At 37.6% G+C, this 70,597-nt stretch overlaps 5 protein-coding genes and 3 long non-coding RNA genes across 11 annotated transcripts in view; 4 read left to right on the top strand and 4 right to left on the bottom strand.

The window, feature by feature from the left end:
- LOC146461399 (uncharacterized) overlaps window positions 1–1,236 on the top strand; it is a 21,197-nt gene extending 19,961 nt beyond the window's left edge. Inside the window, exon 23 of one of the 2 annotated variants that reach the window (XM_085086802.1) lies at window positions 889–1,236. In XM_085086802.1, coding sequence (XP_084942928.1) covers window positions 889–1,054 — 166 coding nt within the window. In that variant the 3' untranslated portion in view covers window positions 1,055–1,236. The remainder of the gene's footprint in view (window positions 1–888) is intronic. The other variant, XM_085086801.1, reaches the window with a different exon arrangement.
- A 3,717-nt stretch (window positions 1,237–4,953) lies between these two features.
- LOC146461398 (uncharacterized) lies at window positions 4,954–11,372 on the bottom strand. 2 transcript variants are annotated; one of them, XM_085086885.1, is made up of 6 exons: window positions 11,155–11,372; window positions 8,855–8,917; window positions 8,179–8,220; window positions 6,719–6,784; window positions 6,335–6,478; window positions 4,954–5,200 (listed from the first exon to the last, which is right to left on the bottom strand). In XM_085086885.1, exons 1-5 carry the CDS (start codon window positions 11,264–11,266, stop codon window positions 6,342–6,344), a joined length of 420 nt encoding a protein of 139 aa, XP_084943011.1. In that variant the 5' UTR covers window positions 11,267–11,372; the 3' UTR covers window positions 4,954–5,200; window positions 6,335–6,341. The 2 variants fall into 2 exon arrangements, with proteins under 2 accessions (XP_084943011.1, XP_084943012.1); XM_085086886.1 differs by having other exon boundaries at window positions 5,062–5,200; window positions 6,327–6,478; window positions 11,155–11,366.
- Window positions 11,373–19,537: 8,165 nt separating this feature from the next.
- On the top strand, window positions 19,538–21,040 carry LOC146461397 (uncharacterized). Its single transcript, XR_014857410.1, has 2 exons — window positions 19,538–19,836; window positions 20,847–21,040. It is a non-coding gene; the product is annotated as an uncharacterized LOC146461397 (long non-coding RNA).
- A 5,170-nt stretch (window positions 21,041–26,210) lies between these two features.
- On the top strand, window positions 26,211–36,978 carry LOC146461395 (acid-sensing ion channel 3-like). 2 transcript variants are annotated; one of them, XM_085086810.1, is made up of 9 exons: window positions 26,211–26,501; window positions 27,036–27,105; window positions 29,045–29,685; window positions 30,411–30,662; window positions 32,079–32,232; window positions 33,234–33,299; window positions 34,986–35,166; window positions 35,505–35,596; window positions 36,328–36,978. In XM_085086810.1, the coding sequence occupies exons 3-9, from the start codon at window positions 29,107–29,109 to the stop codon at window positions 36,489–36,491; spliced, it is 1,488 nt and encodes a 495-aa protein (XP_084942936.1). In that variant the 5' UTR covers window positions 26,211–26,501; window positions 27,036–27,105; window positions 29,045–29,106; the 3' UTR covers window positions 36,492–36,978. The 2 variants fall into 2 exon arrangements, with proteins under 2 accessions (XP_084942936.1, XP_084942937.1); XM_085086811.1 differs by lacking the exons at window positions 26,211–26,501; window positions 27,036–27,105 and adding an exon at window positions 28,407–28,559.
- LOC146461396 (uncharacterized) lies at window positions 33,574–34,991 on the bottom strand. Its single transcript, XR_014857383.1, has 2 exons — window positions 34,578–34,991; window positions 33,574–34,542 (listed from the first exon to the last, which is right to left on the bottom strand). It is a non-coding gene; the product is annotated as an uncharacterized LOC146461396 (long non-coding RNA).
- Window positions 36,979–42,718: 5,740 nt separating the features above from the next.
- On the bottom strand, window positions 42,719–44,260 carry LOC146461394 (uncharacterized). The gene is made up of 2 exons (XR_014857406.1): window positions 43,912–44,260; window positions 42,719–43,006 (listed from the first exon to the last, which is right to left on the bottom strand). It is a non-coding gene; the product is annotated as an uncharacterized LOC146461394 (long non-coding RNA).
- Window positions 44,261–44,539: 279 nt separating this feature from the next.
- On the top strand, window positions 44,540–53,020 carry LOC146461393 (eukaryotic translation initiation factor 3 subunit I-like). Its single transcript, XM_085086868.1, has 8 exons — window positions 44,540–44,646; window positions 45,775–45,955; window positions 46,408–46,611; window positions 47,696–47,823; window positions 48,829–48,939; window positions 50,037–50,126; window positions 51,652–51,818; window positions 52,912–53,020. Exons 1-8 carry the CDS (start codon window positions 44,644–44,646, stop codon window positions 52,991–52,993), a joined length of 966 nt encoding a protein of 321 aa, XP_084942994.1. The 5' UTR covers window positions 44,540–44,643; the 3' UTR covers window positions 52,994–53,020.
- Window positions 53,021–54,982: 1,962 nt separating this feature from the next.
- On the bottom strand, window positions 54,983–64,444 carry LOC146461392 (opsin-3-like). Its single transcript, XM_085086889.1, has 3 exons — window positions 64,383–64,444; window positions 56,739–57,382; window positions 54,983–55,884 (listed from the first exon to the last, which is right to left on the bottom strand). Exons 2-3 carry the CDS (start codon window positions 57,368–57,370, stop codon window positions 55,203–55,205), a joined length of 1,314 nt encoding a protein of 437 aa, XP_084943015.1. The 5' UTR covers window positions 57,371–57,382; window positions 64,383–64,444; the 3' UTR covers window positions 54,983–55,202.
- Between the last annotated feature and the right edge of the window lie 6,153 nt (window positions 64,445–70,597).

The raw sequence follows: 70,597 nt of genomic DNA, 5'->3' as shown, positions 1-70,597 counted from the left end.
TTCATTCATGTTTCAAAGATGTGGAGGTGTAGTCGTCTACTTATTAGGAAACACGGCCATCAAACTTGACACATGTAGCTTATTGAACTCGTTACTCCTGTGACAATTTACTTCACTGTACCTCCCTTGTACTCTGACGCACTACACCCCCCCCCCCCCTCCCTCCATTCAGACAGAGCGGGTGTGGGGACGGAAGGTGGGGTAACAATGCTCGAAGGTACCTGTGCTACGGAAGTTGAAGGTGGGAGGTGGGTCCTTGTTATGTTCGTCAATTTTCATCCGAAATAGGGTTTCCCCTCAAACTTGAAGGCAAAAAACTTGTTTCGGCCTGTGAAAAATGAAGGACAGTCGACTCCCGATAACTCGAACCTTCAAGGAAAATTGGGTTCGAGTGAACGGGAGTCGACTGTACCTTCAATGGCCGTTTTTATACTAGAGGACGCATTATCCGTCTGGACGAACTTGGGCAAACATTTGTTGTTCGTCTGGTTATTCGTCTCTAGTATAAAGACGGGCAAAGGACGCATTATCCGTCTGGACAAACCATTTTCCGTTCTGCGTCGTTCAAGACGAGTAATGGAAGATAATTCGTCCAGACGGATAATGCGTCTTGTGCCCGTCTTTATACTAGAGACGAATAACCAGACGAACAACAAATGTTTGCCCAAGTTCGTCCAGACGGATAATGCGTCCTCTAGTATAAAAACGGCCAATCTCTCAGTACGTAATACACCCCCACCCCCACCCAAATTCTTCCCTTCCCCTCTTCTTCCTCCCTCCCCCCCCCCCCCCCCCTCCCGCGCCGGGTAATATGTTGCACAAAGCTCGTGATTCTTTGCCATCCTGTTCGATTCAGTTATAATAATTTCATGTGCTTTTTTGTTTCAGAATCCGCCATTTTCCCATCGAGTTGACACCCAGTGGTCGGTACGTGATTGGCAAACACGCGTTTGACGGTCTGACGGAAATCGTAACGTTTTACAAACAGCACGCGTTATTTTACACCCAAAACAAGGAGCCAGTGAGCTTGGGAGATTCATTCCGGGGAATGTAGGCCCGCGTCAGCCTTCACACAAATATCGTTTTTTGCGTGACAAAGACATAGAGACAAACGAAACTTTCTAATGTAAAAGAAAGGATTTCGTCGATGATGGTGTACCTCGTTGCACAATTTTGGCATCTCTTCACTATCAATAGTTGCTGTTGGCCACGGTAAAATGGAATCTATTTATTGTTAAAAAAAAAATTAAAACTGCTTAAATACATTATCTATCAATAAAGAAAATATTGCACAACAGAAATAAACTCTGAACCAGGCGGCGGGAAAAAATGCCAGAACCAGTTGACTGTGAACTTCAAAACAGGCGAGCGTTTGACGAAGACAATTTTCTGAAAAAAAAATTGTTTTAACATTTAAAATTTCCCGAAAAAGGTGATAATTATTTCTGTTAAATATTTTCTAGCCTGTGAATGCCCGCGCCAGTCATCGCCCCTTGCTGCAGGGAGCGGTGAGAGCTGGCTGTCTTCCAGAGACTGAACGTTTTCACGAACACTGTTTTAATAATTAGAAGCCAGAGAGCTGGAGAAAGGTTCTTTAGCATTGAATTCTGATAATATAATACATTTTATAAATTACAGATTTTATAAATCTGAAATACACATTAAAATAAATATTTTTTTGCACTGATTATGTTAAAAGCCCAAGTATTATGAAAGTTTCAAAACCAGACCACAGTCTATAGTCTGTTTTGTTCGTCGTTGTTGTAGTATTTGTCTTGACACTTTTGACATAGCGTTTGTGGTTTTATCTGTAACTTTTAGTGAACTGACGTGTCTTTCGAACAGAACGAGAAATAAGAATTTTGTAAAACGATAGCCAATTACACAATGAGTATATTTTAAATAGACGTGTAAAAAGTTAGAACGATAGTGTTTAAAAAAATAGGAAAATAATTTAATGTGCTTCTTAAAAGTAAAAATAAATTTAAATGACGTTTATTGTAGCGATTTATTAGATTATATCCGGTATATTAGGTAAATAAATTTTAATAGAGTTTAGTAAATTAGTTTTTTGCTGTTTTGCAGTGCTGTAGAGAATTAATAACAGTATAGATATGCGATGATTTGATTGCGGTCTTATTATCAGTTTTTATATTTTTTGCAATATTTGTAAACAACGCATTTATACAAGAGAATTCATACAAATGAAAGGCAACATTTAATTAAATGGTGTTTGTTTTGTATGATGTTTTTAACGTTTTGAAAAATAATAAAAAAAGTTAACAAAAATACACGACTTGTGTTTATCAGTACTGTGGTTATACATAGAGGGTTTTCACGGCGACGGTGTTGGAAGTGCAGAGGATTAAAAAGTATTTGAATAAAATAGAATTTATTTCCCAAACGAAAATCATTTTATTGGCCGCCTTGAAAAATGCTCTAAATGCAGAGCGGAAAATTGGCGGCTTGTTGACCGAGCCACTGAACTTTCTAGAACTTTCCACTTAAGAAATTTGTGGTGTACTGGGTACAAGTATCAGGACACGATTACATCCGGGAATGTAAGTAAGCGAGAGAGAGTTGAAATAGAAAGCATAATGGCGGACCTTAGGTGTGTCTCAGTGACTTTGTGTCTGACATAGTGTCAACCTGCGGCCCTTAAAACACAACAGAATTCCATGTCTCAAACATTCACTTAAAATTACACGAGGTGAAACTTATTTTAAACTTAAGGACAGTGCGTACTAATTCCAAGGAAAAGAAGATCTTAGCAAATTGCATTGAGTGATCCGAAAAGAAAATTGGGGATACCCACGCATTTTTCAAAGAAAATTAATCGACAATATTTGTAAAAAGCGCTAAAATACATAAAATATGGAATTTTTCTCAAATTTTTAACTTAATTGTCTCTGAAAAATGCATGGTTACCCCCAAATTTCTTTTCGGATTTCAATAACACTTGCTAAATCTTCTTTTCCCGCGTATTTATAAACTGCGCAAAAAATACGTTTGAATTAGTAGGCACCGTCCTTAAAGAAATCAGAGCATCTCGGACCATCACTAGATGCGCAGAGTGTATGCGCAGTAGCAAAGGTAGGCACCGTCCTTAAGAGGAAACTAAGGGTAAAAAAACAGTCATGTAAGCCTCGAACCCGAGTCATGTCAGTCATTTGCTTCATTTTTCTATCCATAACCACTATTCCAACAAGGACCAACTGCCGAAATTGTAATTTTTAACGTATTCATAAAGCTATAGAGTTACCCATCAAAATAAACAAAAGCTACTGTGTAGCACGGACATTTTGCGGGAGTTTTATTTAATTTGCCGATTGGCGATTTTTTGTGGTTTGCGGGAACAAATTTTGGCGGTTCGAGATGAGTGAAATTTCTGCTGTGAACTAATTTTTGCGATTCTCTGTTCAAGCAGCAGAACATTTAAGTCGGAGAAACCTTCAACTTTTGTTGTACGGTATGTTGAGCCACAGTTCACTCTACTTACATATTAGAGGCATATCACTGTAATTCCTTAATACTGCGCAAAGGGACTGAACAACAACAAAACAAAACAAAAAGCCCAGCACTAACCATGCAGAACAAAACACTCACCATCTGTTAAGCTTCATTAATACGAGATACAGACTACCGTATGTATCTGAGCTCTGGTTGGATTTTCCAATGGAAAATCATGTTAATGTTCTTGTTTAAGTCCAATGTATATTGCCCCAGTGGCACAAGTCTAGCGGAGTGTTGAATTTGACTGAAGGGAGTTAATTTTTGCGGCGTTTTATTTTGCGGGTTTGTTTTTGTTCGGGAACTAATTTTTGCGGATCGAGGTCAATCCGCAAAAATTAGAACCCGCAAAATTTTCATGCTACACGGTAACCGTTTTGAAATCAGTGCCTTACCCTAATTACTGTAGATCAGTGCTTAGCCCCAAAATGATGTTCCTTGCCTAGCTGGAGCTCTATTCACTCAGTTCTCTGCCTAATAAATCGGGGTCTTTTCCCGTGTATATTTTGTATGTACATCAGTACTATGAAGATAAGGAATACGACATTATGTAAACCTCATAAAGTGTCCAAGGTCAGTTCAAGATACGGAGACAAGTTTAACCCAAGAAATTCTGGACAACGTCCGGATCAAAATGTTCCAGCCTGGGCACCAACTTCGGACGCCGTGATATGTAATAAATACGAAAGCATTGGAGTTGCTTTGTACGCGTTAAAGAAGTCCCGTGACTTCCCAAAACATCCCACAATTCCCGAATTCGTGCCCAGTCTTCCATGTTACTGAAGCCGTGCTAATATACAGCTTCCATGTACAAATCTCGACAGCAACATTGTCCGTATTTGGCCAGTCGCTTTGCCGCGTACTGGACACGGGCGGATAATGCTCGCGCGCGAGAATCCACCTTTTAGGCACTTTCAACCTCGTGGGTTCAGTAGTCTGAAACGTTGCATATTGGCAGTAGACTGCAAGCAGTCCCTTTCTGGATAGTCGAGAGGTCGAGCGAAATTAGCCGAGCGAGAAAAAAACTGGAGGGAACGAGTGGAGTGGGGCTTCTCTTCTTGTTTATTTCTCCTCGCTCCAGTCTCGCTGCGCTGTGAGCGCACCCTCTCCACTGACCAGACAGGGACTGCTTGCAGTCTATATTGGTAGGAAAAGAAAGCATATAACACAGTGTTTATATTCTATTTTAGTTCACACTCGGCTCCCCTTAGCACCAAATTGTAATCAAATCGCCGTTAAACCTCAGTGGAAATCCTTATCAAGAGCGAATCGTCACACAATTTGCTGTTATTCAAACACATCAACAATTGTCTGTGTTAACAGCCATTTACAAGGCGTCGGTTTTATGCAAAGATACACACTGTCTCGGAGTGGTAAATTGGCCCCTTCCGGCAAGAAAACAGTAAACAGGAAACAGTAGCCCGAGAATACAACTTTCTCACGTGAATTAAGGGTATAACTTTTATTTTGCTTGCAGTCTATAAGTCTATCAGTTCCTATAAGCAAAGCGTTGAGCATTAAGCACTACATTTCATTTAGTTTAGTGTTAAATATTAGACCTGGAGAAAGGTCTTGATTAAATAGTGGTGCGCCTCTCTTATTTCGTAGAATAAAGCTGAAATAATTGCGAATTTCCATTGACGGTAGAGAAGCTTATTTTGCAGACTTGATGATGATCCAAGCGTTTCACCTGAAACAAAAACGAAGAAATCGCCCTTTTGAGCCAATGAATTTCGTGTCCTTCGAACTTCATAAAACTCCAAGGCCTAACTTACAGAACATGATAAAAGACGCAGAGACCGATACAACGTAGAATTACGGTTTAAAGGTTAATTACTATATTTCGGATGGCCAAACCAGCCTTCTTCAGGTACAATGAAAATTTACATTGAGACATACGCTTATCATAGTAGCAGAGCTACGTAAAACTAACTTGATTGACAGTATAAAATATGAAACAAATGAAAATAATAACAAAAAATAAAAAAATTTAAAAGGAAAAAAGCTAGTAAATTTCTTCGCGAATATTGAGGCCATGTGGAAGAAGTGTTCTGCCTTTTAAGATTATTTGAGGCGTTATTTTTTTCTCGTTTTTTTTTTTTTTCAGGCGAGCACGGGCCGCGAGTCACGCCGTCGCGCGTGACTCGTGCCCCCACGCTCGCCGCGTGCTTATCTCGCTCGCCTGCAAAAAACGAAACAACTGTTCTGCGGGCTATTCAAGGCCTGGCGCATGCATGTTGATTCATAGTCGGACTGTAACCGAATGTTTTTTCCCTTATCTATGATCCATTTTGTTTTGGAATTCAATTTGAGTTCAGTTAGTTCAAGGATGAAGAACTAAGAGTAATATAGCTTTCAGAAGGAAAATTCGTTGGTAAAAATTTGATTGGTTGGAATCTGAAGTTGCTCAAATAGGCCATTTCCGAGTTGCTGTGAACCTCATTTTGAAAGCGAGGCTAAGTGCAAAACTTTTCATATTAAAATTACTTTTGTTTGCATATGAATGAAAACTAATTTTCATAACAAAAATTTTGCTCTTAGCCTCGCTTTTACAATGAGGTTCAAAGCAACGATTAGTGAAAGTAATCAGGCTTAGAGGAACGAGACCCTGAACGACTAAAGTTTAACGGCACCCTCAAAACAAAATTTAGTTAATTAGCAACTCGTTTTTTCCAAACCATCCACAAAATTACCGGGCCCTTTTTTTCACACGACAAACTCTCAAAACTATACGCTGTTGTCAAGTTTGAATTTGACGGAACCCGTGATTGAAGCAAACGTTGTTATACCTAGGAGGGTTATGAATTTTACCGTACTTTAATACCTGATCATTAACAGAATTCGGGGCAAGTGCGGTGACAGAACCTCCTAGCTATACTTCTGTACCGGACCACATGCATGGCAGCACATTTTCCTCTGTACGAGCTAAATCGTCTGCACAGGGACGGGAAGATGTCGTCACATTTCTCTAATAAGAACGAAACAAACACAAGTTTGAAAAGTGACTCTCCTGACTTGCGACTGGTGAGCATTAAATCTAGATTTCAGCACTAATTTTATTACAGAAACAAATGTGGGCAGAAACTCGACTAGTTTGCTTTTACATATGAAAGGCATTGAAGTTTGTATTAAAATTAAGCCAACATCAGCCTCACTTCCACGTAAAAGCCAGGTCACTAAGCACACAACTGTGAAATGGACTATTTACTTCCTCTGGTCTCTACGGCGTTCTTGTAGTAGTCTGTGGCGTCATCAACATCATAGGCCATATCATCTGTGTTTAAATTGAAAGAAGCAGAATCACTTTGTGGCCTACTCGATTAGCTTTGCGCTCGTTAGGATGTTTCACCGAGCAAATATCTTTAATTAACGTAATTGTCTACAGTTTACACTAATTGGCAATGTATCGTCTAACGGTCGCTGTGGTATAAGTAATTACCATTAGTATATTTAACAATTATTCCACAAGCACGCGTTGGATATGAGATGATAGATAGCCAACGAGGCGCGTAGCGTCGAGTTGGCTATAAGCATCTCATATCCAACAAGCGCGAGTGGGATAATTGTTTTATTAAAAATAATCAAGAAATATTTGCTAGATCTTGCTGATTTCGCTTTGCAAGAACAACCAGAAGACAAGTTAATGGCCGCTATTTCTTAGGCATGGTATAATGGCTCATATACCATGGCCTCTAAGCCAATCATATGCCTGGAATTGCATTATACAATGATCCAGTTTTTAATAAAGCAAATTAAACCTGGGCATAGTGTTTTTCGTGCGCTCTGATTGGCTAATCAAACACTGCGAAGTACGTATTTGCCACTCATCCGCTGCCATTAGAATAGATTTAGACTCGCGTTTACGGCAAACGGCAAACGTAAGATTCGCGTTTATGTTTTCTTGAAAACATGAGAACATAGATTAGAATAGTGCAAAACAATTTTGACCTTTCATGCTAACGCAAAGCTACTCAATTTCATTGAGAAACTGGAAACAGTGGGCGGCAAATGAAGGGTTAATATGGTCACGTGGTCATTTCTTCCGTTTGCCGCAAACGTAATTCTAAATTTCGCTATTATCCTGAATTTTGAGCGGGTTTTTACGCCACTTTATTTGGATCAGACATAAAGTGACTAACGCATATCCATTGGCTGCCAAAGTATTGTTAAATACCCACCACCTCCCCCATACACTTCATTAACTAGAAAATACAGAAAAACGTTTACACTAATAATAGTTACAGGAAAGGGAAAACAGGTATGAGTAGAGTATTAGACTTACTAAAGTAGAAATATGTTTGTCCCATGAACCAAGTTTACATTGTAATGGCCTTAACTCCCACGAGTCTTCCTGTAGCTCAGTGGTAGAGCATCCGAACTAGTAATCAGAAGGTCTTAGGTTCGACTCCTGATAGGAGCACTCGGATTTTTTCGGAGTATGCCTGTGTCATTTACTGAATAATACATCATTCTCATAGAAATACGAAGTATGTAAAAAGACTTTTATAAAAGGGTGTAACTCCACACAGCTTGAATGCGAGAAATGAGTCACTCTGTTGAAGTAAGAAGGTTACGATAACTTCGTTTTAACTTTAAAAACTCTATAAATTCTTTCTTCGGATTGCCTTAAAATAATTTCAAGCACAGACTGAAGTGATAAATAGTTACCTCTGGCGATCATATCCCTCTCGTCTGTAAATGCGGTCTTGTCTATAAAAGGAAGTTATTTAACGGAAAGTTATGCCGGTAATACTGGTCAATTTTATTTTCGAAATAACCAAAAAAAGACAACTGACAAACAAACAAACTCACGAGTAAAAATGCCCAATCACGCAATTGTCCACCAAATAAATTGCAGGTTTAAGTTCAAGTTCAAGTTTATTTAAAGCTCTCACACAAATTTTTATACACATTTAAAATGTACAGTCACCAGAACAATAACACATTAACAAACAGTACATACAGAGAAATTCAATTACCAAGAGGTTTTTTTGTACAGAGTTTGTGGCACCTAAATATGATAAAACTAATCGAGGGAGTGAGCCAAAATATCTAGAATTAATGAAAATAACAATGAACAATCAAACATGTCTATTTGCAAATTCATACAATTCGCACGGCTTTGAAACAGACCTTAAATTCTTCCTTTATAACTGGAATTTCGAGCCGTAAACAATCCAGTCTTTTCACCAAATAATTCTTCATTTATCAGCATCTGGGAAAACAGGCACTTGTTTAACCAAGGTATTTCGTTTTAGATTGACTGAATAAGCGCAGCAGGCCTTCGCTCCTTAAACTCACTTTTGTCTTTTATCTTTGAGTTTAAGTAAGCGAGAATAATCACCTTCTGGGAGATACTCGGTGTCGGTAGTTTCATCAACCAAAGCCCTTGCATCCACATCTGAGTCTGAAACACAATGAAAATTACACTGAACGAACAGATAACTAGACTGCAGGAGTGTTAAGAAAAGTCGTGCTTGGCTCTTCTTTTGCACGGCACATTTTTGCGCTAATCACTGGTTTTCTCCGCCTTAAAAGAGGACTTTCAATCAAAACTTTATCTTTTAAAATCGTCTATGGTGTTTAAGATTTGCCTCAACATAGTAAAGTAGGAATCTGAATATTTGCAATAAGCGTAACCCGTGACCGAATCTTAGGGAAACTCGCTTACAACAACAACAACAACAATTTATCTGGTTAAATCTGATGTTGTCAAAAAATACTTTTTAAAAGAACTTTATTCGATGTAGATTGCACTTGCCTCCACCCGACCCTTGATTTGATTGAATAGTTCGTTCAACATTGTTGAAAGTGTAAAAAAAATGTTGAAAAATTTGCAAAAAAAAAGCCATACATTGCTTTGTATTTTATTGTTTTTTTAGAATAATTGTTGCTTAATTATCTCTAAAAGAAATGCTTTATAACCCCCATTTTGTTTTTTGGATTTCAATAGCCCTTGCTAAGATCTGCTTTTCCCACATAGTCATAAGCCACACAAAAATACTTCTTTATTAGTAGGCACCGCCCTTAAATAGATCGTCCTGGCAACGCGTGCGCAGAAAATTGCCGAACAAAGAACAAAGCCAATTAATCAAAAACTACAACTGAAATTTCTTTTATGAGTGTTCTGTATTGAATAGATAGATCGGTAGATAGCTGAGATAAGATGTTATGACAGCGTTAAACGATGATAATTTGTGCGACGTTTTATCAAGAACCCCTCGCCAGCCAGCTATATATCAATCAGTCAGTTTTGTTAGAAGCCTTATGACGGTAGAAACCCAACCGAGTTTACCGTGTAATTATCAAACCCCTTTTACGCTGATAACAACTTACTTGCCTCCTCACAACACAGTTTTTAAATTTTTTATAACTGACCTCTTTTAAATTTTAATCAGTTATGCTTGACCACATTGTGCAAGCCTTAGGTCCTAATTGGTTCTGTCGCACCAGTTGTTCATGACTTATTTTTCTAATCAACCCGTCTTAAGCTTCGCCCTCGCATTGATTGGCTTCATGACTGAGCAACTAATTCTGTTCCTCAATTTACACTAAGCGGTTGTGGTGAAGCTTGTTGCGTAAATGATGTCTGTGATGTATAAGTAGACTTACCACAACTTGTCTTCTTATTCGCCGAAACGGACTTCGAGAATGTGTATCAGGAGCCTCTAATTACCCTTGCAGATTTTCATCTCAGATACTTTCTTCTTTATGTTTGTGATAAGTAGCAGGAATTTAGTGCATGCTAGTCAATTTTACTTTCTAATTTTTCCGAAAATGACTGAAGGCGAAATGAATCGCAAACAAAAACTTAATCTCGTACTGGGCGGCCGACCACCGCGCTAGGGTCCCACGTATCGACTGCGATTCAATTATATGACACTCCTTCTAGATTTAGAAGTAGGCAGTAAATATTTTGGGAATTTTTTCTGAAAAAATATTTCGTTCGACAGTGCCAAACGGTGTTAAAGTCCGAGAATCTATCACGTGGGATAAACCGTTCACACGTAACGATAAGTACGTTCAAACCAAGTGAAAGTTACTGTTATCAAAGATTGGAGTCAAAATTAAAACGTTCCTATATCAGTGTTAACGACTTTTCACAACTGAATGGTGTTATTAACTTGTTTAGAACTCGCTTAAAATGGAAACTGTTTTTGTAGTTCAAAGTTTTGAGATTTCTGGTAGATCTGTAAATCTGGTAAAAATAAAAACTTTTCCGAAATTTTTACAAGCATTAATCACAGGACTTCGCCCTGTAACAAAAGAGTACAATAGAGTGATCCATTTTCCTTAGACTTCCGAAGTACATCTGATGACGCTTTCCGTGTTAAAGGTCACACAAATATATATTATTTTACTAGTAAAACCCTCAAAACAATTTTTTAAGCTGACAAAAACGTAATCCACTTAACGTTAGTTGATATGCTATCTTTTTGTAAATTAGAAATAATTCCACTTCCCATCGTGGTGATTGTTGATAGTAAAAAGCGACGGTTATCTCCACTTTAAAGCACTGTAGAGTCTACTTAAGGAATCTTTTATCATTAGACAAAATATTTAGGCACAAAACTTGCTGAAATGGTCAAGTCGGTTTATCACCGGCATAAAATAATTGAACTTCAGTGATAAAGAAAAGCAAACCTGTATCGATGTTGTTCCAGATATCTTTTTCAGAGGAAATTGATGCCGTTTGGACGTCATAATTCCCCCAAAACGCCAGAAAAATGACTAGGAAAGCTGTTTTAAGCGGCATTGTGCTTAGAAAAAACAGCTGAAAAACAATATGGCAGTTTGTGAACTTCAGTGAACTTCGAACAGACCGGCGCTGGACTATTGGGGAATGCTTCAATGTTCAAATTTATGTAAGGAGAATGTGTTGTTTTAATAAACTTGTTATTCATTGATTTAACTGGTTGATTAGAGGAATCAATTGATTGGATTAATTTTTTATGTTAGCAATTAACACCACGGACGACACGCCAATCCGCAACGCTACAAAGGGAATAAATCTATCATATTTTCGTTGTTTTGGCACCAAAAAAACCTGAGACTCACTGTAACCAAAGCAAAGAAATTCGGCATTTTCCATTTTGAGTAAGGATTTTCAAAATAATATTTCTTAATTAGTAAATTCTGTTGAATAATTTGTAAACGGTAACAAATGCTTTCGTTTGCACCAATGAATGAATCTGCTATAATTGGCCTACATAAATTAAGAAGAGGTGGAACTAAATGATGTATCCTCTGATGAAAATTGCCACAATTTTTTTTCTAATAGTTTTAAAACACATATAGCCACTCCCATCGGTAATATTTACAGTGCGAGGTCTCATAGCGGCAACTTTTCTCATAAAGTAAAATTGATATTTTTTGTGATTTCCGCTCGACAGATGTCACCTAGAAGATATTTTTACTAAAGTTAAAACAAAGAAAGAAAGATTTAGTAAATAGCATTATCAAAACAATGTGGTGTGGAATATCTAGCGAGTTTGTGGTTTATTGTTTTTCTTGGAAATGAAACTTTCTCGGCGGGAATTTGGCGTCAGTAGATTTTCAAAGTGTGCGTATAGAAAACACATTATTTTTTAAGTCCGTGTAGATCAGTATAAGACAGAGTGAAACCTATCAATCGAATAAAACTGCAGATATTTTTTATATGTCTATAATATTTGAAAGGTAAATATAAGTGATATTTTTGAGGAAACCTTATTCTATAAGCCCCATGGTTTATTTATGGTTAATTCTAAGGTTTCCTCGCTCCTTTCTCTTAATCTTTTTTCTAAATGAATGAAAAGAAATAAAAAATAGAATACCTTTAGTTCGTGATGAATGTATCAGTTATGTTTTCTAATTTAATCGCTGACGATTTCAAAGACATTTGATAATTAATTAGAAAATTTTCGCGTCATTAAAGTACACCGGTAGTTGTAGACAAGTGCTTACGGCCGGACGTTTGATTCATCAAAGGTACTAGACCACTGGTAATTCATAGGAAACCAAAATATTATTCTTTCAGTTGATTTCGTGTTTAATGAATTTCAGCAAGAGGTACTTCATCCTCTCTTGATTTTGGTCAACAAACTGAATCCTTTCGAAAACAGTTATTTTAACAAACCCTTTCTGGCACCTGCCAAAAAACGCCGCAGGGAATTGTAATTGAAATATGTCTCCTTTTTCTGCAGTATTTTTTTTTTAAAAATGTCTTTGGTTTAGTCTAATACTACCTTTATACAGGTATCACATGAGATCCCAAAGAAAAAAAATACGAAAGAAGATAGTAACCTCTTTACATCGCACCGTTTGACGTTATGAGGGAAAAGCAATTTACAATTTCTGTTTGTACAATTTTCAATTTTGCAAAATAGGGGAGATTTAATATTCGTGATTTCACCCACGGATAGGCTGGCGATCGATTGTGATATCCTACACAAAATAGATTGATTATTCGCCCTCCCCGCCGTTTAGGAGTTGTCTTTGTATGGCGTCAGTTATCCATGCGGGAAAGAAAAATGATTATTAACTGAAACACAAATTGTAATGTGTTGAATGAATTTCACAAAGTTCCTGGTTGAAACAGCAACTGCAAATTTGCTCGGTTGTAACATGTTTATTATTTTTTATTTTTACTGTTGTGGCTAAAAGTGGCTGATGGAAAACAGAAATCTATTTGCGAGTTATTTACTCATTGATAGCCTTATTACTGGAATTGATCATGAGACCAACAATTTTCATAACAGAGTCCTTTTCAACGAGGAAAATTTGTAGAATCAAGGCTTCAAACAAAGTTACCACTGGGTCAATGTTAGGACTTCTAGATAATATCAGATATTAAAGTCTAAATTTCTGATATTATTTTTTTTTTCCGAACTGATAATTACTGAGACACTTGTAGTCAGGATTGGATCCTTCATTTTTTATTAATCATGTTTTCCAAGCAAGCATCTGCCACGTGGATATGATTGTTAAAAATACCTAATAAGTTCCATATCTTTCACGCTTCTTGACGGCCATTTTGGATAAACATGCTACAAATTAAAGTGTATAGGATTTAAATTTTGCGTATAAAATAGCGTTCTAAAAGTCAATAAAAGAATTCTCTCGAACCACTGTCAGCCGATGTCAGCCCGGATTTTTACTAGTGGCGCATGCGCAGAGATAAGCGAACAAGAGTTCTTTAAGTAAGTAGAAATGAACGTAACCACTAGCAGAACTTTTATTAGAATAAATTTGATCGGTTGTTGCTTGTTTCTTGTTTGCTTGTTTGTTTTTTGCCTTTTTTTTACTTTTAAAGTTTAAAGTGGATGATGGAAAAAACCGAAATGTCTGATTTACTTATTGATAACCTTTGCTGGAACTAAGACCAACAATTCAGTTTCACTGATAGAGTCTGGTGTTTTCAAAGAGTAATGACCAGTGTCTTTCGTCAGATCATTTTCAGAACTAACCCGTGATTTTTTCCAAAATTACTTCACTGAAAATAATCCTAGAAACACCGTTAATTCGTAGTCCTTGTGTACTATCTTGTTTTCACCTGCGACGCCAGCATGGGGGAAAACAAAATTCAAAAGATTTATTGTGCTTAATCTTGGACTTTTAGCTCATGTTTGTGTCGGCCGGGCCCGACTCAGTGCCAGTAGAGGTGATGAGATGAAAGTGAATATATGAAAATTCATATATTTGAACTGGGGAAGAAAAAAATGAATAATAGAATGATCTTCGCAGTTATTTATTTTATTTATTTATTTTATTTGTTCACCACGACATACATTCATGGAAAGTTACAGTGAATAATAGACTAGGATCTTACGTAAGTTTACAGTGAATAATAATAGCAAAAGAAAAAGTAAGAAGTGGCGAGGAGACCTCAAGAAACCCCCGGGCTTATACTGACAGGTCTCCTTGGAGATATGTTAGGACTGTAAGACTAGTAAAGACATTGTATTTAGATTTTTCAACATACGGTGGTAAGACTATAAAGACATAACAGAGTCGGACGTTTCATACAATTAACTGAGGAAATCAAGAACCTTTCTTTTGAAGGTGAATAGACTAGGGGAAGACGTATTTGATAATGGCATAGCATTCCATATTTATGGCCCTCTAAAGAGTATAGTAAATTGCTTAGTTCGTAAATTGATTAGTTCAGCAGGTGTGAGGTCGAAAATGAGCTGAGGTTCTAGTATCATAATTATGAATTTGACCACCAGTCGAAAATAAATTTAAAAAAGGGCGAGTGCAGCAAACGTTGCAAACGTTATTCGCGAAAAGAAAGCCTGAAAAAAAAAAAAATCAGGCTTGAACGGGATTCAAACCTATGACTTCTGCGATACCGGTGCAGTGCTCTAAAAATTGAGCTACGAAGCCAACTGGGAGTTGAATGATCCTTGCAGTTATATACTGCACTAGTATCGCAGCGGAAGTAAAATGAAAAAAAGAGGTAAAACCTTAAAAAATTCCAGCCATCGCTAATTAAATGTATATAACACTATTAAAAAATTATTAACGTTATTATATTTACTTGATACGTTTGCATAAGGAACGCCTCCATTTTAGCCTGCAATGCAGGCGTTTTCGGGCGGCGCTCGAGAGCCGTAGACGCCATGTTGGATGTTCAAAATCATAGGAAGCTGGGGAAAGGGGGCGGTCGCTCTTACTACTCTCCCCATTCTTTCTCTGCTTTTAGCATCCGAGATGGCGGCTTTAGCCCTCAACCAAAATATATACGCCTCCATTGCAGGGACGGTGCCTTCTTTTGTTACTGCGCAGACGTTCTGCGCATCTCGAGATACTCGGGTGTCCTATGGGTGGTGCCTACTGATGCAGGGATATTTCTTGCGCGGTTTAAAACTATGCGGAGAAAGCAGAACTTAGCAAGTGCTCTTGGTATTTAAAAAGAAATTGGGGATTAGCCATTCATTTTTCAGAGATAATGAAGTTTCAATTTGATAAAAAATGAAATACATTGCTTTGTATTTTAGCACTTTTTAGAATTATTGTGTCTTAATTATCTTTCAAAAATGCGTGGTTGCCCTAATTTTCTTTCTGGATTCCAATAGCCCGTGCTAAGATCTGCTTTTCCCGCATAGTAACAAACTGCACAAAAATACCTCTGTATTTGTAGGCACCGTCCTTAATAAACCATCTGAAAGCAATGGGCACACTATACAGCTTCGCGCTATGGTCAGTACCTCACGCATGAACACTTTGGAATAGAAAAATGTACAAGATTTCAAAGCATTTTATAGGAAAGATGTGATATTTAAGTCATGCCAGGATCACGGATCAAAGAAATAAACTGAACCTTTTACGGGAGTGTTCTGTCGCACTTTGTAATAATCATCGCACTTTGTAATACCTGTCGCACTTTGTAATAAAACTGTCACACTTTGTAATACCTGTCGCACTTTGTAATAACACTTGTCACACTTTGTAATAAATGAAGCTGTCACACTTTGTAATAACAAGTTGTCGCACTTTGTAATAAGCTTTTAAATTAATTTTGAATAAGATGTTTGGTGGAAAATAAGTGAATTAACTAATCACCTAGGGTACAAATATGTTCTTCTTTTATATTTTACTTTGCACACTAAACTGAGGGGATGAAAAAGGAAAAACTCCTTCTCCTCCACGATTCTCGCAACTGTTAATTGTCTAGATCTTGACTACGATGTATCGTGACTTTCTCATCATGAGTAGGGACTTTTAAAAATCGGTTTTGTTAAGCCGCTCCATTGACTCGGTACTAGTCTAATTTACCGTGCAAATGACCCTATTACATGTTTAATTTGTAAATGATAGCTTAATTCAGGTGTCAAAAAAGGTATTTATTAACCCGTCGTAAGATCTTAAATAAAGATCCGAATTTGAAATATAATGGCATCTCCTGCGGATGAAAATAAAAAAGGCTTGTCTCCTTGGGGTTTTAGAGAGGAAGAAACTGGAAAGCAACCTGTGATGATGCTCAGCTGGCTCAGGACAGAAGGAGAGATTTGGTGTTCTCGTGCAAATCCCAGGCAAAACGTTTTTCTCTGCTCCCAACCAAGTGGTTAAAGACATGCTAGTCTAACTACTATGCCCACACCTCAAAGTGACTTCATCGATCTAGGGCAGGAGGCATTTGTACATCTCACACAATGGTTTCGACTAATGCTCGAAGAGGAAGGCTGTCACATTGCATCCATTCCACCCCAGTGGATCCTTTTGAAGGTTCTGGTTAATACTCAGTTCAAGGGGTAAGCATACCCAGATCTGTGGACCACCCTTCTAACAAAGAAACCCGACAAAGATGATCTCGAAGATGGACTCCACTGGATAGAAATCGTATTGGTTCTTCATATCTCCGCTGCTCAGCTTGGAAAGGGCATAATCAGCCCAAAACAGATTCAAGAATGATTCAAATTCCTCCCTTGGTGGAGAAACCCTTGCAGATCTCATGGGAATTTCACTGAAGGGTTCATCAGTTCTGGATTTTGATCCAGAGGCAACAGTGAGAAAATGAGTTTCTTCATCAAAAAGACACGAGGACCATTCCTCCAAGCTTGAGGGTATAATGCATCAGATATTCAGTATATAGATAGAACCTATCCAGTCTTTTCTTTCTTGGCCCACCCCTCACTGCAACTCCCATCTACTAATACCTCAGCACACACCAAGCGAAGAACGATACAACTATAAATTCGATTATTTACCGTGCTTGCATCTACTGCGCAGAGCTATCGGCTATTTATACTGCGTTGCGTGTAAATTTCGAAGAACTGTGGTATTTGTCTTGTAATGGCGTCCAAGGTATCCCGACTTTTAGCCACGATTGTAGCACCTATTTAAAATCTTGTGACTACCCTCCTAAAAAAAAAACCTCATATAGAACAGGTAGCGAGTCACTTGAAGCCTCCGTCTCCCTTGCTTACCCTTGGACTCAACCCTCTCGCTCATCTTTTTATTTTTACCTGGAGCTATTTCCCCTCTGTTCAGTTATTACACTCCATCGTTGCTAAACAAGCTATGTGATCTCCAAAATAACAATTGGGAGAAGCGTGGAGTAGAACGGGTTCGTCCCCTCAGTTAAGTATGCACAGTAAAATATCAAGGAAGAACGTATTTGTGCCCCGGGGGGATTAGTTAAGTCATATATTTTCTACCAAATATCCTATTCAAAGGAAATTTGAAAGCTTATTACAAAGTGCGACAACTTGTTATTACAAAGTGTGACAGCTTCATTTATTACAAAGTGCGACAACTTGTTATTACAAAGTGCGACAGCTATTTTATTACAAAGTGTGACAAGTGTTATTACAAAGTGCGACAGGTATTACAAAGTGTGACAGTTTTATTACAAAATGCGACAGGTATTACAAAGTGCGACAGAACAGGGAGTCGAACCCAGGAACTTTCCGCGTACCGGTCGGATCCTCTAACCACAGAGCCACTAGGAGACTGGTGACGAGCTGGATCAGTCACTAGTTCATATAGCATCTGTACTGTACATTGTTAGGATAAGATATGGCGTAAACGCCCTATGTAGCGTTAAAAAAAGAAAGAGAGATGGTACTGATTTAAGCGCTCATTTATATTTTTTCATTGGCAAACCGGAAACGAGCATTCACCCGGAAGCAGTATTTAGCTTAATCGACAGGATGGTTCGCTGTTCAGAATGTTAAACCTCCTTTTTCTTAGTTTTTGCAACGATTTAAAAACTCTCTATACTTCAATTGTGAATCATGCTCTGGATTACCCGACGAGTAAAAGTTCTTCTCACTGTTCAGGTAGGAAAAATAAGTTACTTTTCTCCTGCCATACAGGGACACCAAGGATTCACTGTTTGCAGGGTAGCTCTCTGTTAGCTAAGATTAAGGACGGTGCATCCTTTTGTTAATGCGCATACGTTCTGTGCAACTCTGGATAGTCTGCGGGGAACCTCAGGTTTCCTATGGGCGGCGCCTACTAATACAGAGATATTTTTGCGCGGTTTAAAACTATGCGGAGGAAGCAGATCTCAGCAACAATTAATGGTATCCAAAAAGAAAATTGGGCCTAACAATGCATTTTTTCTTGTGCCATACATTGCTTTGTATTTTACAGCTTTTTAAAATTATTGTTGCTTCATTATCTCTTAAAAATGAAGTGCTACCTACAATTTCCTTTTTTGTATCCAGTAGCCCATGCTAAGATCTGTTTTTCTCGTATGGTAATAAACTTTTCAAAAATATTTCTGTATTGGTAGATACCGTTCTTAATACAGAAATTCAGTTATCTGGATTGTTGTGTTCTGCGGTTTAAAAATCTTTGACAGTATTGCTGTATAATTCGATTGAATTTTAATATATTTTCTTTAACAATACACACATTTCCGAAATGTTGAGGAATAGTAGTCATAGTCAAGTTTAAAGAAAATTTACAAAAAAAACTCATATTCAAATTTAGTTGAACCTAGTTTAAAGAAAAAAGATAATTAAATAAGATAAGCATAAAACGATTAAGCAATTTCAATAGGCAGGAAATTGTGATTTTTCCTCAAAAAGAAAGACAATTATCAGAGGATATATACCACTTGAAGTTCTATTCAGATATTCAGGATTCATCATCTTCTAAAAGAAAGGAACATATCTTTCAACTTATTCGCTGTTTAGAAACAAAGTAAATAATTGGAGAATTCTAAACAAACCAATTCCGGCGATAATTAAATGAAAGCTCATTGAATCTCTTATCGTCGGCACTTTAGTTCAAATATCAATAATGAAATAACGCACACGATTGTTGAAGACAATAACTCGACTCGGAATTAATTTCCGATCGTAGTTTCTAAGTTCTAACTGAAATCACTTAAATTGTAATGTTTAGTCGGAACTGCGAGATTACGTCTGGAAAAGCAAATAGGATAAAGACGTTTTTTTTCTCTCACCGAAAAATACTGGAAATAAAAAGGCGGAAGTGTGCATGGCCTTCGAATTTGAAGAACGCCTTTGCTAATTCCCTGATATTCATTAAGGTGCGTTACTTGGATAAGTGAGTTGTAGGTATCCTAAATTTAGCTTTTGCCGGAATCTTTAGTTTTCTTCTCTTTCATTCCTGATCTGTCCAAAGGTGTCCCACTAACACACTTCTTGTGCCTATATATAGCTTTTTTTTTTCAAGAGTTCCAAATGGTAGTTTTCAAGAAAGCACCCGCTATCGTTCTTTTCTTTTTCCTGAGCGCTTTGATGGTGGCCCTAACTAATGCGCACTTCACTCTTGGACGAGAACTCAAACTACCCTTCAAGCAAGCATCAGACAATCCAATGAGAAACGTCGACAGAAGGCTGTTTGTAAAGGAGCAACGCAGACCAGGTAAATGAATTTGGTTAGAATTTACTAACACAGATAGCTCGAGAATTCAACACCCAGTCTGTGAGAGCAGGCGCCTTTTCGCCTCTTGTTCGTCAGTGGGTGAAAAAAGCTAGTTCCAAAGAACCTGGGTTCTAGGACTATATCAAATTAGCCCAGAGTGTCAAAGACTGAACCTGAATCAGACTCTGGAAAACTCTGAGCAAGGACTGGGGGAATGGGATAGCACAGGCTAATTGAGGCTGTTTGTTAAAAGCGTTTAAGATAAAAAAAAAAAAAAGACGTGTTGGGCATGTACGTTTTGTAAGCTGGTAGAAAATAGGGGAGAACAGAAAGAAAAAAAAAAGAAAAGAAAACACTGAAGATATAATAAATATTTTTGCCGGGATCATTTGTGGGCGTAGTCGATTGTACAGTCCTGGGCTCGGCTGCTCGAAAGCAGATTAACGCTAATCCGCGATTGAAAATTAACCGAGCGATTACCGAGGTTTCCATCTCGCTCGTTAAATATACTTTTATATGCTAATCTTAAGCTAACGGTAAATAATAATTCAATGCAAAGCTAAAGGACGAAGTTCTCTTTGAAGAATCTTTATTGGTTAGTGATTGCACTGGACTCAAAGTTCACATTAATTCAGGATTAGCTTTATCGGGCTTTGAACAACTGCTTCCTGGTGTTTCTCTTTTGCAGAGCAGGGCCTTGGAAACGAGCGACGTTCGGGTTTGGAATGATGGGAAGGAGAAAATAATAAGCAAGCAAACGACTGGGATTTGGGAATATAATGGCACAGATTTTGTTAACAAGAACTTTAATGTGAATATCCTTTTCTTGTCTAGTAAAGATACTTCCCCCTCCTCTCCCCCCCCCCCCCCCTTGGAAGGAATGTACCACCATCGAATTGGTCATGACCAAAGCTGATCAAAGCATTTTTAAACACACTAACTTACCGTATATTTCTTCTTGTCTCGATGAAACAATTTTAAGTCTCCAGACTAAATTTTGGTCTTTACAGGTGAACATACAAGCAGGGTATACCAACGAAGAGGTATCAGGACCTTGGAATAAATGGGAATGGCGTCACTGAACAACGAAATAGTGTTCGGTTCCTGTTTATGATAGTAGTTATGTAACATAAAAAAGCTGTCAGCAATTAGTTGTAAGAAGAAAAAATTAATCAATCATGTAATAAATTGAAATAAAAATTGATGACATTCCGCATTTTTTCTCTCCACATTCAGGGTTGCATTTTTCCAGAATGCTCTATGTAATCCGGGAGCCAGCGTTTTATACCGTAATTTATCGGAAATGTAAAGCTAGCCTACAGAACAGGAGTAATTATTTTTTTGCGTTTTTCAGGCGAGCGGAGGCAAGCGCGAGTCACGCACGCGCCCCTCCCGTCGTGCGTTACTCGCGCTTGCCTCCGCTCGCTTGAAAAACGTGAGAAAAAAAAAATCACGTATGTTCTGCAGGCTAGTATAAAGCGGGCTTTGAGAACGGTCTTGACAAAAATGCATTTCTCCCCTGTAAGTGATTAGTCTCTCTACTCACGGCGCCAGTTACTATATTATTAGTGTTTGTTTTTTTTCCAATACGTAAGGATCTAATCCATCACAAATACAGACTTAACAAATACATATGTGCAGCGCACATTTGATTTTGGAATATTGTATCCATTTGTAAACCTCTTGGCCCTTTTGGAACAAGATTGGTAGCTGTCGAAAAACAATAGAGACCTTTAGATTCTAGGACAAGTACGACTACGAGTTTTTCCCATAGACAAAGAGCGCGTGCGAGTGAACCAGTGTCATTTTGGCGGGAAAACGAAATACCCGTCGTCATTTTTCTACGAGTTTTTCCAATAAACAAAGATAATGATAATGATAATGTTTATTTGTGCTTTTTTTCTATTTACATGTAGTTATATAAATTAAATTAATTATTAGTTAAATTAATGTGTAAAGCAAGGAAGCTAAATAAGCCATTAGGTTGTCTTGTTAGCTCCCTGGCTAATTTAGGTTCTAGATAGCAGGTAAAAAAGAAAGAAAAGAAAAGAAAAGAAAGAAAAAGAAAAAAAAAAAGAAAAAGCAAAAGGAAGGAAGAACTTATTAATTGTAAAAAAAGTTAACGTATGTTACGAAGTCAGCATAAAAGAAAATTAGTTCATTTGTTGTTCTGACAGTAAATAATGTATAATTTGTTTCGGAAAAGCAGACACACTTTGTATTAGTTTTTTTTAAAGGAGTTGGAAGGTCTTTCCAAATATCGGTTGCCATGAAGGAGATTAATTGTTTACCTACATTAGTTCTCACGTTCGGCTTATAAAGATTATGCTTAGCTAGTATCTTGTGTTGTAGCCATGTATATTACTAGCATATTGAAACATGTTGTCGAACACTTCAGGCAGGAGGCCTTTATGCCATGAATGCAAGAATTTCAACACTTGTAGGCGATAAACATTATTAACTGTCAGAAGGCCTAGTAGATTTAGCAAAGGTTTGGCTTTCTCTGTTTCGCTGCCAAATGATTTGGCAAAAAATATTAATCTTACAATATGATTTTGTTTCACTTGAATTTTTCTTATATGTGTTTTGTATACACTTTCCCAAGCTAATATGCCATAAGAAATATATGGGTAGATTAGATTATAGTATATTTGTCTTAGTTGTTTAATTGAGAGGTAATACCTTAATTTCGATATTTTTCCAGTGTTTCGAGATATGCGAGAACAGACACAAGAAATGTGGTGTTTCCAGCTTAAAGACTCGTCAATCATAACACCTAGGTATTTTATACATTTCTTTCGTTCTAACGAGTAAGAGGAGCCGTCGGTATTTATTATGTTAAGATTTATTGGGATATCCTTTTTTTTTGTGGATTTGATTATCATGAAGTTTGTTTTATCCCTATTGATAGACAGTTTGTTAATATCGCACCATCTTTTCACTTTGGCTAGTTCAGAGTTCATTAAGTGTTCGAGTGTTTTAGGGTCCCTTGCGGATGCATATACATTTGTATCATCCGCAAAGATTTTGAAGCTTAATTTTTGCGAGCTATTTGGCAAATCATTAATGTAGATCAAAAATAGGAGAGGTCCTAGTGTGCTTCCTTGTGGAATTCCACATAACACTGCCTTCTTGGGAGACTTAACCCCATCCAACTCAACATACTGTTTCCTATTTGTAAGATAGCTTTGAAACCAGTTTAAAGGAGTCCCCCTTATTCCATAGGCTTCCAGTTTTCTCAGCAAGATCGTATGGTTTACAGTATCAAAGGCTTTTGAAAAGTCTAAGAAAATACCACAAGTGTATAAATTATTATCAATGGCTTTTCTTAGTGTATTTGTGAATTCAGTTCAGTATAGCTTCGGTGGTTGAATGTCCTTTTCTAAAGCCAAATTGAAATATAGTTGTTAAGTTGCTTGTGTATAAGTTTTTCAAATATTTGTGAAAACGTTGATAACGTTGAGATAGGGCAAAAATTGGTGGGATCTGTAACTTCTCCTCCTTTGTCAATTGGTGTAACCTTAGAAATTTTCAGAATATCAGGTACGACACCCTGTTGTAATGATTGGTTAAAAATGTAGGTTAGACATTCACTAATATAGCTAGAAGCTAGTTTAATAAAATTTCGAGGTACTCGGATAGTTGATTTGTTGAGGTTTGTTCCCATTAACAAATCGTAAACTTCGTGGACAAGGATACTGCGGAATGCAAAACTATCTCGGAAAGAACGTTTGATATAGTGGATATATGGGGCTATTATCATCCTTATTCGGCGGTAGTTTGTCAGCAAGTTCACAACCAATATTAATAAAGTGTGAATTAAGTTGATGCGCAATACTGGCTTTATCGGTGTAACACCTATTTTTATAAATTAGTTTTGTAATTGGAGGTTAACCACAACCTTTTTTCCTATTTATTATCATGCCGATTAAAAACCATGTTGTTTTCAGGTTTTCACTATTTAATCTAAATTGTTTTTGAAAATACTCTTTTTTGGCTGCATCCTTAATTCGGTTTAATTTGTTGTTATAAGTTTTGTAATAGGTTACTTTATTGGGATCATTACTAAGGAAGTGAGTTTTAAAAAGTTGTTGCCTTCGTTTTATAGATTTCAGAATGGCGTTAGATATTCACGGTTTAGCTGACTGCTTTCTTTTTCTGTTTGATAATTTGCGCATAGGTGCATGTTTATCAGATAAGGATTGTAGCCTCTTGGTTACATTATTCATACTCTGATTAACATCTTCATCGACTAGGTTATTAAAATCTATAGATTCAAGGTCACTTAAAAACAAAACCAAAGAGCGCGTGCGAGGGAACCAGTGTCATTTTGGCGGGAAAACGAGGTAGCCGTCGCCATTTTACTACGAGTTTGTCCAATAGACAAAGAGCGCGCGAGTGAACCAGTGTCACTTTGGCGGGAAAAAGAGATAGCCGTTGTCATTTTAGTACGAGTTTTGTGAGAACAGCGTGGTGGCGAAAACGAGTCCTCGAAAGGTAGGTGACCTTGTCTTTTTGGAATCACGAAAAGGCTTAGCTATCATCATTCAAAACAACTTCTTCAAGTTTGTCGCTCGCAAAGAGTATTAAAATGAAGTGTTCTGGGATATATCTCTTCTTAGTACTTCACTTAAAACTTAGTAGTCAAACCCTTTATTCATAGTCGTATTCGTACTAGAATCTAAAAGTGTCATTAATGGTCTACTCACGCGCATTACTACGATCCAACCCATTCTCGATCCCAGAGTCTTTGTCTTTACTGCGCAAGTCCCAAAGGAACTGTTCCCCTCCACCAGTCATGCGCAAGGAGGAAGAGCTCTGCGGTCGAGAATGGATCCGACCCGCGTACTATGTCCATTGAGATCAAGTGACCGAAAAAGTAATTCTTTGTTTCTGAATTCCTTTTATATGTACACCAATTTTAATTGAACGTGGAGCTGTAGCAGTTTGAGAAGGAAGATCATGAGGGTGAGGGTAATCTTTAACGAGGTGCCAACATCACAAAAGTGGTTTACATAGAGAATAATACATGGGCGCGCGGAGATATGGAATTTATCTTCGAGTGTTCACACCGATATAGAACGAGTGAGCGCAGCGAACGAGTGAGATATCGAATGTGAACACGAGAAGATAAATTCCATATCTCCAAGCGTCCATGTATTATTCTCTATGTAAACCACTTTTGTGATGTTGGCATACTTAATTGGGCATACTTAAAAGTATGCCCAATCACTTGAAAAATTTCTAACCAATGGCGTGGCGTAACGCAATGAAATGAGTGCTTGTGATTGAAGCTCGATCGTCGAAATTTTCCCGATCCGACCGATCCTTAGGCGGCGTTTGATCGAAACTTGGCGTACATAAGGTTGGTTGCCCAAAAGCATGCCTGTAATTGTAAGTAACTGCCAGTAACTGCGAGGGTCTTTCTTCCATTTAATCTGTCACTCGCAGGTCAAATATGAGTTTCATATATTCATATTCATTTATTCATCTTTCACGGTATATTACGAATTCACAATATTACCAGCTTCCAGTTGGCTTGATAGCACAGTTGGTAGAGTACTGCACCGGCATCGCAGAGGTCGTGGGCTCGAATCCCGTTCAAGCCTGAATTGTTTTCAGGCTTTCCTTTCGCAGTTGCGTCAATAACTGTTAGGGTCTTTCTTCCATTTAATCTGTCACCCGAAGTTTAAATATATGTTTCAGATATTCATATTCAATTTATATTTGCTCGTGTAAAACCACTGACAGGAGGTTCTCTGACAATCTTTACGTATTTGTTTGTAAAGGTTGAATACTGCGTTTCCCTTCACAAATTATCCTTGGCAGGCCATTTTGTTTGCTTGTCAGCGACGGACTGACACCACTTCGTGCCATCATGAAACACATCTATTTGCAGCCGAGAACTTAAAATTAAAATTCTAGATAAGTGTTTTTTTCTTGAAAAGCCGATCCACGGCCAAAAATTAGCACGTTAGTTCGTTAGAGAAAAAACTTATCAAATTTTGTCTTACACAGAAGAATATAAAGCCTATCAAATGCTTAATTTTTAAGGACGACTTTCTTGTGTACAATACGCCTAATGCCTCCGGTTTTTTCCGCTTAAAAGCGGATCATTAGTAATGCTTGTTTTCATTAAAACAATAATCTTCAAAAATGACATCTCATACAAATGCACGAACACTCAGGTCAAAGAAAATCCAATGAAAAAACCTTAGCTACATGACGAATTTCTTGTCAGTCTAGTAGACATATAGACAATTTGTGACTGAAATTATGGAAAATAAGCCCATCATAGATCAGGTTTAAACGGATTCAATAAAAACGCGATATCAAATTTGATGCCGGAGTTTTTGTTGATGAAAGTTTGCGAGTTAGCAGTCGATTGTATTAAACAGTCGATGTAAAACGGCGTCCAAATTTTAGAATAATTTCTCACGGCAGTCAGGATACTTCATTTAGTACCAACCTACTTGTCAAGGATGAAACGCCCAAGTTTTTAAAAATTAATAACACCTGACAGATAATGATAAAAAAGCGCACGGAAAAAAAAACAACGTACGCTTCACTATGAATGTAATTAAACGATATTATTTATGTGGAACGAAAAACTTTCTTGTTCATGATCAAGCAAAACCTGTAAATGACCAGCGACTAAAGAATTGGTAAGTTTTTAGATGTAAATGTGTTCAATTATTGTCGTGTCATTTGTGTAATGTTTGAACGGTTTTCTCCATCCTAATTCGTGATATTCGTTTCAGTTCATTTTTGCAAACGAACAGAGCAATACATAGTGTTAAAATGGCCAGAGACAACGTACCCGTTTCAAATTAAATTCAGTGGAAAGTGACTGAAATTATAAATGTCTATATTCAAATAGGCAGAAGCTTTTCAATGAATATTGGCTTAGACGATATCAAAAGTTGATCGGTAGTTTGTCAGTGGCGAGTGTCGTGTCCTAAAATAAGAAAGAAAGAAAGAAAGAAAGAAAGCGAATTCCACATTTATAGCACAATATAAAGCTTTGTAGGAACCGACAACCAGATTTATTCAATGCCACACTATTGCAATTATCAGATGATAGACAGCCCTGTATTTTGCGTTTGTAATTACTTTACGGGGTAAAGCGTTTGTAATTACAGGGTAGTGGGTTTGTGCCATGTTTCTGTCTTCTCAAATAATACAATGCTAATCCGCAGGTGCACAAATCGGAATTGAGACTGTTACAACTGACACTGAATCACTTCAAGAAGATATCTCTAAAGCAAGGTATGTTCTTCTTTTAATAGGTTACATTTTAACTTTTATAATTAAAAGTAATAATAATCAGACATGTACAAGAAGAACGAAAATTTTTGTTTGCCGTGCTGTGTAATAATATAAGTTGCGTAAATAACAGCGGGGGTCCTTCCTCCATTTTACGTGCAGTGTAATGACAACAATGTCCATCTTTTGTTGGGAGCAACGAAAAAACAGCGGACAAGCGAACGAAAACAACGGAGTTGCAAATTCAAGTCTTAATTCTAAAAAAGGCAATTATTAAACACCGACCTGACATTAGCTGTGTCAGTGAGGAAAATATTCAATTTGAATGTGTATTAAAATATCATCATATTTAAATTTTGTTGAAAGTCGAGCATCTCATGATTCGATGTGAAACTAAATGTTTGCAGACACAGCATGCTTGAATTTTCAATAAATAAGTTGATTTTTGAAACTGTGCGTTGATGTACTTATATAACGGTTCATTTTGGTGAATATCTGTTCGAAAAGTCTCAAGGTAATCCACTCCTATTTATTGTCGTGTTGTCTGAAGTTTTGAATCGCGCTTTATGGCAGGCAAGATCTACAGATTTCTTTGAGTTTGGGCACCCTTAATCAACAATGTTTTGTTGCGACTCTTAAAGCAATTGAGATATCATTTTATTTTTAACATAATGTTTTGACAAAAAATGTGAACAAGTCTGAAATTCGACGACATATTTTTTTTCCTTATTTCGTCAAATAAGCCTCAGAGCTCAAGCTTTAGATCTGCACGTTTCATGGGAATCATGACCAGAATACACGAATACATGATATAGAATACATGACCAGAATACTAGTTTGCTTGATAATATATTCAGGACTTCTGGCTTTGCTGTCACATTCCTCACATGCATGCAGTGTGCCTCGTGAGCCGATACATACATCTAATTCGATGGTTTTACTTATAATGGTATATGCACGGATATTTTGCGAGTTGTGTAGTACTTTTTCGAGCCCCGAATAAGAGATTTATTATTCCACTACAAAAAGATTTTGCTATTTTGGCTTCAATTTAATGGTAAGAGTGTCGAAATACACCCGGTATATGCGTAAACAACACAAAGCCAGTGAAATGTCGTTGTCCGTATTCGCTCTGTTGTAAACCGGTCAAACCGGGAAACTACAGTGTATTACGGTCTCATATTTTGCGCGTTCTCGTGACCTTATTTGGTGAAATGACATAAAAGTGGAATAATAATGAGTCTTAATTCTCATTTCTTTTGGGAAATAAATAATCATATATGACGAATGGTTTTCCCCCCTAAGGCAAACTGCCCCGATGGGGAATATGAAAGCAAAGCCGGAAAGTTTGAATATATTATAGACATTATAATGCAGAAGGGCTTCGCATCAGTTATATAGCGAATGGTTGGAAGTACTCGACTAGGAAGCTTTATGTTGCCTTAAAAAGGGAACATGTAGTGTTGAAAACTGTAAAGGTTTTGAGTAGATGTTGACGTCTGTAATACTATAATTTTTGGGAAATTGAAAGGCAAATACACGATATAATTCTGATGGATATAAGATATTGTAATTCCACCTTGCATGCGACTTAAAATTATATTTCTTCTAGTGCCAATTGTGTTTGCCTTAGGTTTCTGTTTGTTTCAATAATAAAAGCTTTGGGTGACGTAAGCCAGTCAGGTGAGAGACAGTCTGGCTGTACGACTTAGGCATTACAATAGAATTTTCAAAGTAAATTTTAACCAGAATTTTAGTAATTATGCAGCGAGTTGTATAGTCATAATTGTGATGCAACTGACAAATATATACAGTAAGAACTTGGAGGCTTATATGATGAAATAAGAAACTGAAGATTTTGGTAGCTATGGCCAGATGAAGTCACTGTTTCACAATGCTCACAATTTTTTCTCATTGAAAATGCGTTTCAATTTGTTTTCAGGATTATTGATTGAGAAGACAGCCAAACAGAAGGGACAGAGTTAAGCTCAAGGGTGTAATAAAATGGAAATGAACCATTTTAACTCGAAAAACAATGAACCCCCATCATCGGAAAATGAAGAGCGCTCTGATTTTGACACAGTAACAAAGCCAGACGAGCTGATCAAAACGTTTGGATCATACACAACGCTACATGGGTTTCATTTCCTAACTGACTCAGGCTCGGTTCTACGTCGTATTTTATGGCTTTTGCTAATGATAGTGTGTCTGGTCATACTAATTGTACAAGTTAAAAGCAACTACGCTAAACTTCAAAGACATGACAGCACTGTAACCAAGGATGTCGAACCTTCACGAAGCTTGCTATTCCCGGCAGTCACCATTTGCAATCAAAACATGCTTCAAAAAAGCAAAATACTTGGCACTGATGCCCAGTTCTACTTGGACGGCCTAGACTACCTTAAAGCGGCATTCATGAATTCGACGGATTTTAAACGAGCACAAAGTCATATCAATTCTTCGTTTGATATCGAAGAGGTCGTGAAAGAGGCCGGGCATAACTTGACAACTATGCTGGTACTTTGCTTGTGGAAAGGACAGACATGTGGACCAGAAAATTTCACTTCCTTTGTTTCTTTTTATGTGAGTGGTGCTTTTTTCTTTATTGCTGCGAGATTTCTGAACCCCAAGCCAGTATGTATCGTACAGTAATGGCTAGGGCTATAATTGCAGGAAGACCTTGAGCTCCGAAATTTAATTTAAGATGTGAGATGCGGAACCGAATATGATTCGAGTAGGTTCCACAAATGCGGCAGGCTTTTAAAATAATTTAAAATAAAAAAACTTATAATCGTTGGTTCCTGCTAATAACTTAATCAAGTCAATTAATTCCATAGTAATATAATGTTGCGTTATAAGGGTGCGTTCGATTGACCTTTACTTCCGGAATAGGAATACATACAACGATGACAAGAAATCCCTCTTAAGAGGTTTTAGGAGTTACTGAAGTTCGAGACGGCTCTTCAATTAACAGAATTATCATTTGTCAGTGACAGTTTGTAGAAATGGCTTCCCAAATTACTTAAAAAGAGAAACTGAATCTAACAGCTATTCCGCTTATCCTTATCCCGGAATACGGTCAATCGAATGCAACCTAACTCAGTGTTTTAATCAGTATTATATCTAAAAACTACTAGCAGTTTTCCTAGCTCTGGGAAGCCTGTTTTTAGGTATATATGGGCACGTCTTATCAAGACTAGCATGAGTGTCCACCTTGTTTGTGCGATCATTACCTTTGTGAAGACTCTAAACATTGGTTAACTGCACTGCGCATGTCGGGCACTAACAGAATCTGATTTCGTTTCCAGCGAGGTTTATGTTACACCTTCAACTCTGGGGCCCCAGGTCACCCTCTTCTTTACGCAACAGCATCCGGAACATTACAGGCTTTGAGCCTTACGATAGATGTGCAACCCAAAGAGTATTATGGGATGTTCAGCTATGACGCAACTGGGATCAAGGTGATTCTCCATGAACAAGGCGAGTTCCCGGAAGTGGAAAACTGGGGGATTGACGTCTCACCAGGCCGCAACACAAATATCAGGATAAAAAGACACAAGGTATTTACTAATTGTTGGTTTTCACATGACGTCATAAAAAACTGACATTTATAGCTAAACACAATTTTGGGTTTTTATCTTCATCACATAAAAGAAAATATAAATTTCCATCGGCTTGCTTGTTTTCAGCAGGAAAGCATTTTTTTTTGAAAATAAAGTAGTTTGAATTTTAGATTTTTGCGCAGTGCGTGACAGAAGGATTGCTGCTCTAAACATGCCAGTACATGAAAACATCGATTTGCCTCGTGTTTTTTTTTAGGTCTGATCAGCTAACATGTAATAGAAACGCCTATCTCAATGTGTGAAAGTTCAGCAGAGAGAAGAAAGGCTTTGAAATAGCCAAAGTAAACTCTAGGCCCCAGTTGTTCAAAGGCCGGATAACTTTATCCGCTGGATAAGGTACTATTCGGGGTCTAAAATTTACTTCACGTTAAACGTTGTCCAAGGTTTTCGTACACTCCTAAACTAGACTGTGGTTAGAGTGTGCATATTTGCTTGTACACGATGAAATACTGAAATCTTTGCACAGATTGAAACTGTCGGATAGTGACTCTGATCCACCGGATAAAGTTATCCGGCCTTTGAACAACTGGGGCCAGATGTTTTTGCTGGTTTCTGGGCATACTAAACTCTGTAATTTTCCGTGTTACATTTTCTCGAATAACTCGATTATGAGATATCGCACAGCCCTGTGGCTTTCATACGTTGTTTATGTATCACTCTTCTACAACATATCAATTTCTTGACTTTATCTATTGAATGGTTGAAGATTTTATTTTTTTACTTGCGTGACGATGTGTGAGGTGAAAACCGCCAATACCCCGGATGATAGGGACTTCGTAAAGGAGCACAGTCACATGCTTACAGATTATATGTTTTACAACTAATTTTCACATCATACGTCTTACACGTTTATTTGTATCGACCTGATGAAATTTTTTTTAACAGTGTTTAAATAAAGATTCAGATTCAGATTCAGTGTGTCTTCACGAACGTCGACCCAATTTTCTCAAGTTTCGAGTTGAATAAATTACGAAATGGCCAAATCTGACAGTTCTTCCCTCCAGTCATCATATTGTAGGAAATAAGCCTTTCATAATGTTAACGCAAAGTTTTTACATGAGTCATTTTAATTTTTTAAAATCTTTTCGTGACGTTAATTTTTATCATTTCCACCAAAAACTCTCAGCCTTGTCCTCCATAAACATCTTTCTCTTTTCAACTTTGATTTTTTAGTTTATACGGCTTTTGTAACAATTTAAGTGAACAATATCGGAAGTATTTTCCTCGCCATCATTTCTTGTAAATTGGGCAAAATGTATTTGGTATCGTATCACCAATTTCTTCTTCCCTGAGAAAATGCGGCATAGCCACCATCTTGCTAATGACGTTCAAATTCAGGCTTTTGTCTTTCAGTTGATCGGCCTCGAGGCTCCATTTAAGCCGGCGTGTGGTACCAAGAAACTTTCGACCTCCAAAACTTACTCAGCCAGTAGATGTCGTGCAGAATGCAACTTCAAATATCTGATGGAGCTTTGCAAATGCCGTTTTCTTACATTGCCACATGGAGGTCAGAAAGATACTTATTTAATGTAGTTTTATTTATCATTACTTGTGGGCACAAACAGCCATTTTGGCCGTTTTTCTATCAGCAATACAAAATGCATTTGAGGAGAACTTGGTTGAAATGTTGTAGTACGTCCTGGTTCTATTATGCGTCTCCGTAGTTCGTTTGGTATTATTAAGACCGCCGGGCACTAAGGAAAACAATTTGTCTGAATGAATTATCCGTCTTGTGGCCTGTTTTATACGAGACGAATTTCCAGACGCGTTATCACACGCACTACAACATTTCGCGTAAGTTCGTTCCAGACGCATCCCTATCGAGTCACTCGGGCCTCTGGAATGAACAATTTTAATCCCTCCTCCACCACTTCTACTCGACAACGTGGCAAGAAGTATTCTTATCCCCCGGATTGGATTTTAGCGTAAAACAATCTGTAAGGAGCGCCCCCACCCCACCCCCCGCTATCAACCCCACCCTGACTGGTTAGTAAAGCTTCTACCTTAGTACAGAGTTACCTTAGTATATCTTACCTTAGTATAGAGTTGCTCAAGCAAATAAAGAGGTTTCTAAGTGCTCATATTTTTCTCAAGAACAATTATAGAATAGAACCGGCCCTTCCCGAAGAAATTGTGACAGCAACTGCAATTGACCATTTTAAACTGAAATAAGCCGATCTTTTTAAAAGTACTTTAAATAGCTAGTTTTTAATATGTACAAATTTTTTTTGTTTAAAAAGTCGGCGTGACATCTTATTAGAATTTTTACCGACTTAAATCAGTTGTAGATGTAGATTTAGTTTCTCAAGCTGTTTTTACTGTTAAGTTCACTGAAACCACTTTTGAACGAAAAATCCCCTTCAGTATTATTAAATAAGCCCTCTCAATCAAGCCTTCCTCGAAAATTATCCTCAAGAAAGCTCTTTGAAGGAACATAAGCTCGGGACTTTGTTATTTTACAACATTTAGGCAAAAAACAAATAATGAAATTGTTTTTTCGTCTTTTAGTGGAGTTCAACCTATCAAACTATTGCAGCCCACAAGAACTCATGGAATGCGTTATGCCTAAGCTTGGTAAAATCAGTTACTTCTTAGGCCACTGACAGATATATAATTGATCAGTAGTGAATCTGCTGCAGCTAAGCTATGGAGCTCGATGCCCAGCAGTATACATTTGGGTAGCCCTTTGACTAGTTTTAAAAAACTTAGTTAAAACGTTCTTTTTAATGAGTGATTTTCTTAGTTTATTTAACTTTGAATGTTCTTATCACATATTTTGATTATTGATTTTTTTTATTTTATTTTTATCTTTTATCATTTAATTATAGATGCAAGAGCAAAGAGACTCTTATAATGCTCCAATACTTCTTCTTCTTCTTCTTCTTCTTCTTCTTCTTCTTCTTCTTCTTCTTCTTCTTCCTCTTCTTCTTCTTCCTCTTTTTCTTTTTCTTCTTCTTCTTCTTCTTCTTCTTCTTCTTCTTCTTCTTCTTCTTATTATTATTATATGGCAGTAAAAACTTCTGGATGCCCAGATTACCTAAACAATGATTGGGCGGCGAGCCGTAGCCAATCAATGCCACGACCAAAGTCCATACAATAAAACTCCAAACTTCTAATCATAAAAATTCTAGTTTTTTATTATTATTATTATTATTATCATTATTATTATTATTATTATTATTATTATTATTATTATTATTATTATTATTATAATTATTATTATTATTATTATTATTATTAATCGATTAATCGTACAGCTAGAGGACTGCACAAGCATCCCTACTCATGATCAGGTATCACAAATTTAAAGCTAAATTCAGCTGCTTTGAAACTGGAACATAAAGAACGAATTATAGAATAATGGCTCAGGAAGACACGAAGTATTTTTATGGAAAAGTTACGGTTTTTGTATTATTGCCTCATCACGTCATTATATTGTAGCATTCATTTTCTTGTATCAGGCTTCTTTAAGGAGGAAGAAATACATCCCGTAATTTCTTGCCATTAAATACTGGATCTGAATAAAAGTCCTGTTTCACTAAACACGAGGTCTCGAAGACGCCGAGTTCCATTAATTAATTAATTAATTAATTAATTAATTAATTAATTAATAGAATTTATCACTCGAGGTATCGGGGTTTATTAGAGTTTCGGTGCTAATCTATGCTGGGCTAGAATGAACTACAACACGTACGTATAACAAGAGAAGGATACTGCCAAACTTCTTCATTCTTTCATTTGAAAAAGAGTTCTGTCATTTGTGAACAGCTCAGTGCAAATAGTAATCATTAGCAAACTTGTGATCCCCTTCATATATCTGTTTTGGTTTATTTTTCTTTTAATCGAGTAAACTGAATTAAAATCATGAAGGGTAGGTCTGTCACAAATTACGTAAAAATGTCCTTGTTAAGTGAATCCCGAGCTCGAATAAATGCTTGTTTCTAAAAAGCTCACCTGCGCATGCTTTTCATCAAGATAGGACGGTTCTTGAAGATTTAGTCAATGTATAATGCTTGTTGTAGGTTTGAGCACAGTCAAAGGTAAAACAAAAATAAGCAAAATCCATTAAAGATAAAGTTTTTACTTTAAGAGCTCAAAGCTGATAAGTTTTTTTGTGCATGAGTCTGTGAATTTACTAAATCGCTTTGTGATTTTGTTTAGTAAACTCACAGACTAAAAAAAACTCATCATCTTTTTATCTTTAACGTTTTTTTTTTTTTTTTTTTTCACGTTCTTAAGCACGTATTTTTATTATTTCAGGCAGCCTCAATATGAAGGAGTGTCACTGTCCAGAGGAATGCGAGAAACTGAAGTACTCAAGCTCCCTCTCCTCGGCATACTTTCCTTCGTTTCATTTCTGGGACACTGTTTTTCAGCTGTTAAATATAAGTACCACTAATAATACCGAGGGTACAAAGTCCAAAGTTCAAGAAAGCATCAGGTTAGACTTGTTTGGTCTTGTTAGACGGGCCTACTTCACGCGCGGTTTAGGCTCTATGAAGGCTTCTCAAGGTCATGTATTTTTTTTTTTGGTTACGCCTGTGAAAGGCAAGAAAAACGTTTTTCATTGTTTGTCTTTATGTTTATACATTTTCCACAGACATGCATTGAGTAAATAGTGATATTCCGTGAAAACTTAAAACAGATTTTTTTTTCTCTTCGGCCCATTAACCACCCCGTTTGTTGCCAGATCTGGGCTGGGAGTTTTGGCAAGGGAATACTTCATTTATCCAACATGGAAATGTCCCATTCACTTGTCTATCACATTTTCTCTGACAGAAAACGTCTTCTGAAGGTGAACATTTTCTACGAAAGCCTACTGACTGAAGTAACTCAAACAAAGCCAACCTATGACATCCATGACTTTACATGTAAGTCAAGTACTACTTTCCTTTTTAACCAAAATCATTTGACGTCTTAAAAAACTTTTAAGTTTAGGACACCAGGTATGCGCAGAGAGTAATCACATTTTTTAGATTTTTCATACCTTTTACTGTAGATTATAATTCTTTGACAGAGTATTACAGTGGTAAGGAATCTATGCAGCCATGAAGTGTATGGAAAAAAAAAAAAACAACCATGCAAACAAACAAACAAACAAACACCGTGATTACACGTTTTATATAGCTTAGCTACACCCATCCCATTGCTGCCGAATAACTTTTATCCGCTATCTTAGTCATCAATTCACAATTATGTTCACATTTCAAATTTTACTGAAATTAATATTTCGCTTGGGATTGCAAGTTCCTCCCTCAAAGAAAACTGTATTTTGTAGAGTGATTCTCGGACGCGGTCCGAGGCCTTTCGCTGACCACTCCATCAGTGAGCGATCTTGGTCCTCCGTTCGAGAATCAGGTTATGTATTGAGAGATACTGCAGTTTGTTGTCATCAGATTAGGCAAAGACAAAACGGCAATTTTTTACTTTTTTATTTTATCAAATAAAGCGGCATAAAAATGCAACGTGATGTTCGGAGTAATTGTGCTGCTTTGGTGCGCGTTGTCTACTTTATAATTTTGTTTGATAAAAGTTCACCAGAATAAAATGGTAAACCAGATTCCTACTGTAAATTATAACTATTTTTGCAATTGTTTCTTAGCGGACATTGGCGGAAACATGGGATTGTTCCTTGGCTGTAGCCTTTTGACGTTGTGTGAATTCTTAGATCTCCTGATCAGGGTAATGGCCAGTTGTTTGGGAAAGCGGCGGAAACACGGCTCTCTAAATGTCGACTCGACAGATACCGAAAAGACCGTGATGTAAACGAGAAGAGTTGTGTACCTGGTCGTAACTGGGAAAAGTCATTGATCAGCCGCGATTATAATTAGTTTGCGGCCCTTTCACAAACAGTGCTGGTCTTCTGTACAAGCAAAGGCGGGGGTGTACTGAGCTTCCAGAGCTTCCTTTTACGACTTTCCGTTAAAATTCAGACTCTAAAGCAGATTGCTGTCGCTAATAAGTGTTTTTCAAATTTTAGACTTAGATGGGCAGTTCTTCTTCCTTTAAAATTGCTCTATATAAATATTCTTTTTTTCTTTTAATTTAGTCAATCAGCAATCACATAGAAACCCCATAATCGTACAGCTGTAACTTTACATTTGATGTACATGTAAGCAGTAAGAACCTTTAGCAGTTGGCTTCTAGTTTGATCTCATTGTACGTAATCAGTGGAAAATTTGTAAAATTGTGTTTGATGTAAAGTAATGTTTTGTTAGTAAAAAATAATAAAAAATTAAAAAAAAAAAAAAAAGACACTGATGATGAAAGAAAAATCTAATCTTTTCTACTGTTCAGTTTCACGTTACTTGATCAGTAGAACCTTGAAAAAAAATGTTTGCTTCCCTAAGCTGAAACAAGAGCTGAAAGCATGAAGCTAAACACCAAAGTTGAAATCCCTTGATTTACGTATTGGTTCAATTAAAAGGATATCTTAAAATTCGATTACCATTTACTTTCTTCAGTTGTAGTTAGCTAAGTACATGATTTTGTCTCTGTTACGAGATAAAGTGCTGCCATAGTTAATATAGGAGAATGGTTATGAAGCCAAACAAGTTTCTTTGTTATATGTTTTTGTTAACATTTTTGGCCTTGACCGTGCACAAACTACAATAGATTTTGTAATGTGTTGGAGCAACTGGCAAATAGAAACGTTCCTGTTAAAATATTCAGCTGTAGTGTGAACGTTAAAACAAAGGATTGCGCACGGTCGCAGCCCTTCCAACCTAAATTGCAGCACCATTGTTATCGACTTTGAACATGGCAAGGTTTCATAACCAGTACCTGAATTAACTATGGTGCTGCTGCTGTTGCTGTTGTTGTTAACGTGAGTACACAAAATCTGGCAACATTTACAGTACTAGTAAAAGCAAACTTTTAAACCTAGCTAAGAGTGACTGTTTGAAAAGCATGCATATTAAATAATGTCAAAAATAAAGACTGCTCTGATAGATTCTAGAAGCCTCGTCTCTTCTTGAGAGTTTGAAGTGAGATGTACATATTTGTGAAATGTAATGATGTAGAATAATTGTTGACCCTCTCTGGGGAGAGTTTCATATGAGGGCGATATGGATGCTTGTCGAAGATTTTGACAGTAGAATTTTAAAGGTATCTTAACCACTTTTTTGTGGCGTGGTAGATGTTCATTTTCAGCCAATTAAACTCACCAGGTAATGTTTGCTTGAGGTAACGTTATGGCTTAAAATTTATAAAAAATTTATAAACTTTCTAAGAATTCTAACTATCTATCTTGACGCGGGTTCAGTGTTAATCACCGGGTGGCATGAATCTTTATTTTTATACGGCGACTTTTTTTTTGCCACGGGTTACCAGAAGGCTTTCTGGTTTCGGTCACGACAATGATTGGCCTTCAGCCGATCACGATTTAACCACACCCCACGCGCGCGAGAAAAAAACATTAGGGAGTTTAAGGAACAAGGACGGCAATGGTAACGAAAACGTCACTTAAAAATATAACTTCTCGTTTTTGTAACTCTTTCGCAATCATTTAAATTTGTTTAACTTGTAAAATGCTGGCGAACTCTCCAGGAACTAAATTAGTATGAACGACATCAAAGTAAGGAAAAATAAAGAAGATTTTGCGTCATACGCTCCCGTTCTCGAGAAAACCTAAAATTTGGTCATTTCACGTTGTTGTCTTGCAGAGGACGGTAAAGAAATGTACCAAAATGTAAAACGCACGTGCAAAGCGATTGTTTTCGCTCATTAAGCCCATTGTTTTGTGGCGTTGTCGTTACCGTTGCCGTCCTCGTTTCTTAAACTCCCTATTGTTTCACAGACCAGGACTTTTCTTTTTGTCTTGGCCGTATCTCTGAGGTAAAAGAAAGGGGTGCAGTCCTTTGTTTTATGTATGTGAAAGGGGTACTATTTCCGTAAAAGTAGTGTATAATTAATTGTAAATTACGTAATTCGGCTGTCATGTAATTTTATTAATAAACTTTCTAACTATCTATCTTGGCTGGGTTCAGTGTAAATCACCGGGTGGCATGAATCTTTGTTTGTGAGACCCCCATCCCCTCGGGCTACCCCCTACCCCCTACCCCCGCCCCGCACACCAACACCACACAAGGATGTCAATAAGAGGTGTAATCTCGTACCCAGATCTCCCACGGTCAGGCGGAGGGGAGATCTGGTAAAGTTCGATTTGAGGCCCGGAATACGGGCCTGCCCATCATCCTTTGTCCACCGTGCTGCTCGTAACTGTGATCATTCCTGGTGAAGTTTTCGCTTTCGAGGGTGCTCTTCGGAACGTTCTTCGGTCGAGAGGACAACAAAACTTGAAACTTAAACCAAAACGAAAAAGGCAACAGGAGAGATTGCAATCAACAAGCGCGGTAAATCACTTTTTTACTAAGATTAGTTCCTACCCTTTGTGACCATCTAGACCATCTTTGTAATGAAAACTGTTCCAAGAACAAATCCATCGTAATTGTGCTTTTTCCACTCAAGATCAACGTGCTTATCGACGATCAATTAATTAAAAAGACTTAAGTCAACCGGAGTAAGCTGTACCAGTTTTCGCCTTAGATGGTAACTGTATTGAAGATACTGTAATTTACAGGCAGGGAAATGTCACATAATTTTTGTGCACCCCAAGGTAAAGGTAGCAACAGACAGTGCAGAGAGTTTTTGTTGTCGAAGCTTTATCAGAAAAATTTTGTGGTCGTTGTTGTAGATGAGGCACAATAGAGTTACTGATTGGCATCTTGGTGTTAAATTTCGCATTGGAAAGTCAAATGGTTCATGTCATATTTTCATTTGCAAAGTTTCAGAAATTGTGGTCTACCAGTGATACGTAAAAATTATTTCTTCTCTTTGTATTCTTTCAGCTGATTTGGTCACACAAATTCTCCTTCTTTCATAAGTTAATGGTTTAAATTTCCAAACCAAATGGATTGTGTAAATGCGGCAGGTTTCTTTTACAGGCCAAAGGACACAACTCAAGGTCACTGTAATAATATAATTTTATATGAACCAGCTAAACAGGGCCTCCTCCTACCTACAACAACTGTCCACTCCTATAACACCAGAAATTCTGCCAAGCTTAATTTCCACCGACCACAAGTTAGAACTAACATAGGCAAATTTACTTTTAAGTACTCTGCTTCTGTCATATGGGAAACTGTCCCCATGGCATTGAAAAAAACAAAAACTTTTAACAGGTTTAAGAAACTTTATAAGGCCCACCTGATCTCTTGTCAATCAAATAATATATGTTCTGTTTAATGATCAAATATAATAGTATGTAACTATCTAATAATAATAATAGAGTTAAAAATAATAATAATAATAATAATAATAATAATAATAATAATAATAATTGTCTGCTTATATTTTGATCTTTGTTGTCGCTGCTGCTGATGATGTGTTGTCCTTTTCCTTTCTTTTTGTTTGTTGTTGTTGTTGTTTGTTTGTTTGTATGTTGTTTTTTTGCTTTTTTTTGTTTCTATTTATTTATTGTTTTGTTCTTCTTTTATTAAGCTTGTCCTGTTTAGATTTCTTGCTCGGTTCAGTATATCTCGAACATACTTTAATTTACACAAATGTAATTCTCTCTTGTACATCCTAGGCTCTACAAACATTTCCTACATTTTCTAATATCTCAATAAAGCTCAGTGTCATTTCTTTGTTTACTTAAAAGTAGGTGGTGGTCAGCTAGAAAGCCTTTGCTACTTTGACCACCACACACATTTTATAATTTGTCCTGTATTTATTCTTATCTTGTAATCATTTGTTGTAATACTTTTCTTTCTATGTTAATGTTGTGTAAATAGTGTGAAATAAATGAACCATGAACCATCCTAGCCCTAACACCATGCTACTGTCTTGGTTATATACCGTCCAGCAAACCAGAAAGACCTGTCCGTGTAAATGGTAGGCGCCCAATTATGTCCAACATTAAAATACCGAGTACACCCTTGCTGTTTTAAAGGTTTTTTTTTTCTCAAAAATGGAAGTTTGAATTTCTTTTGGGAAATGGAGGTACCACATCTGGATTTTGGGATCTGAAGAATGTTTGGTTACTTGCAACATGTGAGCAAACAGAGCAAGTCCCTATGAGTTTCCCATTAGAGTTTTATTTGGTAGTGATGAGCTTTCCATTTCAGTGGTTCTTGATTCACCTTTATCACATAACACTTGAAAAGTTTTCACCTGAAATTTATGTTAAGTTTAGGGGACATGCCCCCTCGACTGCTTCTTTGATGACAAGTTAATAAAGGTTATAATTTTACACATAGGAGTCCACAGACTCGAAAATTAGAACCACATAATACACAAGTCCAATAATATTTGACTCTTGATATGAAGAGCAAAGGTCATTATCTGCATTTGATTTGCAAGGCACAATGAGCTGCTTAAATAATCATTGTTGTACTGAGCATTGCATTATTTGTACATGCATAGAGGATGATACACTAAGAATAATACAAGGTTCTTTATGTCCAAAGCAGCTATCTTGGTGCTTGGACACTCACCTCTGATGGGATCCTTGATATTATTTTCAGCAAAAAAAAAATAATAACAATAATAATAGGAAGGTGTGAAGGTCTTTTGGGCTCATAAAAGTAGCAAATGGCAGATAAATAGAAAACAAATAAAAAAAATATTTCCACTATTTGTTTTCCTGTGCATGTCTGTGTGTTCTAATGAACTGTCACCCATTTCTGCAGCAAAACAACAGCTTTCACAGTAAGCTGATCTTCAGTAACCATGAATTCCTAAGTATTCCTTAACCATGGCCTTCCATAGCCAGGAAACAACATTTAATCAAACTGTCAGACACAAACCCACTGCAGAGAAGTGGTGGGGAAAAGAAACTTTGAAAATAGTGTCTGTCTTGGATGAAAATTCCTTGTTGATGCCAATTCCTTGAGCAAAAAAAATTTTCTTGTATTGATACTTGCACCCATGTCAGGTCCTAACTTTTCTTAATATTAAGACCAGCAACACAAAATTATGTTCAAGGACTTTTCACACAAGTACACAAAAAATATCAGAACAGTGAACCTTGAACCTTTAAGCCCCAGTAGTGATCAGTATCAAAATTTCTCCTAATATTTATCAATACACAATCAAGGAGAGGTCTTGAGATCACCAGTGGTGAAATTTCTTGATATTTCAACAACCTTACTATAATGCTACTATGAAAAATGGACATGTAGAGACCAGTAAGGAGAAACTGTATGTTGACACTGAGGCTTAAAGGTTAAAAGCTAATAAATACAGAGCCATATTGTTGGTGATTATCGCAGCTTCTTTTATGCTTCGTCCTTCCACCACCCCATGCGTCAAAAAGGGCTTAGTTACTTGAGAATCCCTTTTTATTCAGCCTTCTCATTATCCATTTTCTGGTAATTATATTTTCTTACTCTAATGGAAAGAATAACAACATCCCAGTGAATGACTACAGTTTTTTCTTAATTAATTGCATCTTTGTTCAGGGGGCACAACTTCAGAGTACAGCAAACGAGGAACACTTTCCTCAGTATTCCCTACAGCGAAGATTGTTGTCATGACAACAACAGCAACAGAAAAACAACCAAACTACAATCATACAAAGTTTGAATATGAAAGATCTATGGAGTACTACAAAGGCCCTCCAATCTTAACACAAAGCAATGTTGACCAGTTTGATTACATATTTTCGCCCATAGCAGATGAACTTATCACCACCAATGTCAAAAATTAAGCCTGTCAGCATATTATTTACTCATCATTAGTACTGTGTGGATTTGGGGGAGCCATTTTGGGTGGAAAGCTTGGGGATCACCAGTTCTACCTTACTCCCCAAATTCCTCAAAATGCACTTTTGGCTCAGTCTCATTCTATACAGACTGACAATGAATATTATTTGCCACAATCTTTGGGAATGGGGTTTGATTCTCATTGTGTTGGAAGGATAATAATTTATTCATTTTGGTCTTCCGCAAACCATGGAAAGTTTTTTCCAAGAAAGTGGAAGAGATGGGAAGCCTGCTACATCAAAACTTTACTTTAACAACAATCATATTGGTGCAAATATTGAAGAAATGCAACCCATCATGACAGATTAGTGTAAATACCCCAGAAATCTGTGCAGGGGAAAATTTTTGCTTATAACCACTTTGGTTTTGGCTTTTGTGTGAGAAATGCAGCTGTTGTGATATCTGTTGTCCGAAATGACTGTCATTGCTCTTAATTATGTGTTGAGCTGTGTCCAGCTGTTTTAGCCCTTGAAGATATTCACATCACTGATAGGAACTTTAGGAACTTGCTTCTCCCTAGAAATCAGGTGGAAGAAATTAAGGCAGAGTTAACAAGAAATAAAGGAGAAACTGAGGCCAGTGATAACTATTTGTATCAGAGAATGTGCTAAGGATTAACAATGGAAGTAGTAAATGAAGTGTGTTTAGTACTTCAAGGACTCCATACTAATGATAAAATAATGGAGAAATTCCCCTATCTTGAAGAAAAGAACAATGGCAAAAGATTCTAAAAACTATAAGTGATGTCAAATCCAAAGAGGCATGTCCTCCTTTTAAAACTACTTCTTTTCTAAAGCCTATCACAAGCATAGACCTGCAAAACATTAGGTGGTGCAGACATGTAAACCAATGTCCCCATTTTTATTTTAGAGGAAGGCTAGTTTTATATTTTGGATCCAAATTTTTTTTAACTCAGTAGGTGGGAGAGAGGGGATAAAATTAAACTAACTACACTTACATAAAGAGCCCCAATCGGTTCAGACAAGGTGTTCTCTGTTGTAGTACGGGTTTCATTACTATTATTTTGGAGGTCATAAGTCGGACATTTTTCATTTCTCTTAGCTGAGGGGTGGGAGGGATATTGATCTCACCAGCAGATGAATAATAATATTGTGTGGACACTCTATCAATTTCTCCAAAGTCCTATGAGAGATGTTGTATGATCTTGAAGGAATAAGCACACTGGTCTGAAAGGACTAATATTATATTATGAAGTCTCTTACTCAAAGTCCAGTTCAATTTATAGAAGGAAAATAGTCTTTTATATATTAGCAGAAGACAAAAACTGAAAATATGCTAGCAAATGCGGCGCGCGTGTTCAGGAACTCAAGGTAAAGTATTTTGGGGAAATTAATTTGCGTTCACTAAATAAATAATCATTTTTTGTCAAGAAATACCCCCCAAAAAAATATATGACCTACCTCCATTTTATCCCCAAAAGTAAGCAAGCTTATATCCATCGTGTTGGAAACTTGTGTAATTTGGCAAGGCCGTTTGAACGTTACTGCAAACTCTTTTCGGCTAAAGTCGCTGTTGTCTTCCGAAAAAACAATTTCTCACTGTTCTCTCCCCACACAAAGGGCATGTATGTATTAAAACGTCGCATGACAATCTTAATCGGAGCGAAAACTTTTCCGTGTTTTTGTTTCTTCCCCGAACTGAGCGAAAACCAAACACAGAAGGAAAGAGCCAATCACAGAGCAGATTAGAATGAGGCATTCTTAATTCTGGTAACCAACCAGAAATGGCGTTGTATCGAACTTTACCAGATCTCACATGAACCGACGACTGAGATCGGGGTACGAGATTATAAGAGGTGCTCACAGCGCGCGAGTTTTCTCTCTCCTTTCTACCTCTCACCTCTGGCGTTTGCGCTTGAAAAGCGCTTTAGACGGGTGAAAACTACTAAGCTGGCAATTTTTTTTCGTGTGTGTGTGTGCAGTGAAACCAAGATACTCCCTCTGCCTCATAGAATCAACCAGGCCTTCATTTTCGCGGGGATGGACTGGGGTGAAGTAACCGCTGACAGCAATTGGTCCGACATCGAAGGCTCTTGTAAGTAATCAACGTGCTTCGGAACCTTCTCTGAAATAGTAAAGAGGAGACGTTTTACAAGTATTTTTTCGTTGTTTTAGGAATTTGATTGCCAGAAGATGGTGAGTAATCCTCGTCTCATCTCTTATAGATTTTAATGAACTAGTTTTCTTAAATTAGAAGACGTCTTAGGGGGTTGAACGTAGCAAATGAACATAACCTCGCCATTGACAATAATTTTACCGAATCATGTATGCATATAATCTTCCTTTCTAAAATTCTCTCCACGTTAACTTAGTTTGGGTTTTACTGAATCTAGTTTCGTATTGCCTATAGGATAAGCTAATTATTAGAAAGATTCTTGTTTGTGTTAACGGTTTATAAGTTTACCATCTAAAGAACTGAGTGATCATATATATACGTACATGTACATGTATGACGCGATGCAGTCTTTTTTTATCCTCAAATACATTCAGGAATCACCGATAAAGTACGACGATACTTTAGTACATTACGACGATACATTAGTATGTTTGGTGATAAAAATTTATTTAAAGTCTGAACGAACAAGTTATTGACCATGTTAAATTTATCTGTATAGTATGTTAAACTCTTTGTCACTCTATAGACAAGATTTGAAGGATGGAATATTTTATAACTTAATCACTTTTTTCTTCCTAAGTTAGTGCAGTTAGTTTAAAACCACATAAAAGAAAACACAGACGTGAAAAAAAGTATATAAATATGTTTGTGTGCATGCAGAGAAAACCAAAACAAACAAACAAACGAGAAGAACAAGAAGAACAAATCCTATAATATACAGTGTATTTAACAGTTATCCTGCAAAATAGTGTAGAATATTGCCTAATACTTAGCCAACGAGGCTGTAGGCTGGGATTGAGCAAGGTAATTGTTTTTTTATTCAACACATTGATAGCAAAGCACAATTTTGTCGCAGTAAAGCTGGAGATGATCTTTATTTTGCCATTTGTAGCCCTGACATGCAAAATTACGTATATGACAGGATATTGATCTGTTGACTATGGACGACGAATATTCAGGGCACCATGACCATATTTGGAGAGTGTTACAATGTGTTAAATAATAATAGACATTGTGTGCCTAACAATAGGGATTGGCATTTACCTTCATTTTCTTTGATACGTTTTTTACTAGAATGATGGGCAATAATGTGCAATCATGATTTAAATGCACAGCCACTCCTATCTTCTTTATGATTTCTTATGCAGAAACCCCTTCTGCTCCACGGACATGAGCGTTCCATCACTCAGATCAAATACAACAGAGATGGTGACTTGCTGTTTTCCTCGGCAAAAGACACAAAGCCAAATGTGTGGTACTCGTTAAATGGCGAGAGGCTTGGAACTTATAATGGCCACGGTGGTGCTGTTTGGTGTATTGATGTAGATTGTATCCTTGTGAAATACTGTGCAGTGCTGCACTGTAAATCTGACAATTGTATATTATCCTAATTTTAGAGTTCGTAGTTCAGGAAAGACCATCATGGTTGATTAATAAGCACTTTCAGAAATGACCGTCAGGCTAGTCAGTTTTTAAAATCGCATAAATTATAGAACCAGAGGTAAAACATTTTGAAAGAGGCACACATTGCAAAAAATGTCAAGATCTTTAGGGGAAATGCGTTTCATTTCAATCTGTTTGGTTCAAAACACATCTGCTGCTAATGTGGATGTAACTTTAGACTCCTTGGTCTTGGCCATATATACCCAGGTACATGTAAGTTGTAGCCCAGTTTTCTATGAGGAATACTCAAATATTGTAGACTGTTGACATTCAGTAGTGGCAAAACCAAAAAACAGTTAATTACATAATTCCTTAACGTCATCTCTTGCTGCTCCCAGGGGAAACAAAACATTTTATTTCAGGATCAGCAGATAACAGTTTGAGATTCTGGGATTGTGAAACAGCCACAACATTATCCAAATATGAGACAAAAACTGCTGTCAGGGCATGCGGCTTTTCATTTTGTGGTAAAAAGATTATGATGACAACAGACAGACAGATGGGTCACGATTGCGTACTCATGATATATGATATCAGAGAAGGTGTGTAGCCTGCCTTAATATGAGACTTTTGAGCCAATACCTGTGCTCCACACAGATAAATTTTACCCTTTAATTTAAAGCTTGTGTACCAATCAATGAATCAGATCTAAACTTCAATCCCTGCCCCTTCTTGTGCAGCCCCCTAGCCATTCAAAGTTTTGAAGTTTGGATTGTTCAAATTCCTATCACCCAAGTCATAAAGGTTGCTCAAATATAACTTAAAAGCAGCTTGTCCAAAGGCAAGTTACAACTATTACTGTTACAGTCAAACCTGTATTAAGTGCTACTGTATCAAGTGGTCAGCTGTCAAAGTCCCAAAAGTTACTTCCTTTAATTACACTGTAATTTTATCTCTATTAAGTGGTCACAGTCACCCTTTGCTAAGTTCCAACAAGCTGTTTCTATTGTCTTGACCTGTTTGAAATGGCCACTTTGTTAAAGAAAACCACTAAAATAGAGTAACAAATAGCGTGCCAGATAATTGAATTTCTAACAAGCTGCAATACTGACTGTAGGATCTTGGCATTAACGTTTTATTGGTCCATTTTATACTATGTTCTCCTTTGTCATACCATTTTATCATTGCAGTTTCTTAACTGAGTAAGTAATTTTGTGAGTGCTTTTGTGCATAAACTGTATATAAAGGGGCAACCTGTCTTAAGAGGTCACTTAGCCATTCCCTGAGGGAGATCGCTTAACACGGGTTCAACTGTAGTTCTAACACAATTAGTTCTAATAAGCTAGAACTGTCACTATTACTTGAAATATGAAACCTCCTAGTGTATCTTTAAGTTTATTTTTTCTTGCCATGTAATTAATAATTATTGTAGTGATACATGTACTTTTATCACACTTTGTTTGAGGAGGCCTGATCACATATAAGCTTTTGAGTTTCTTCCATGTCTCCTTGCCACTTTTTCTTTGTTAGTAGACAGAATTGTATGAAACTACATCCCATGTTGTACCTTCTTTTGTGTGGCAAAATAGATAAACAATAAAAAAGAATTCTAATTCGCACCTTAAAATATTTTCTTGCGCGTACTTTATGTTTGGTCACCGCCTAACTGGTCTGATTTTTTCAAAGGTTCAAAGGATCCTATTTTGAGCATACCAGTAGAAGGACCTAAAGTGACAGCTGCCCTCTGGGGCCCACTGGATCAGTACATCATAACAGGACATGAAAATGGAGACCTTTGTCAGTGGGATACTAAGGTGACTTATATTAATTTACTTACATGTACTTAGAGCGGTTTCCAATTGAGAGTCGTAAAACCAAAACCAAAGTAATTACTGTGGCCAATCCCAACAGATGTAAACAGCACAACGAGCCAATCAGAATTCGAAGCAAATACATGAAACCAGTGCCAAGCGCGGGAAAATGTGTGCTGCCAAAACACGATTGGTTCTGGTTTGGATTCCCATTGGTTGAGAAAGTAGCGCGAGTTTTGCTAACCAATCACAGAGCGTAGTAATGCAAAACCAAAGCCAACGCGAAATTATTTTCGACACTCAATTGAAAACTGTGCTATGGATGTGATTACTAAGGGTGCATTTTTTTGGGACAGGGATGGTGCAGTGGTGAGAGCACTCGCCTCCCACCAATGTGGCTTGGGTTGATTCCCGGATTCAGCGTAAATGTGGGTTGAGTTTGTTGTTGGTTCTTGTCCTTGCTCTGAGAGGTTTTTCTCTGGGTACTCTAGTTTCCCCTCTCCCCAAACACCAACCTTTCCAAATGCCAATTCAATCTGGAGAGTGTCCCCAGTCAGTGCTCTGCACTACGCTGGCACTTATAATTAATAAAGTGAATTATTGTTATTATTACAAATCTGACCATTCTTGTTCTGGTTCAGCAATTCAATTGCATTCTTGCTACAAATTTTTCTTCCCATGCTGTTTACAGTACCCTATATTCCTTTGTGCAAAAATGAGTTCTGTTTTATTTTTGATGATTGCTATCACTAGAGTGTCCTCAGCTCAGATTCTCTACATGTACACTTGCTCAGAAGACTAAAAATCCAGTCTGATTAGCTCTGACAAAGGGCTACTGCTTGAAACATCAGCTCTTAAATCTCTTTATGGTGGCCAAATCACATAACCCTAACCCTAAACAAACATTTGTTCCCACTTCCCACTGATGTAGCAACACACTTTCTTTTGAAACTAACCCGCTTATCTAAAAATCTTGTGACTTGACTAATTTATTATTTTCACGTGCAGACTGGAAATAAACTGTTAACTGTCCACGAGCATACCAAACACATCAATGATATACAGATGTACAAGGACCAGACAATGTTTGTAACAGCTTCAAAAGACCACACAGCTAAGGTAAGTGTTCATCACATCTGCAGTGCTGGACTAATACAATGTAGTATACCAAAGCATAGCAAACAAGCAAGCTCTCCAATTGGGGTGTCAGGTGAGGGCATGAGTAGCCAGCGAAGTGAGCCACGAGAGGATTGGACTACCCCCATCCCAATCCTCTTGCAGTTCACTTTGCTTGCTGCTCGCGCCCCACAAATGTTTCTTGTGAGCTTGCTTGCAGGCTAATGAAACATGTTCTGCCATTATTCACAGCCGTACAAATCTAGCATAACATAACATAACATAACATAACATAACATAACATAACATAACATAACATAACATAACATAACATAACATAACATAACATAACATAACATAACATAACATACTTTATTGACTTTCCCCAAGAGGCTTTTCAAAGACAATGAATTAATCTAAAAATGATACAATGTACAATGTAATAAAAACAGAATCGAAAAGATATAAAAACTATTTTCAAAAACTACTGTTGGATATAGTAAGGCATTGATTATGTACTTAAAGCATAGAAGTGATAGAGTGGCTTTATTTTTGTGAATGCTATAAATTCATCATAAAATATGATACAAGTACCTTTTTCAAACAGTCTAAAAGTTTAATTAGTGCTGAAGCTCTTTCTGGGGGTAAATATGGTGTTGTGTGTGTTTTCATGTGGGATTGGTTCTTTCCCTGGCCTGGCCTGGGTGAAAGCGAGGCTGGAGTAGACTCTTTTGATAGAAACTTGCTGCTTTCATATGGAAATCATGTTGTTCTAATGCTAACTAGCTTTTATTTGCGTATGAAAAGCACTGAGGTTTGTGTCAAAACAAAGCCAATTCCATTCAAATGCTAGGTTACGAAGCACACAACTGTAAAATGGACTATAAGCCATTTATATTTTAGCTTCGTTTGACTACAACCACCAGAATTCATTTTGTTTTCCTTTAGTAATCCCAGTTAAGCAAACAACAATAGCTCTAATAAGCAAGAGAAAACAAAAACGAGAAGGATTCTGGTAGTTGGAGTCAAGTGACACCATAGTGAAAATGTCATATAAACCACAACATCTTTTTTTAGAATTACTGTTCTTACTTCCACAGCTTTTTGATACAGATTCACTGCGACATATGAACACTTACAAGACAGAAAGGCCTGTGAATTCGGCGTCACTCTCGCCCATCAGAGAGCATGTAGGTGTTCAGTACTCTTAGGACTGGTTCAGACTAGGTCCTGTTGTCATGGTCCTGTGTCTGGGTACTGAAAAAGACGTCGTTCAGAGTCCTTGGTTCCCAAGGAGCAATCATTTCCTCGTTCGTCAATAGACCCTTCTCCAAAATGGGGGCAACAGATTTGAATGAGATAAAATTGAACTGAATGAAAAACTGATACCAGCACTGGAAAGAGCACTTTTATTTTAGTAAACTTGCAAAGCTTCAGCATATTAGGTGTTATATCAGCTTGGGAAATGTAAGATGAAATTTGACAAATTTACAGACGTTTGTATGACTGGGGGTATATGTCATACTCCCAGTCATACAAACCTCTGTAAATTGTTCATTTTTCAACTTACATTTTATCAGCTGATACTGATAAAACTTTGCAGGAATACTAAAGTAAAAGTGGTCTTCTGTAGTGCTGGTATACGTTTTTAATTTTAACTTATTTGAATTTTCGGCCGCCATTTTGCAGAAGGGTCTATTTAGTGCTTGCCATTTTGTTTTAGGGCAATGCCTTCTCATACAGATGTATTTTTGCACAATGACCATGCGGAAAAAGTAGATCTTAGTAAAGACATTTTTCAGAAATAATTTAGCAACAATTTTTCTAAAAAGCAGTAAAATACAAAGCAATCTATGGCGTTTATTTTTTCCAAATTGAAGCTTTATTATCTTTGAAAATTGCATGGTTATCCCAAATTTTCTTTTTGAATGCCAAGAGCACTTGATAAGTTCTGCTTTCTCTGCATAGTTTTAAACCGTCCAAAAATATCCCTGAATTATAAGGCACAACTCGTAGGAAACCCAAGTATCTCGAAATGCGCAGAACGTATGTGCAGTAACAAAACTAGGCACCGTCCTTAATGCATCGTAGGGAGGCATGGGGAAAAAGTACGGGAGCTGACAAAATCCTGTTCAGACCATTACCTGCGCCAAGGACCGCTGCCCATAGAGGTAGTGCACGTGCAGGAGCATGGTGCTGAGAATTTGTTCATACTAGTGCCCATTCCCCGGTCTAAACAGGGCCTTTGGCTCTACAGAAGTTTTGGTAGGTTTTTCTGACAGTACAGTATGTACATGTAGACGAAACACGTGTTTTGAAAAGACAACACAATAATTTATGTGCACGGTGCCTAGCTACTATATCAATTTGCCGCCAGATGATAAAGTTAGGCTCTTCACTTAACCTTTAAAAACAACAAAGTATTCACAAACCACATATGTAAGTTCAAATGAAATTGTTCAACTGTGAAATAGAAGGTTAAATTTGCTTTTTTTGTGTGTGTATCTGATGAGTTGGGCAAAATGTTTGTTTGTTTCAAGGTAAGAGGATGATGACTTTAGAATTTTTGTAAGGTCGGAAGAATTTGATAGGAGTTAAAACGTGGCGTCTACAGTTGTAAAATGTAATTAATACAAGGGAAACTTTTTTGCAACGTACATGAAAACTTGCTTAGCGCCAGGGAGGAATATTAAATCTTTCTTTGTTTTTGTGTAGGTTGTGCTGGGAGGCGGACAAGAAGCCATGGATGTAACAACCACGTCAACAAGAATCGGGAAATTCGATGCTAGATTCTTCCACACAGTGTTTGAGGAAGAAATCGGAAGAGTTAAGGGTCATTTTGGACCAATTAACAGCACAGCTTTTCACCCTGATGGAAAAAGGTAAGAAACCTCACACTGTTTGATGACTTAGTCAAATATCGACTGTTTGGTAGTTTGAAGTTTTAAAAAAAAATTCGGAACGTGTGAAGTGTCTGAAGTAGTACAGGTGGAGAAAATTAGCCTCGATTGCCAACAGTCACAATTTATGATGTATTTAATAAGTAAATGACACAGGCATACTTAGAAAAAAATCTGATTGCTCCTATCAGGGTCCAACCTAAGACCTTCCAATTACTAGTTCGGATGCTCTACCACTGAGCTACAGGAAACTTGCGGGAGCTAAGGCCATTAAACTAGGTTCATGGGACAAACATCCCGCATACTGCTAGGATTGGAATGTCAGTGTGTGGCACATGCGCAATGGAAATAATGTGATGCTGCAGTATGCAGGATGTTTGTCCCATGAACCTAGTTTAATGGCCTTAGCTCCCACGAGTCTCCTGTAGCTCAGTGGTAGAGCATCCGAACTAGTGATTGGAAGGTTTTAGGTTCGACGCCTGATAGGAGCACTCGGATTTTTTTTTCTGAGTACGCCTGTGTCATTTACTGATTAATACATCATTCTCATTTATTCACCAGGCTTAACATATTCCATCACGTTATTTCCAGTTACAGTTTAGTAAAAGTAGCAATAATAATATATTTAATTCTCCTCTCCCTTTGAGTGTCTTGTCAAGGATAATACAACATATAAGAATCCCAACTGGGCAGGCAGGCCAGCTGGCCATGTACAAGCACGGCCGAGGAGTTGAACCCAGGGCTACCGAGAAACAACTCCAGCTAGTGGTCAGGGCAAGACTTGAACCCGGGACCACCGGATTTCAAGACGCACTAACCACTCGTCCACGCTTCCTCCTTACAGAAGAGGAGGTGGACTCTTTTAGTTGAACCTTAGAGCAAAACAGTCGGTGTAGGGATTGACAATGATATTTTTGCCCTCCCCCTCCACCACTCCCCTACAACAATTTCATCAGCAAATGAACCAAACTCATTACCTAAGTTAGTGGTAACAGGCGTGCATGCTAAGATCTTTTTGAGCGAGAGATAAAATCCCGTTAATACGCTGTTCCATTATGTTTTGTTTGATCCGCAGTTACAGCAGCGGTGGAGAGGATGGTTATGTTCGTGTTCAAGTGTTTGATCCGTCGTACTTCGAAGTGGAATTTGAATATTAGCTGAAATAAATTATACCTTACTCATTACACTTGCGGTCCGCTTGTCTTGGCACGTTACTCACGATACCTGACTAGCTCAAAAAGTGTACTTCTAAAATATCGACATTTCGCGCGCTTACTAAGTTTATATACCGAATGCTTCTGAATGTACAACTTAATTGGGTCAAATGATTTCGCAGAGCAAAACAGAACAAGCATTTTGAGGATAAAATCATATTGACTGCAGTCGATAAACCTTAAAACTAACACCGTTGAAAACTCTATGCGCTTGGAGGGGCTGCGACTTTCGGGCTAAAGAAATTTAGTCAAAACAGTTAATAGCTGCCTGGAGGTAGTCATGAGGCGCTTAAAAGAGCGACTAAGGTGTCTCAGTTTCGTGACGTCCATTCGCTAGGGAACTTGGGGTTTTTCACCCATGCATTCTGAGAATGTCACGAAAAAGGAAAATCCAAGGGTCAGTTCAATATTCTTGTACAGTGGAAGCCCTCATTAGCACTCAGCCTCGGGACGCGAAACAGGAGTCCGTAACTTACTGGAGCTGGCCGCTTACAAGAATGGTTCTCGTACGCGTCGACTAGAGGTGCACGGGTTAGATGTCCGCTTACGGGAGCTTGCCCAGCTGACAATAAAGGTTGGGAATGACAAAAAAAAAACCACTGTATTAAATGATTTTTTTCTGTTTTACTGGCTTATGCAATGCCGTGATAATGGCGATGACGAACAGCGATGTGAGGTTGATTGATTAAAATAAGATGCAGAAGCTAATGCGATTTCCTTTAGGGTACCCGCCTACGCGAGCTTAAAAACAAAGGAAAAGTCTAAATCGTAACCCCTGAAAGTGTCCGCGGCCGCTTACGGGAATGTGTAAATACAGATTTTGTATGGGAGTTCAAACGGGGTTTTGTGAAGGCCGTAAGTAGAGCTGTCCACTTACAAGAGTGTCTGTTAAGAGAGTTTCCACTGTAGCTACAAGCTTGGGCGTGGGTTTAGCATACATACGGAAAAAGAGACAATGAAAAGTAAAAAAAAAGACGAGTTTAATAATCATCCTTAAAGAATTCTAACAATGCTGCTCAGCGGACTCATTTTCTGCATGAGCGTGTAATAACAAGAATCCAGATTGTTAGTTTAAAGTGTAAGCATTTTATTAAATTGGCCCTAGGCTTGGTAGCCTGCAGAACAGGCGTAATTTTTTGTGTTATTCAGGCGAGCAAAGGCAAGCGCGAAGCACGATTCACGCGCGACGGGAGAGGCGTGACTCGCGCTTGCCTTTGGTCGCCTGAAAAACGCAAAAAAAAAAATTATAATAGTAATAAATAAATAAAATAAATAAATAACGCCTGTTCGGCAGGCTATAGATTTGGTTCATTCTCAAAACTCCCGAAGGGTTTTCAGGCCCGAGAAGTATTCTTCAAATCCGTTTTCTATCGATAGTTTGTCGATCGTGAAAGCTAACCCAGTGAGTTTCTCAATCTTGTAAAGCCTTTCAACGTTTTAGCTTTCAAAACTGTTAAAACTCGAATTTCTGTGGGATTTGGACATCGTGCACTTAAAGGGAGTGGTTCACGGTTCTGCGCATGTCTATGAATCAAAATACTTTTTCACCTTTGCTCGCTGTGACCCAAGCCTGTTTAAATTAATTTGTTGTTTATGAACCATTCGGAACGGAAGTTAGGTAACTCGGGTGGTAATTTTTTCATATGATTGCGTTATTTCGCATGCAAATAACTGTAAACACATCAACCGTGGAATAAATCCTACGGGTCAACGCTAAATTCAACTGATTGACAATATGAGTACAATCCACTAGCATTTTCTGTGAATTTTGGTCATCAGTCATTTTGCTTGGACTAATTATAGAATGTTATCACTGAAGTACATGTGAGTGGGATTTTTGATATAAAAGAGAAACTCAAAGCATTTAGATTCATGCACATGCCCTGAAATGTGACCCCCCCCCCCCCCCTTTAATAGTTTTCGGGCCTGAAATGTTTCCAGCGTTTGACAGCCGTTAAAAGATTTGAGAGCTCTCTAATCTCTTTACAGTGGCCAAATTACCTTTTTAACTCGGTTGATAAAATCAAACATTCGTTCCCACTCCCCCACCGACCATCAGTTTCTTTAGAAACTAACGTCACTGCCCAGCAACCCTATCGATCCTGTCTAGGGTGGAGTTAGGTGAGAAATGGCAACAGCCCTAGACTGACCATCACGTCTCATTATGGATTTGACGGCTGCCTGATGGTTCAGTATTACAGAAATTATTCTGTGCAGGTTGGTTGCGTTGTGAGTCACCGCTAGTGGTCCGCGTTAAGTTCGCCTTCTCGTTGCTTGTGAAATCCGCCACAGGGAGAGTCGACGCGTCACGCGTTGAAGGTGTTAAATTATTAGATACCGAATGTCCAGCATTTAAAGTGTTTCTAACAGCGGGATTGGTTCCGGATGGGCCTGCTAACGGCTCTACTTTATTGGCAAACCTTACTCGTCTTCGCTGCCACTCCTGCAGTCTATTGGGGACACGCTCAGTGGCCAGGTAGAAGTTCCTATCGTTGCGGTTGCGCCTGGCGGCGTGATTTTCGACTCTCCGTGTTCGTGCTGCCGTACCTGTAATCAGTTGCTTTAATGCAATCCTGTATCTTTTATTCAGAAAAAGATAAGCGAAAGGCGGGCATAATATATTAGACTGCTCGACGAGCTCCAATATGAACGCTGTCTTGGGGGTAAGGGTGTAACGTTCCGTTGCCATGGCAATGAAATTAGTCACGTGATACGGCAAATGGCTGAGAAAGAAGTAGACGGTTAGGGCAATAACCATCCTGTTAAGTTTCCTACGATACTCAAGCCTTTGTATGATTGTAGCACTCTCTATGTAATGTGTCCTTCTCCAGGTTCTGCATGAATGAAACAAAATGCAGTTGTTACTAGACAATCAAGTCCCAGAATACCATTGTTGTTTTATTCGGACTAAGGCTATCGTGAAAAAACGATCGTGAAGTCTGACTAGTTTCTAACTACAACCCAGTGACATGAAATTTTTTATGGGAGTCTTAATCTGTGGATGGAGATTTCTGTCAATTTTGTGAGAGCAAAAAGTCTTAAGGAGTAAATGAAACTCGACGAACATGTCAAAAAATTGAAATTCTCTCATCCAGAGGAATGACAGCAACACAAGTCAGAAAAAACACGACTCCGGGAACTCCATGCCCTACTCTTGTTTATTTATTTATTTATTTATTTATTTATTTAATTAGTTCCGTTCCCTTCAAATTGATATGTGGAGTGTAGGAGATATTCTTCTGCCAGTGATAAATATTTGAAGTATAAGCCGAACGGAGAGCAATTCTTTGTTTCATGTGTGTGAACGGGATCCCACTTCCGTAAAAGTTGGCTGTCTGTGATAGGTAAGAGGTTGAATCAAGAGGGGGGGGGGGGGGGGGGAGGGAGCCTCCCGCCTCCCGATATGGCACTTTATTGAGTAGCCCCTCCCTCCCCCGCACACCGTGACTGAGGCCAGTTTTGAAGTTGGACAGGATGTACAAACAAGGACTACTTTTTAGAGTGGTGGGAAAAGAAACTCCTTGGAACTTCTAAGTGAAGATTCTAAGCATCTTTCCTCCCCATCCCTCCCCTCCCGTCAGTTGAGTCATGTTGGGGTATGGGGGACAACCCAAAAACCTTACAATAAAAGTGGCCGGGGCAAAGAATGATAATCATGTTGTGTGAGCTTTCGAACGATTTACTTTACCTTGACAAAAGATATTGCGTCGTGAAAGACAACACCATTGGTAAGAGAAACATTGCGATACCAGCAAAGCTATTGTAGAAATTATGACTTGTTTCTTTAGAAGGCCAGTGTAATTGGCATATCAACTCTGACGCTGAGAGCCTGAAAAGATTCCCTACAAGGAATGGAATTCCACTCATACAAAGGGGGTATACCCACAGCGCCATGAACACGATGACGTTAGACTTCACCGACATTGGTTGAGCCTCATTGCGTGAACACCGGTCAGCGGCAACTTTAGACACAATATTCATGGCACACAAAGTTGCTGAATAAGCATACTTGCACAGGACACCCACGTACGCAACCCAGTTGCACAAGAACGCTTCTCTTGTATCGTTCTTAGTTTCAATTTTTAAGTTGGTGCCTAGAGTCACGGAGTAGCCACACGCCGCCAGCACCAGCGAGATAATGCTGATGTTTATCATAAACGGAGTAAAGATTTTTCGTCGCATGGCGGTGCGAAATAATGTGAGCAGGGATACCAGGTGGCAGAGGAACGTCAGGACGACGATAGACATTGAAATGTTGACCGATAGGATAAATAATTGGCTGGAACTTTTGTCTTCCAAGGAGACGCTTGAGCTGTTCATTCTTAGTGTTGTCTGTGTGATTAAATCAATAAATTGAATTTTTAATTATAGATATACCAAGTTTCGTCGTTTAAGACAGGCGTCATAGGCTACGTTCGCACCCTATGTACGTTTTTTCAGGGACATAACATCCAAATAAATAATAATAATAATAATAATAATAATAATAATAATAATAATAATAACAATAATAAATTTTTGTAGCGCTTTTTGTGCACGATCCAAAGGCGCTAATTAATTACAGATAAAACATTCTGAAAGGTAAAAAGTTCATTGTTAGAATTTCAAGAAAGCTAAAACAGGAAAACAATTAAACTTATTATAACTGTACAGGTAGAATATCATTTTTTACATCACATCTAGCATGAATGAGGTAGGCAAATTACTTTTATGAACTGTCACTGTTATTTTAGCTCAAAATTTTTTTTTTTTCTTAGTAAAATAGCAGCACTTTTTGTTGGCTCCTGGAGACTGCGGTTAGATATTTAATGTTAAGACGGCAAGGTTCACAATTTCTGTGCTCGGAAATGTAATATTTAATATTATTCATAGAAAGGAAATAAGGATTAGTGGAAAATCCCATTTCAGCCCCAAGCCTGCAACATTCAAACTTGATTTGCTCGATAAGCCCGACAAGGCCTGGAGAGGAGATTGGAAACAGACCGGCTGTGTGGATTCATAAGCAAAAAATAAAGTTTAAATGATTTAGGCCTGCATTTCTAACGTACTCTGCCCTGTAGTAAAGTGCTTTGATAAAATCAGTCTTCGCGGAATATTTGGCCGGTGCAGGTGCACAAATATACTGGCGCACATCCTTCAACCGGCCGCGTGGCCGCCTGCTGTACGATTTGCAAATGAAAACGATCGTTTTGTTCTTTCTGCAATCTTGTGCTTACGGTATTGTTTCAAAAAATATAAACCTGCCGGAACCTGATTTTGCGGCAGGAAAGAAAGACAGATAGAAAGAAGACAGGAAAGCAAATGTGTTTTGAAAAACAAGATTTGTTCCCGAACCGTATGGCGTTTTCTCCAGTTATATTAGCCCAACAGGGACACATTGGTTTCGCTTCACAATAACGAAGAGTTTCCTCTTTCAGCCAACAGCCCAAAACATGAACAAATAAAACCAAAACTAGTGCGCTCCTTTAGAAAAGCCTTTTCCATCCCGTTATTTTCCTCCTGCATTAATAAATTACTGATTTTCCTACCAAAAGACATTCAGTAGTTCAAAAGTTCATGACTGTTTCCACAAACACCCCTAAATATTTCTTTCAGACAGTTAAAGTAATATCTTCTTTTATAAGATCATACTTAAAGAGCCTGAAATCGTTCCAAAAAGTTTTAATTTGATTGAGAGCAAAGAATTATCAAATGGTCTTAGTCTTCTCTTGAAAAGTTACCGAAAGAGCAGACATAATTGCTTGCCTAGGAGAGGTAGACAAGTCCTTCATTGCCAGGAGGTTTATCCTCTTTAAAAGTCTTTGAAACTTCCGTGGCTTCTTAAATTGTCACTTTATCTTCACATACTTTCTACAAATCATCAATAGCTTTGGAATAGTAGGATTATCAAAGAAAAATCTGCTTTCGTAACTATCAAGGTAAGCATTTTTTGGACTGTCTCCAAATCTGTATGTTCTTGTTCTTCCCTCGCGTCAGTAATGCTTTTTACTGCCTCTTTTATAATTTGCCCTCATGTTTAACAATTATTTTACGAGAGCGCGTTGGATATGAGATGATAGATAGCAGACGAGGCGCGTAGTGCCGAGTTGGCTATAATCATCTCATATCCAACAAGCGTGAGAGGAATAATTGTTTTATAAAAAACAGTCAAGAAATATTGCTGATCTTGTTGATATTGCTTCGCAAGAACAACCATAAGACAATTTTAATGGTCTCCATTTCTTGGGCATGGTATAATGGCTCATATACCATGACCGCTAAGCCAATCAAATCCCTGGAATTGCATTATACAGTGATCCAGTTTTTAATACTGAGTTTTATACTAACAGAAAAGTTAACTTTAGTTAACAAAACCGGAACGCCCAACACTCCAACGGGAATGCTCTTAAGTCTTTAATCCATAATCCAAATCACGGCTGGAATAAAGTGCATGCATTTTGATCAATCTCGTCTGTTGGAAAATCCAGTATCTCGAACAGAATACACAAAAATCGAGGAAAAATATTCCTTGGAATAATTTTGTTTATATCATGGAGCTGCTAATCTCGAGTGTACACAGGGAAAGATGAAATTTTCATTCAACAGTTAGCACTTAGGTTGCGTTCGATTTACCGCATTTCGAAATACGAATAAGCGGAATAGCTGCTAGATTTCTCTTTTTGGATAAATTTGGAAAAAACGTATCTACAAACTTTCGTTGAAACACGATAATTTAAGAGACAATTTGCACTCCAGTTACTGTCAAAAACCTCTCAAAGGGGTTTTCTAGTAACCATTGTGTGTATTTCGATTAGCTTTCGCTATTCGCGGTCCAATGTATTTAGTAAAAGAAGTTGCTTTTCTCTGTATTTATACATTTAACGCACACTTAATGATGAAATAATAAAGATTTCCTATTCCGGAATAGGGTCAATCGAACTCACCCTTAATGTTGAAGCATTTTTAAAGAGAAGATAGTCTCGCAAAAATTAAGGACTATAATCGCTTATTAATTAGTATTGCACATACCGAGTCCAGAAAGCAAATTAATGAACAGCCACGAACTCTCTCAAACTCCATCTTACCTTATTTTCTCTCAAAACTGGAGCGACGCTTGGAAAGACAATCGCGCCCTTTTCTGATATTCGGTTGAATTTCATGCCCTTGTTGTATGCTAAGTGCTTTTATGAGCAGCTGCCGTTCAGCATGTGATTTTGACGATAATTCAGTCTTGACTCAGGATTTACGTCATCATGACGTCGTAGGACGAGAATTCGCATATGTTCTCAACAATTGCGAACAGACGGATCTCGTGTGGGCGGACACACATTCATCAAGTTTTTACGAAGGCGCCCGGGTTGCTTCTTGTGCCGATAGGTAGTGTTACCTCGGTCTAGTGTGTGGCTGATGGGACCATAACTGAGTACAAGTGGGAGATTCTACTGTAGTTGTAAGCTGGCCATAACGATCAAAAGGCCAAAATCATGCCTTTATAAGATTAACTTTGTAAGTCTAGGAGGAATTTGAACTGAAGGTGAATCTGAGGTCAAATGTTCACAAGGTGCGGTACCAAAAAATGACTTCGTTATGGTCTTCCAAGATTAACTGACCATTTTGTAATGTAATTGTAATGTGGGCTATGAACGGCAAGAGTTCTATGAGACCCTAAACATGGCTAAACACGAATTGGCCATATTTTTAAAAATCGTGAAAATGTGGATATCATGAATCTAGATAGCGCGTTGATGGAACGAATTTTAAGGGAGATATCCATTATAAATCACTCACCAAAATTGCCAGATTCACCAATGTTCGTCAGCAATGGACACAGAGACGGTGGTAGTTTCTTGTTTGCAGTGAAAATGAAACTGTTTTATAAGTGTTATAACAAGCTTGGTGAATGCACACTCGTGCATCCTGCGAAATTGCACGTGATGAAGCACGAGTGATACGCACGAGATCGCACCTGGCACATTTGCTGCTGAGAATGTCAAATAAGTTGAAATCTGCTTATTCTGTAGACATAGCTGTGGTTTTACCTTGAACTTGGGTATTAATTTGGTGGTGGACACTAAATAATAAATAAGGCTTGATGTTACTAACATTATCATTATATTATTCGTGGAGAAATTTCAAAGTGACAGTTATCCCAGTTCTTGGTTTCAGCGTTGCCAACATTCGTTGATGACATGTTCGACGGAAATCTGGTCGTGTTTATTAGTCGAATGTCACAACTTTCGCCTGTCACTTGTGGGACAAAAACTGGACTGCAGCAAAATGTTTTAACAGATTTTCACAAAAGATGGATGGAACTTTCCACTGATATGTTGAAGGGCCTGTAAGTACGAGCCACTTTTTCACTGAATTTATTCCTCTGACCTTGAGCTAAATCGCATGTTACGATAAGTGCTCAAAGTAGCTAATTTTAGCTAAACTTTGCTCCCTCCGATTTATTACTGCAATTAAAGCTTATGATTGTAATTCGTAACATTATTAACGTCAAGGGTCATTGTTTATAACTAACGAATTAGGAGGTTTTGAATGATCAGTGTATTCTCCAGAACTAACAGTTGCAAGTCTTGCAAAATTCACGATATTGTCACTGGGTTTCGAGCACAGCCCAGGGTGCGAAAATTTCGAATCAGAAAATTTTAAGAAAGTTAAACTTCTCCGATCTTTTTTCATATTTTTCATACTTGCCAAAAGAAGTTGATGGAAGAATTATCAGCGAAATCTATATTCTAAATGACAATTGAATATGAGAATCTTAGAGAGAGTCGCTCTTAACACAGAACTTCCCGTAACATGCAAAACAACATCTCCCTGAAAAATTGAAAATGGAAATAATAGCTTGCGTGCAGATGTTTCCTTAAGCGGAACGAAGACACTTCCGCTCAAATGGAAATAGGAGACGTTTGTGCGCAGGCGCGGGAAAAATGACCAGTATACAAAAGTGACAACAGAAGTCAAAACACGGAAGCCGTTTCTTCCTGCACACTGACGCCATGGAGAAATCACACGCAGAACAATACAGCCTAAAAAGCTTGACTTGTCCAAGTTTAATCTACTATATTAATTTGGACATATGATGTAACTTTGATACCCAATAATTTTATCTCTGCACGCTACTGTTTCATTTTTCAGTGCTGATGGTGAAATTTAGTAAAAGAAACGCGTTTTTATTTTACAATGCAACATTTCATTTCCCCTAAGTTCAGTTTACAAAACATACTGCTGGGCCTGAAATTGCAGAAGAATAAAAAAACTTCAGTATGACTCAAACCTGCATGTATTATTATTTCACAACGGTTCGCTTATGGTGAAACTCTATTGTCACGAAAAGGCGTCTCGTTTCAAACTTTGTACCAAATTTCTACGACATAACCCGATTTTACGGCAACGTTTCGGTCTTGGGAGATCTGCTGAGTATCAACCAGCCCACACGACGGCTGAAAAAAGGAAACGTTCTGATCCTTGTGATTCCGATTCCGTGGAGCTCAAGATTGCGATCCCTCTCTCCGTTTTTTGGTTCACGCTGGAACAGAAGGTTCCTTACGTTTCCGATTCCGTCGCCAGTGTGAAAAGTGTATGGGTGTAACCACAAATTTTGCAGATATAACTAATATAAGCTTCAATAATTATTTCTAAAAAATGCGTGGTTCCCCCAATTTTCTTTTTGTATTCCAATGGTCCTTGCTAAGATCTGCTTTTCCACATGGTCATAAACTGTGCAAAAATACCTCTGTGTTAAAAGGCATCGTCCTTAAGCTACCGTATAAACTTATAAACATAGGACAACATCTCCTGAATGATACTATGCACAACCGATAAAATTCAGGCGTATACCACTGCTGATATTGGCCAGTGTTATCAGACATACAGCCTGTGTTTCTGGCGGTGTTTCTCGCGCGCTGGAGGGCAAAGTTTTATGAGGAGGTTTTGTCTCGGACTAGCCGCAGATGATTTATCATTCTCAGAAAATGATGTATGAAATAAAATACCCGCTAACAATTGAATGTAGAAAATAAAACTGCTTGTTAACATTTTTCGTTAGCCGCCTAATCCGCTATAAGGTCCATACGAATCGGCTTACATTTCGTCGCGAAGCGCGTCTGTTTGTAAGCCTGGGAGCCCTATGAGTTTGGTAGCAATAATTTTCTGAAGGCATATGTAAATATGGCAAAAATGAACAGGTTGCCAACACCAAAATTTTTTGCAGCGTTCACACACAACAACGTGAATTAATTTGCTAACACGAGTTCGCAAACTTAAATTCGTCGTGTACGTGAGCGCACTTCAAGAAGTAATTTGATCCTGTGAATTATAGTCTTCCTCAGCCCGCAAGCATTCCGCTGAATACAGGATGTGAACAACAATGACTGGTACGGTTCAGGAAGATCAATTTGGAATAATTACTTTTTTATTCATGGAGCAAAAAAGGGGAATTATACTTGATGAACGTACTCAAACACCCACAACGTATCGCCGAAATGAATTTACTGACAGTAATAGCTTTTTTATCTCCTCTCCGATAAAAAAATAGTTGCCCCCTTATTGCAACTCTCGTTGTGATGAATAAAAATAAAAACAAAAACTATTTGAGAATACTCTTTATTCACCAGTATAAGAGAGGAACCGGGTTGAAAAAATCAATTCATTCTGTAATATGATTACTAACTGGTATAAATATTCAAAGCGAACACTAAAGTAATATTAATTCAAATGTCTATATATATAATATATATATATAAAAACCAAGTATATAAGGAAAGCTAAAGATGCTGTTTTTTGTGCCGCTGAATACAGGGTAGTTGTGTCTATTATGCAGTTTAAGATAATGATTCCCTTGAACCTTGAAATATTTGGACTAAATCCTAAAGCAACCTGTAAGGGCAAAGCTTTTGAGAGCTATTGAGCCTCAGTAGTTTTCTTTGGTGTCACCGGTGTTCCACGAGATGGCTGTGTCGATGGATAGAATGTTTAAGGCATTTGTACGAGACGAAGATATTGGGAATTAAGTACTTCATGGTGTTATTGTTTAGTATACTGTACATGCCGGCACAGACGTTCCACCATCAAGTCCGCAGTTTGTAAAAGTGCCGACCTTTCTGAACCGAGCAAATATCAAGTGATCATCTGACCTCAGGCTAATACAATATACGTGTAGCTAGCTGATCTAAAAAAGGAAGAAACTTTACCGCGAGTCTTTGAAGACGGAACGTAGAAAGAAAAAGAAGACATTCTTATTTCTCTCTTCGTTACTTTGCTACCTGCACGCTCGCTGTTGTTAGTGCCACGAGTTAAAATGAGAAGAAACAAAACTAAACACTTTTAAGGGCTAGCACTCTCCTACCTCTTGGCATATTTTCTTCCCGCAGTAGGTTCTTGGTTGACTGAATAACAACGCAGGAAAATATATCTGCAATAAAAACAACCACAGATTTCAATGGATGAATAATACCCCAGTAGTTATTACGCTTTTTTCTCTCTAAATGCAAAACAAATCTACTCAAATACTCATATTTGAATATTTATATCCTGTGTTTTTATTTGTTTTGATATTCAGCGTTTCCTTCGTTGCTTAGCGAGTTTGTGCAGAGATAAATTTAATTGACAAAATCAGTGCAAGCAGTAGCGCCCTCAATTTATGATAAACAATGGACATAACTTTTCGCTTAGCACGGTTTGGAGAGAAACTGCTGCGACTGACAGATTGATAAACTTTTGAGCAACTGGAATTACTTTTGAAAAGTTCAAACATAAAATTGTACCTGGTGAGTATTCCAGTATAATAATTTCCCGTTCATGTTTTTCCTTTTAGATAAAATTACGGCTTCTGCGGTGGTCAATTCGACTAGACTGTAACTTGTTCCTGCTTGCATTCCCAGTTTTACAAACGTTACATTTAACTTAATTCTTGACTGGAAACCACACGTATCCACATAACGCCGGCAAACCAGAACAGTTGCTTTGCACGCCAAAGAGCTGACGAGTTCCTGATTGTACAAATAAAGATAACTGACTAACTCTTATCCAGTAGATTTTGAACGCTATCCCATTTTGTTCGCTGGGGTACTGAATTTAGTTTAAATGATACTATCGGATCTTCGATAATAGGAGCCACTGAAGTTTTTGCTGATATCAGAAATGTGGACAAACTGAAACAACTGAATTGGAAGACATAGCGGGAAACTAACTTAAAATTTCACTGGAAGATCATAAAACGGCCAGATTATTCGCTTCAATGAGAACGAAGATTATTTTGCCACGTCGACCTTAAGTTTCGCAGCATGGGTTGAATATCCAATATTCTTCAGCTTTCGGAGGGATAAAAGTCTAGCTTTTGCATGCGGTACAGATAAATGTTCGAAATGCAACGACTGCTGAAGTTTCTGATGATACCTTTGAAAAAATTTTCTGCAAGATTTACTCAAATGTCTCTTTAGAAAGGCTTTTAAAAGGATCCAGAAAAACAAACCTGTCTTTGCGTAAATTTGTTCATCAGGCCTGTACCCCTGACAACGTACTCAGTATTTTGAATTATTTCAGCAGTGAAATCGGCATTTGGCCACTGATAAGCTGTGAATCGCAGCGATTGGTTTGCATGCATCTTGAAATTGAAGAACATTGCTCAAAATTTACCCTAGAGGTATCGTGTTCTACAATGGCCCTTTAAATTAATTTACGATGCAAAACATTGATTTTTTTTTTCCGCAGGAGGTTATGATATTGCAGATAAATTACACCTGCAAGCAGTGTTTCGGCGAAAAAACATCACCTTAGCGCCGTTTGTCGACGAAACGTTTGCTGAAAATCCTGAACTAGCGGACATGTAAATGCGAAGTATAAAATTACTCCATAAACTATTTACAGTGTATATATTTTCTTCAAAACAACAGGGACATGAGGACTTGAATAGTACTCAGAACAAACAAGTTGTTTCGATTTTCATTTTCGGCACCACTAAAGGTCGATCCAGATTTTTCCAGTCTCGCACAGGGTTCCATCACCGTTTTGCAAAATGTGTTCATCAAAATATGCGTTAAAGATAATCTTGTTGCTGTGCACTTTAAGCTAAGTTTTAATTGACAAAACAGCCCTTACAAAGTACTTCGATGTTTTTAAACTTTAGGCTGTATTCTAAATGATTGACACGATAGGCCGCTTTCAAGTTATTTTGTGTAGACTATGTTTTTATTGTCAGCCGTCAAGCGTAGTTTTTTCAGTAATTAAAAATAATATATTACTAACACGTTCAGGCATTTAAAAGAGCAATTGAGAAATTCGTTCGATAAAAGCCGGCTATTTGGGTTAAAACATATCCTATGTAATTTGTCACCCTACTGAGAATATCACAACAAGCTTTTTAAGGTACAATGTTTTTAGTATTATATTAAAACGTTTGATACTGAGCGAAACCCTATTAAACGATTTGTGTTAGTTTTCATGCTTCCCCACTTTCCAGTAATACTTGTATTGTAGCAAATATAGCATGTGAAAAGGAATATGGAGAAGAAAAAAAATCATATTTCTTTTTGAGTAAACAAACAACAACAAAAAAAAAACGTAAACGCGATTTGTTTACTCACGGAGCACCAAGAGTTCTCCAATGACGAACTCGTCTCAAAGGAGTCCGTGTGTTCCCTGGAGGGACTCAGAGAAAACACTCGGAGCAGGGACGAGAACCAACAACAAACTAAACCCACATATGGAGTCAACGCTGGGAATCGAACCCGCCACAGGCACTACAAGAAAAAATAATGTGTAGAATTCATTTGATTAAAACTGACAGAAAGCGTTTAATAGGGTTTGGCTCAGTATCACTGAAACGTTTTAATATAATACTAAAAACATTGTACCTTAAAACGGATGTGTTTGTGTTGTTCTCAGTAAGGTGATAAATTACAAAGGATATATTTTAACCCAAATAGCCGGCTTTTATCGAATATATTTCTTAATTGCTCTCTTAACTGCCTGAAATGGCATTTAAATGGTACTTGGCATTTGGCGGGAATCGAACCCGCCGCGACTATAATAAAAACTAATACGGTGGAATTGATTAATGTAACTGACAAATTTGGAGTAAAAAGGACAGTTTTCTACAATACAAAACCTCAGTGTGAATCACAGAAAAGATCGTTATTAAGAGTGTAGTAACGATCGTTTCTAGAGTTTTAGCGAAAGCTTCGTTAAAAATCAAGACGTTCTCGGCGTTTTCCACCGACTAGCTCATTGACCAATATTTGAGAGTTTTAATTTTCCGGCTATTATTTCTGGCTGTCCTAAAAAAACGGCTTCCTTTTATTTGTTTATTTGTTTATTGTTTTATGAATTCGGTAAAAGCTGCCACGCAAGTGCTGGATGTATTTGAAACATATATACTTTACTACGGTCAATGGAGAGACCCTCACAGGTTTCAGTGCACGGCGTTACAATCTGATATAATCTAGAACACCAAAGATACCTTGTAATGATACGTATTTTCCGGCATTTCGTATTTCTTTAATGACTCTAACCTTAATCTTGTTTTACTGTTCACTTAAGACGCCTTCATGCAAGAAATATTAAATTTGAATGCGCGACAGCTTTCCATTTATATTTAAATTTTAGTTGGCCGAAAAGACTTTTTATTGCGATTGTTTTATAAATTTTATTTGGATATGTCTGGTGACAAAACATGAACTGAAACTGGAACACTGTTCTGTGAAACACAAGCTCAGTAAAACCCAAGAGTGGGCTCGAAATACGTTTTTTTTTTTCTATCAGGAAATTGGGCTGGACTCTTGGACTCTTGGAGTCACGGCGTACGGATATACGGATCATTGAGCTACCAATGAAACAATTTAGTACAATTTAAATCAAAAAGCGCACAAATTTGAAACAAAAGCTATTTGGGGTAAAATGCTTTTGGATAACAACAGAATACACCTTCTAATCTTTAGCCGACATATGCTCCTATGAAGTTTAGAGGAAACTGTATGTAGTTGCTTTTCCCAGCATCACTTCTGTTCCTCTCAATCCGATCGAAATCTACCCTGCTGTTTTAGCATGTACGAGGTCGTTCGCGTCTCTAGTATTTCGCGTAGTCGGCTAAACTTCGTACCGTACATACTAAAGGATTTGCCAGAAAGAAACCTCTGCTGGCAGGGTAAACTGAATGAAATCCGACTGATTTACTTGGTTTACTTTTCTTTAACACAGAACGCAACCACCAGGACATCCAGTTATCCGCGTTTAATTAGGTAAGTTTTAGATCAAACTGTTTCTGCTTATGGCAGTCTATTTCAAACTGAAACCTTCGTTTTGTTGGACAATCATTAAAGGCTTTAAGTTTGCGCTGTTTTTCTTTTGCAGAAGCTTGATAATATATATTTTTTTTCAGTCATGTAGAATTCAGTCGATACAAATTCGCCCGTATCTAGCTTAAGTTAAATCGTTGAGGGGGATCTTTGCCCCGTATGCTCCCACGAGAAACCGCCGTCAGGGATTTCTTTCACGCCATGCTATAAAATGTTTCGTTTACGATGGTCTCGTTCCCTTGAAAGTGTTTCGGTCGTGAAGAAGAAACGAAGGGGAAGAAATAGCGACCTGAATAAATAAATAAATAAATAAATAAATAAATAAATAAATAAATAAATAAATAAATAAGTAAATAGATAGATAGATAAGTATAGTTCCAAATGAGTCTCGATTTTATCTTCCCAACAAGCCACCATCAGATTACCAACCCTGTGTTCGAACACGTTCTGTGTGCTGTAATTTGCGAAGTCACATGTCCAGTAGACCATTGTTCCATAGGTTAGGAAAACTGAATATGTCAAATCACAAAATTACAATTAGGTGAACATAATGTTGACAAGCATCAAAATAACTTACTCACTAGAATCTATGACTCCCGTTTTCAAAATGGAGAGATCTTCACTGGTGTCATACACCCTCGATATCGAACCAAAATGTATTTATTCCTAGGGCAAGATCCAATTATCCTTGATGACAAACTTAGCGTCAAATTTGCTGTTGATGTTTGGAACACCCTACCTGTAAGCATCAAAAATGCTGCATCTTCCCAGTGCTTCAGAAAGAAACTTGAAGCCCATTTGCTTACATCTGAAGCCTGAAAACTAATTGCTGCTCAAATGGACTCCTGATTTTTTTTATTTTGCTTTGTCCGTTTTCATCTATTTACTTATTTTACATTAATCCCACTATCCATTTAAGTAATATTCGCCAATAGATTATAAGAAAACATTTAGTTCCTAGATTAGGTGTGTGAACGTTTTATAACCCACTGGGTTTCTGTTCAAAAGCTTTGGTTTTTGATTCTTGTTAATTTTTATATTATTGTAATCGGTTTTGGGAACGTAAACATAAAATAAACCTGAAAACCTGCGCAAAGCATATTAAACTTAGAAACACCACCGAAGAGGAGGCATGGACAATGAGTAAGAGAGTTATCTTTATTTATTTATTTTTTGTTTATTACTTTTTCAGTTGGAAAAAAATGTGTCTGCCGGGCGATAGATAAAAAAAAAAAACGTTTCTCGGAGTTGGATTAAAAACAGTCGAGAAATATTACTAGATCTTGCTGATTTCTCTTTGCATGTCTTGAACTACCAGAAGACAATTTATGTTAATGGTCGCTATTTCTCGGGCATGGTATAACGTCTCATACACCATCGCCACTAAGCCAATCAAATCCCTGGAATTTCATTAAACGATGATCCAGTATTAATAACTCTTAATAGACAAAACAGCACTTAAAAATTACAAAACAGCCCACTGAGAAATTATCTTATTTAGTCTACGATTTCGTCGTCTGCCGTCAAGCGTTTTCTGGTCAATAAATGTGTATATATCTAAGCGAATTTTTGGCAAAGGTGGTTGATGAAAACTTGAGCATTTTTTGTGAAACGATACGCAATCACCGTTTTTTGGCCCCGAGAAAAGGTTTAGAATGATGCAAAAGAGAGAAGAGAGGGGAAAAAAGACTATACAGCCTTTAGTTTTAATGTTGGTCAAAAACGTTTGACCAGAATGGCGTCAAACCGTCTAAAACGGGTCTCTATGTTATATCTTTTATTTCTTGACTGCTAAGTGTAAAGCGCGTCAAATGTAACCGCATGGCTTGATTTTACAACCCTCAATAAGCTTGGTTCTTAGAGTAGTTTTGGCAAAATAAAAACGAAAGAAGGAAAGAAAAAACATACAATAATGCTTGTCAGTAGCGCGTCAATTGCCCTGGCGTCAGTGGTTACATAACTCCAACTCTTCATTAATATTTTTACCTCATTTCAACTGGTCGTAGGTTGCAGATGTTCACTGTGGTGGGCAGCAAAGAAAGAATATATTACCAGACGCCATGCTTCACAAGAAAAGTAAAGATCTCCCCGCTCTCACTTTGAAATGGACTACTTCGTGAATTGTTCGTGAAAAACTCGGTTAAATCATTTCACTTTTTGAAAAAAGCCATGGTTCGAGCTCTGTAAAAAAAGGCGAAACACACCCAGAATAATCGTGCCATTTGTCCATCTGACATCCGCTACGCGGAAAAATATCTCGTTTTCTTCC

The sequence above is a fragment of the Pavona decussata genome, unplaced genomic scaffold (genome assembly GCF_977016875.1).
Source record: "Pavona decussata unplaced genomic scaffold, jaPavDecu1.1 SCAFFOLD_198, whole genome shotgun sequence".
NCBI classification, from domain to species: domain Eukaryota; kingdom Metazoa; phylum Cnidaria; class Anthozoa; order Scleractinia; family Agariciidae; genus Pavona; species Pavona decussata.
Note: the sequence above shows the minus strand (reverse complement) of the source record. Positions and strands in the feature narration are given on the sequence as shown.

Excerpts from the sequence above, each read along its gene's own strand:
- LOC146461392 (XM_085086889.1), bottom strand. The coding sequence starts at position 57,370 with ATGAACAGCTCAAGCGTCTCCTTGGAAGACAAAAGTTCCAGCCAATTA. Across the intron at positions 55,885-56,738 it reads ACGCAATATCTTTTGTCAAG|AACCTGGAGAAGGACACATT; the intron begins GTAAAGTAAATC and ends TCATTCATGCAG.
- LOC146461393 (XM_085086868.1), top strand. Across the intron at positions 46,612-47,695 it reads GATATATGATATCAGAGAAG|GTTCAAAGGATCCTATTTTG; the intron begins GTGTGTAGCCTG and ends ATTTTTTCAAAG. Across the intron at positions 48,940-50,036 it reads CAAAAGACCACACAGCTAAG|CTTTTTGATACAGATTCACT; the intron begins GTAAGTGTTCAT and ends TTACTTCCACAG.
- LOC146461395 (XM_085086810.1), top strand. The coding sequence starts at position 29,107 with ATGGAAATGAACCATTTTAACTCGAAAAACAATGAACCCCCATCATCG. Across the intron at positions 29,686-30,410 it reads CTTCCTTTGTTTCTTTTTAT|CGAGGTTTATGTTACACCTT; the intron begins GTGAGTGGTGCT and ends TTTCGTTTCCAG. Across the intron at positions 35,167-35,504 it reads AAAGTTCAAGAAAGCATCAG|AAAACGTCTTCTGAAGGTGA; the intron begins GTTAGACTTGTT and ends TTTCTCTGACAG.
- LOC146461398 (XM_085086885.1), bottom strand. The coding sequence starts at position 11,266 with ATGCCGCTTAAAACAGCTTTCCTAGTCATTTTTCTGGCGTTTTGGGGG. Across the intron at positions 8,221-8,854 it reads CACCGAGTATCTCCCAGAAG|ACAAGACCGCATTTACAGAC; the intron begins GTGATTATTCTC and ends TTCCTTTTATAG. Across the intron at positions 6,785-8,178 it reads GAGGGATATGATCGCCAGAG|ATGATATGGCCTATGATGTT; the intron begins GTAACTATTTAT and ends ATTTAAACACAG.